This window comes from Panthera leo, chromosome B4 (assembly GCF_018350215.1).
Source record: "Panthera leo isolate Ple1 chromosome B4, P.leo_Ple1_pat1.1, whole genome shotgun sequence".
NCBI classification, from domain to species: domain Eukaryota; kingdom Metazoa; phylum Chordata; class Mammalia; order Carnivora; family Felidae; genus Panthera; species Panthera leo.
Genome location: NC_056685.1, coordinates 76,442,035 through 76,502,982, shown reverse-complemented (window position 1 = coordinate 76,502,982; position 60,948 = coordinate 76,442,035). Strand labels below are relative to the sequence as shown.

Sequence of the window (60,948 nt, the reverse complement as noted above, 5' to 3'; positions counted from 1 at the left end):
TTTATTGGGGCACCTGGGTGACTCAGTTGGTTAAGCATCTGACTTTCACTCAGGTCATGATTTCCTGGTTCATGAGTTGGAGCCCCGCAGCAGGCTTTCTGCTGTCATAAATAGTGGAGCCTGCTTCAGATCCTCCGTCCTCTTCTCTCTGCCCCTCCCCTGCTTGCACACTCTCTCAAAAAGAAACATTTTTTGGGGCGCCTGGTTGGCTCAGTCGGTTGAGCGTCCAACTTCAGCTCAGGTCACGATCTCATGGTTCGTGGGTTTGAGCCCCGCATCGGGCTCTGTGCTGACAGCTTGGAGCCTGGACCCTGCTTCTGGTTCTGTCTCTTCCCTCTCTCTCTCTGCCCCTCCCCTGCTCATGCTGTCTCTCTCTGTCTCTCACAAATAAATAAATGTAAAAAAAATTAAAAAAAAAAAAAGAAACATTTTTTAAAAAGAGAGAGTGTGAGTGCACACACTTGTGTGAGAGCACAGGAGGGGCAGAGGGAGAGAGAGAGAGAGAGAGAGAGAGAGAGAGAGAGAGAATCCCAAGCAGTCTCTGTGCCAATAGCACAGAGGCCAAGGTGGCCTCTGAACCTGTGAGATCATGACCTGAGCCGAAATCAAGAGTCAGTGGCTTAACCCATTGAGCCACCAGGCGCCCAGGGGTTATGCTATTATTTTTGTTTTATAGTTGGAGAACATGAAGTACCGAAGGGTTAAAAAGTGGTAATGCAACCGGTTCTGTGGTATGCCTACTGCACAAAAGGGTTCCAAAGGTATTTGTTCAAATGGAATCAAGTTTTCTGGTTATAAAACCTGTGACCTTTCCATTAAACCACACTGCTTTTTGTATGTGTTAGCCAGTAGTTTTTCAAATTGTGGGTAGCCATTCAATACTGAATAATAAATTCAATGACATAGAGACAACCAACATGGAGGCAGGGATAAAGGGAGAATAGAAAAGTTCAGAGTACATTACATTGTAGTAAGGATAAGCAGATCTCTGTGATACTTGGTTATAATGTAAAATTATTTCACACTGTGAGTCTGCATGAAAAAATATGAAAGCTCTGTGCTTAGCACAATTCCAAGTTCTAAATGACCATTTATTAAATGGAATTATAGTACTTTTATTTTGCATTTATTTCCCGCCCCCCCGAGCTGTTTCTTCCATTCTTGGCTACTGGAAAGCAGAGATCATATCATCTTTATTTTTCCAAGTCCTATCAGAGCGCTTGTTATGAATTAGGCGCACTCAATAAATATGTGCCAAGTGAAAACCTGGATGAACGCATCAATGAATGAAGGCATTATATAGCTCAATAAATATGGTTACAAATGACTGTTCTACCTTCTTCCGGAATTCTTCCAATTCAACTGCGAGACGTGACACTGCTCAATTGATAATTTCCAAAAGCTCTATTTCCCTGCTTGGGGAAAACAGAGAGGCTAACCATACTCTGTGTCACTTGCCTTTAGTCAACACGGTCTCCAGAATGGCTTCAAGAATCGGCTCCGAAGGAAAAAGAAAATCCCTAAAACCAATCAACGCCCCCGCCCCCTGTTGACCTTAGTAAAAATGGCTGCCTTTGGCGTCGTCCTGGCAGCACGCGCATGCTCAGTCCTGGCCCCTCCCCCACCCCGTGTCGCTGAGGCGTGCGTCGCAGCGTAGAGGAATAAATTTCTCTGTGATTGGTTGGTGCAGGATTTCAAACCCGAGCCGGAGGCGCGTTGCTGCTCTGCCGTTGGATAAGGTGCGGAGGGAAGTGGAAGGCGGCCCAGGTGGGGGCCAGGCGGAACCGGCCAGGTGGGCGCTAGGGGCTGCGAGAGCAAGTGCGTCTGACTCTCTGGGTTTGTGGTAGGAGAGCGTCCGGGGTGGTGAGCCGCCACCGCGGGGGTGGGGGAGAAGGCCGGCACCTACGGCCCCTTCTCTGGGGGTCTCCACCGGCCGGGGGAGGCAGTGGCCCGAAGGGGCGGTGGCTGGGAGTGGAGGGTTTCTTTCTCGTTGCTGTGTTTTGAGGAAAGCCGGGGACGTCTTTTTGAGGTGATGGCTTGAACTGGGCAGGAACCACCCCCCAAAGAAGTGACTTTCACTTAAATACAGAGTTTGGGAGTGGGTGAGGTAATACTCCCATTCTCTTCGGAGGAGCATGGGGTTTTGGAAGGGAGAAGCCCTGGTATTTGAGAGGCTGGGGTGGCTTGAAGCAGAGCCCCTCTTCCTTGTGGGCTGCTTGTAATCTAGGTAGGTTGGCGGAGGCAATGACATCTTGCCCGTCCCATCCTAACTAGGAACAACGAGGCCTTACTTTTGCAATTTCACGTACATTTCTCTTCGCTGGAACTCGTTCGTAGGCAGAAGGAGTGTTTAAGCGACGCGGGGTGGGTGAGAAGATAAGCCTTTTTTTTTTTTTTTTTTTTTCCTTTTTTAAAAGAAGCGTCCTTATCATTCTCTTGAGTGTGTGGGGTGAGCTTCGACTTCGTGAAAGTGTTGAGAAGGCGCTTTTCCTATAGCTTAATCATTCACGTATTTATTCAGTGCATAATATAAGTACAAGACAATCTTATTTAGTCTTAAAGGAGCTTGCACTTTATTTGGGGCGATAGAACTTAAAAAGATAAACTGGTGAATCTAGTAGGCCTCTACACTATACTTTACATTAGTATAGCCCTTTTAGAAGATATTTTGGCAATATTTATCAAGAGCTATAAGAGGTTTTTTACCCTGCGATATAGTCATCCCAGCCTTGGAAACTATTCTAAGGAATATAGCCACCTGAAGAAAAAAAATGTTCACAGCAATGTTCATTCATTCAGTGAATATATATTAGTTATTTGCCAACTGTCAGGCACTATTCTGGGCACCAGGGACTCAGCAATGAACAAAACAGACAAAAATCTGTGCCTTCCTTGAACTTAAACTACTGGGGAGACAAACAATTAAATAAGTTAATATATACATATGTTAGATGGAGATAAGTGCTTTGGAGGAAAACAAAGCAGAGAAGTGTTGGAGGGATAGGTTACAGTTGAAAATTGGGTAGTTAGTAAAGACCTCACTGAGAAAATGGCATTTGAATAAATCCCTGCAGGAGGTGAGGGTGTAACCATGCAAGGGATTACAGGTAGATGTAACAGAAAAACTGGAAATTACATGAATACCCAAAGAAGAGAATGGTTAAATAATTGCTAATCAACTTTTTGTAACTTAATGGAAACATGAAAGAGGAGAGCAAAACACAAAATTCTATCAATCTATGATTGCAATATTATGAAATATGAGTATATAATGGACAAAGATTAGATAAGGAGATGCTTGTAATTGTTTAGGGTGATGAGGTTTTAGTTTCATTATTAAAAAAATATTGTTTTGAACTTAGAAAATTTACAGTATGATGCAGTGTTTTATATCTGCCAAATGAGTGTTAGAGATAATAAAGAGACAATTTTGGACTGAAATTGTTAGGGAATGCTTTAGTGAAATTGGTAAGACTTACACTAGACCTTGAAGAATGAAACTGCAGAATGGGAAGAATCTACAGAATCAGAAAAAAAAAAAAAAAGAAAACTTAGTATCTTAAACTGGTAATAATTTTCTAAGAAATAATTCAACTCATCTCTTTATTTTAGTCTTCATTCATGTTGGACTGAGAACATTCTGTTTACTCTTTCTGCAATTGATTTGCTCTTAAGAACATTTGGTTTCAAGATATTCCTTCTGCCTGGCAGTTGTGTAGAGGCTTCTGATATAGTGAAGCAGAAGCTGGACATTTGGGAAGAGGAATTGCTCTGAAATGCTTTCATATGAAAGAATCTTACAGTATTGAGACTGTTTTAGGGAATGGTTTTCTTTGGCAGGGGAGAACCTGTATTGCTGAATTCTTGAGAATTTCCAGGTTTAGTAATGTTCCTGAGATGTTTTTCATTAAAACTCTTTCCTGGAAAACTCAGACAACCTTCTATTGCTTTGTCTTACAATATTTAACACCCTTGATGCATCTAAAATGTGATGTATAGGTCTCTTAATAATGTTGTTTCTAGGAGGAAGGAGAGGATAGAGACTTTTCCCGGGATACTCTGCAGTTAAGATCTATAATAGTCTGTTATTCTGAAGGACGATGTCTGTCTCTTGGCTGGGTGATTGAAATTAAATTGGGGACTCAAAGCAATCACATCAAGCTGAGACTCTTTTCTGGTGATGTGAAATTGCTCCCTTAGGGATACTCACAGATTGGGAATCTGTAACATAGTGACTTCTCCACCTCTGGGGCTTCTCATCAATAACAGCTGAGATTCTCTAGCACCTTTTTGTTTAAAGTGCTCCACAAACTGATTTCCTTGCTACACACAGGGATCATTTCAGCTTTCCCAAAAGGCAGCTGCCTCTGTAGTGAAAAGTGACAGCTGTTTTACAGCTGCAAAGCAATGTAGTACAATATGACTTTGTTTTTGTTTCCTTTCACATTAGTGTATCTCCTAGCTATGGAGCTAAATAATAAAGGGAGAGAAATAAAGGAGTATTCATATGGGTGAAAATGTGACCCGGCAGGAAAATTAAGACCATTTTTAATTGACATTGAATAGGATGAGTGAATTTTAGCTTTTTGAGTTACAATTTGGCTGAGATATCAGAGTTAGTACTGATGCAGAAAGATATTTTTGTCATCTATAAATAACTCCTGAGTGTCACTTCTATAGAACGTTAATAAAAATGCATAGTCCCCTAGCATATAAAGAGAAGAGGATTATATTTTGCTAGTGCTGTTTTTGGATTACCCTAAGTAAACCTGTGTTAGAGGAAAAACTATTCTCATATGCTACAAGCCTCATGTAAAACAGCTTGCTAAAGAGCCTAGACCTGGTCAGATTTTTGCTATCTTCTCCATTCTTCTTGGTCTGGGTTCCAGCTATGATTTGGTAATCACTGTGGTAGGATGTAAATGACAACTATCAGACCAAAACAAAAAACCAAAAAATGTCATACTCACTATAATACCGTATATCTTATTTTATTTTAAGTTTATTTATTTATTTTAAAAGAGAGTGAGAGTGAGCAGGGGAGGGGCAGAGGGAGGGAGTGAGGGAGAGAGAGAGCATCCCAAGCAGGTTCTGTGCTGTCAGGGCAGAGCCATACATGGGGCTTGAACTCACAAACCTTGAGATCATGACTTGAGCTGAAATCCAGAGTGGGATGCTTAACTGACTGAGTCACCCAGGCACCCTTCTAATATCCTATATTTTAATAGTAAGGTTCAGTTTATACACTATAAAACTTCTACCTGCATGAATTGGTGATATTTTGTGAGGTAAATGGGGCACTATTGTTCCCAATTATAGATGAATCTCAGAATTTGACTTACCCAAGGTAATACTAGTAAATAGAAGAACTAAAACTTGATCCCAGGGCTTCTGTACAAACAACCCCTTTTTTAAACCGTTCTTTCAGTTTTCATCTATATTACACATTGATGTTGAGGTAGAATGGAAATTCTTTTGACAGTAGAATCAAGGGTGTGTGTGTGTTCTCTGATTTTCATTTAGCAAATATTAATTGATTGATTGAACTCTATTTCCAATGTGGGGCTCACACTCATAATCTCGAGATCCAAGAGTCACAACTCTACTGACTAATACATCCAGGCGCCCTTATCAAATATTTATTTTATTTTTTTTTTTTTAAATTTTTTTTTTCAACGTTTTTTATTTATTTTTGGGACAGAGAGAGACAGAGCATGAACGGGGGAGGGGCAGAGAGAGAGGGAGACACAGAACTGGAAACAGGCTCCAGGCTCCGAGCCATCAGCCCAGAGCCTGACGCGGGGCTCGAACTCACAGACCGCGAGATCGTGACCTGGCTGAAGTCGGACGCTTAACCGACTGCGCCACCCAGGCGCCCCTCAAATATTTATTTTTAAATATTGAGTGTGTGTAGTACAGTAGTGCCAAAGGTAAGGTTTCTTCTCTCACATGTATAGTCTACCCAGGACATAGGGTAGAAACATGGTAAAGTTTTTTGTTTTTCTTAGAGAGAGAGAGACCAAGCGTGAGTGGGGGAGGGGCAGAGAGAGAGAGAGGACAACACAGAATCTGAAGCAGGTTCCAGGCTCTGAGCTGTCAGCTCAGAGCCCAACATGGGGCTCAAATGATGCTTAACCAACTGAGTCACCCAGGTGCCCCAAAACATGGTAAAGTTAAATTAGAGCGCAAGGTGTGTGTGTGTGTGTGTGTGTGTGTGTGTGTGTGTGTGTGTGTGTGTCTGAATGCCAACACACAGCAGTGGGGGATAGGTCAGTTGAAATGAGTGATGATGGCCTGCCAGTGATGAGGGGATGGGTATAAAACACATGAGAGAAGAGTCCACAGATGTTAGAGGGGAGTAACAAGGGTGATTCTGGGGTTTGGAACTGAGTGAATGATAAAAATAAGGAAATCAAAATTGGGAGTCGGTAGGGTAGTTGAGTGGATAGAGTAGTTGCTAATAATATGTATGGGGGGAGAGATAGAACAAAGTCTCAGAATCAGGCTACACCTCCAGGGCATCCCAAACAAATTGAGAGTTACAGAACTGGAGTTAGGAGAGAGGCTGTGTTCAGGAGCAGGTGATCGTCTGGAGAGCTATAGTGACTAACATGGGATAGCTTGAGAAGTTCTAGAGACTGGAGGATTGAATTTTAGGGAATGTCTGGTGTTGAGAGGGAAGAACAGAAAACAATTCATAAGTTCTTCATAAAACTCTAAATCTGGAGACTCTGACAGTCTGGCAGTTAAGGGTTACCTCTTTGTTTTATAGCAGAGCACTGGGAGTTCAGTTAAACAGTAATCTCCTGGGTACCAGGCAGCATGTGTGGAGAATAATGTAGGTCCAGGTAGTTGCAGGAGGTAACACTTACTGTGATCAGGAGATGTCCCCGGTAGGTTGTTTGTGTCTTTAGTCTTTTTAGGAATCGGGTTGTGTTTTCAAGAGAGTACCTCCACAACCCTCACTCATTCTAGTGAGTGGTATTCATAAAGAACATAGGCAAGAATAGTGGGCTAGAGGAACCTGAGAAAATGTGAGGATTTCTTTTAAAGGGAAGAAAGGATCAGGTTATTGTATTGTCATTTAAAACATCAAACCTTCTGATTTTTTTTTTAAACCAGTTTTTAATACTCTAGTTGCATTGTGAAATTTTCCTTTTCTGCATTCTTGGGCAGATAATTTTCCTATGTACCGAATTCACGGTCTTAAGGTCTCAGAATACATAGATAAGTGCTGAGATGACGGAAATCAATGCCCTACGTTAAAACTGATCAGTGTCTTCCCATTTTTACAGGGGCCAAAGGAAATCATCATTTGAATAAGCTACCGAATGCCCTGCTCCTGCCCTGTAGCATTTGGGTATATGTGCCTGTTTTGTCATATTGTTAAGTCATGGGCATCTTCAGGACTTCCAGACTCTTCCTGTCAGTTTTAATGCTATTCTTTTAGTTTTGTTCTTAGTTTAGAGAGATTTTTGTAATAAATTTGTTAGTCTGGTTGCTTAGCAGCTTGCTGTGATTATGTAGCTTGGAACAGACACGTTGCCATTTGAAAATCTTGGTTTCCAGCCCTGATTCAGGTATATGTTGCCTCTAAGCTTAGAACTGAACTGAAAGCTTTTTGGCTACTAGAACAATCATCCTATGAGTACAAATGAATAATTAACATTTAATAGAAAATATCTTTATGTTTATCTATTCCTTTATCCTTTGTGGATTTTTTTTTTACACCCTGTTCGACCCTCCTAGCTTACAGTACAATCTTATATACATTGTAAAATCACTAAACCTTCATAAAAGAGTTCTTAAAATTTTATTTAGATGCATCAAATAAAGACCTGTACTAGAATGTAGAAGGGGTGATTTGGAGAAACATAAGAATCCTTTAATGGTATTTCTGAGGAATTCAATTTTCAAATGAAATTTATTTTTTATTTCATTTCCTTGATAATTTTTGTGACATCCAGTTGATGTCTTTTTTTTTTTCTTGACTGTTAAATGAAGATCTTATTTCCTCAAAGTGTTTCCAGTTAAAGTCTATTCAGAACAGAACTGCCTGTAAGGACACTCCTTTTTAATGTAATATCAGCAGGTCTTTGGGGGGGAAATACGAAGCCTGAAATTCGCTATACAGAATACAGTAGCAAATGATTTTTTTCCTTTGCCCTTCTAACTGTGAAGGTGGTGTATTGTCTCCTTGATGCCAGAACGTGGTACAACATAATCCTTTGCCTATACTTAGTATAAATTTATTAGACATAGTCCCTGCACACAGTCCAGAGAGCCCTGCATTACAGAAATAATTCTTGTGCTGCTGAGCTGGCAATTTCCTCACTTAATCACTCGTGTGACGTCATCTGTGCCGTTGGTAGGAAATGTGCTGACCATGTCCTGCATTTTAAAAGGCAGTTGCAACAGGGGTACTAGCTAAAAGTGAAATTAAAAATAAACCTTTTAAGTTACATTGAAGGTCTTCACAGTCCAGAAGGATTAAAGTGGCAAAAACATTATATTAATCAGTAGACTGAGAACCACATTTTATAGTTGGTCACCTAGTAATCAGCTGACATGCTTGTCCCTAACTGCTTTCCTCAGAGCTCCAGAATGATTGCAGAGTGGGGGGAAAGAAGTAGGCAGGAAGGGAGGTGTTATATTCGGAGGTCTGAAATGCTTTTCTGATTTTCAAATGAGTGTTAAAAACATTCCAGCTTTGTTTTTATAATAAAGATTGTACAAAATACCAATTGTTGGCTTGAGATCCTTATAATGATAGCTACAAATGGAAGAGTCCAGATGTTAGTCCCTGATGACTGTTGCATTGCTACTGAATCTTTTGTCTGGGGGAGAAGGCAGGACCCCTAATGTATATTTGATTTCTTGGCAGAAAGATGGATACGACGATGCTGAATTTGCGGAATCTGTTTGAGCAGCTTGTACGCCGGGTGGAGATTCTCAGTGAAGGAAATGAACTCCGTAAGTCATTCTGAGTTGGCCTGTGTGGAGAGGAAAAGCAGATTTCAAATCTGAGTTTTCTGCAAAACTGAAGTGTGTTCCAGTCTTAAAATTGTTTTTCATTTGGGTTTCCTAAAAAGAAAGTGATGGTCACTTATCCATGGTCAAAGCTTAATGGACACTCATTCTAACTGGTCACTTTTTTCTGATAGTTGTTCTTAAATGTGTTCACGCAGACTTCTTTCATTATCAAGATTCTCTTTCCATTGAATAGTTGGCATTAGTTGCCAATTTCATTTTCATACCAAGAACTGGGCAGAATCTGAAGGTCCAAGGATGTTTTTTTTTTTTTTTAGTAGTTGTCTTTATTTTTTATCCTGGGCTTTTTTCCCCTGTGTGATGTAAAACATTTTCAATTGAAGAGGAGAAAAATGTCATAATTTCTTTTTGAAGATGGGACTGTTCATTTGCTTTCACCTATTTCATGTATTTGATTCTTAGTAATAAAGGATTGAAATTGGGTAGAGAGCTGGGGAGAAAAAGGAGGTGGTGATAGAATAGTGGGCTGGGAAGTAGATTAGTGAGAAAGCAGGTAGGGCTGATGGCCCTGACTAAAGTGATCTAAGGGAATTATTTTTATCAGCTTTTCTTTGGGTTGCCATCCTCTCCTGTTTCAGATTTTCATTAATACCTAATTTAGTAAGTGTTGCTCTTAAGTCAGCCTCACTGGTATAAAAGTAATGTAAGAACTGTGTCTTCAACTTTTTTTTTTTTTTTTAATCTTCACAGTGCTTAGTATGGTGTCTTGCTTATGCCATTCAGCATTTTCTTTAATTTGATGTTTTTAATAGCTCTTATCCACTTACAGGCCTTTTAAGACAATATTCTATTTTCTCTCTCTTAATAGCTGTTCCATAGCTCTATCATCTGATACCAGCTCAGTAACCATGATGGCATACTAATTAGGCTTCTCTTTGAGGTTATATCATCTCAGAAGATGGATTACTTTGGAGTCTAGTGGGGAAGAGTATTGAATAAGAGATCTTCAAATTCAGGCTCATTCAAATATTTAGTGAAAACCTAAAACAGCTTTTAGTACATGTTAAGTTGAGGAAAAGGGATGACTGGCTGAGTGGCTTCATGGACAAAAGTAGGGTTTGAGTGGAACCTTAGATGTAGGGTGAGATCCCAGCAGACAGATGAAAGAGGATATTTATGTGGAGGCAAGTGGGTGCAGGGTTTGAGGGGAGTAGGAGTAGGGGAATGGGATGATCCCAGCAGAACTTTTGGAAGATTACCCAAGCAGAGGTGGAGGCTGGGAGACCGATGAGGGCACAGTTGCCATAGCTCAGGAAAGAGGCAGGAGAAGCCCTAACTGGAATGGTGTTTATTTGTTTGTTTTTTAAATGTTTATTTATTTTTGGGAGAGAGAGAGAGAGCACTAGTGGGGGAGGAGCAGAGAGAGAGGGAGACACAGAATCAGAAGCAGGCTCCAGGCTCTGAGCTGTCAGCACAGAGCCCGACGCAGGGCTCGAACTCACAAACCGTGAGATCATGACCTGAGCCGAAGCCGGACGCTCAACTGACTAAGCCACCCAGTCGCCCCTGGAATGGTGTTTGTGACCCCCTGGAATGGTGTTTGTGACGTAAAGATGGAAATAAAGGGAAAGGGGTAGAAGAGACTGTGGTAATAAGATCTCTAGGAGGAGGTAGCTGATAGGATGTGGGGGCAGAGGGAGGAATCTGAGGTTTAGAATCTCAATAACTAGTGCTGGCTTTTAACTTATTTTTGTGTCTGTTTCTCCATCTGTAAAATAGGAATTCAAATGTCTTTATCTTCTTTGTGGGAGTGCTATGAGCATTTGGGGGATAAAACGAGATACCAGTTGTGAAAATACTTTGGAAGTAATTATGCCAAAAAAAAAAAAGATATTTATTTTTACAGGTATCTTTGTTTTATAAACACATTTTTATCTTCCCATTGATTACTGTTATAGAATAGAGGTATGTTTTTCCTCCCTCTCCAGATCCTTAACTCAGAACGTTGGCTTTTGAGGAAATAGAGTGGTTTCGTGTTTTCTAGACTCTAGAATCTCCTTTCTTTCTTTCTTTCTTTTTTTTTTTTAATGTTTATTTATTTTGAGAGAGGGCACACGCACATTTGCAAGCAGGGAGAGGGGAGAGAGAGAGTTCCAAGCAGGCTCCGCGCTGTCAGCACAGAGCCCAATACGGAGTCAGATGAAATCAAGAGTTGGATGCTTAACCATCTGAGCTACCCATGTTTCCCTTAGAATCTCCTTTCTGCAACCACCTAAGTCTGTCCTCTTCTTTGATCCTAGGAATTCCTCCTATGACTAAGTATCCAGACTCCTTATTCTTGTCTTTCATCATAGTAACTTCATTCTTCTCTCTCCTTTTTGTATGGTTTGTTTTTTTTTTTTAAAGCTAAGTCCTAGATTCCTGAAATATCAGAGTGAAGGTTAATATTCAAATAAAATGACTTTAATAGCCTAGGTATTTTGTTATCTTTGTTTTCCCTAGTCTACATGATTTTTATTTTATCATGAGCTGCCTGAAATTTTTTGAGGTCATTGGTGTGTAAATTAGGAATAAATATAATTAATATTTATCAGGTGCCTGTTGTGTGCTAACACAATGCTGGGTTTGTGCTATGCTATATATTAGGTGATATTACAGTGTGTATGACATGACCTGTCTTCAAGAAGATTATGGTATTTAAGTTTCAGAGACAGGTTTCTTATGAAACAGAAGATAAAACAAGTATTAAAATATATGCTTCTGGGAAGTATAGAAAAAAGTAATGTGGAGCAAACAGATTAGGAAAGGATTCATAGAACAGATGGGACTAGAAGAATGGACACATAAAGAAGAGTGTAGCTAGGGCATTCTGTTTGGAGTACATAGCTTGATCATGAGAGAAGGCAGAAATGAGCATGGGTCTGTTCTGGGAGCAGGGACAAGAAAGAGTAATGTGTAACGGTGGGAGGTAAGTTTGAATAGATGGTGAGGTGGGCTTGGATGCCTGGAGTTTAAATTTGGTCTGGGGTCACCTCCTCGGTGGCTCAGTCAGTTAAGCAGTGGCTCAGTCAGTTAAGCGTTTGACTCTTGAGGTTGAGCCCACATTGGGCTCTGTGCTGACAGTGCAGAGCCTGCTTGTGATTCTCTCTCTCCCTCCCTCTCTCTCTCCCTCCCTCTCTCTCTCCCTCCCTCTCTCTCTCCCTCCCTCTCTCTTTCCCTCCCTCTCTCTCTCCCTCCCTCTCTCTCTGTCCCCTTCCCTGCTTGCACTCTCTTTCTCTCTCAAAATAAATAAACATTTCACAAATAAATAAATAAATTTGATCTGAGCAGCAATTCTTCATTTATCTGTTCAATGAATAAAGTGCCTACTGTGCACTATAAGGCATTGGAAATAAAAGAGACACAGGGCCCTTGCCCTTCAGAAGCTCAGAGTAGGGGGAAAAACAAAGGGAAGAGGCTGTGCAAGGCCCCAGGAGGAGTGAGCTGAGAAAACGAGATCTGTGGGACTGTTTTAATCTGTTTGTTAAACTATGAACCAAATTCTGTTTGTGTGTGTGTGTGTGTGTGTGTGTTTAATGAATCAAAGATTATCCTCAATTTTTTTTTTAAGTTTGTTTATCTTGAAAGAGGGGAGCAGAGAGGGAGAGAGAGAGAATCCCAAGCAGGCTCTGCATCACAGGCATGGAGCCCAATGTGGGGCTTGAACTCGTGAGATCATGACCTGAGCCAAAATCAGATGCTTAACCTACTGAGCCACCCAATCACCCCAATCCTCAATTTGTTTTAAGGAATTCTCCTTTCTCTTACCGCCTTTCTGATAGATGCATTTCATAGTTTAATATATACATAACTTAGAGGAGCTAATTTGAGTTTAATCTTTTGTACATGTAGTTCATGACGGGGGCTAATATTAATTTGCATTGTGATTCACAAACTGACCAAAAAATGCCATTTTTAAAAAATGTTTGTTACTTTTTTAGAGAGAGAGAGAGCACGTGTGTGAGCCAGGGAGGGGCAGAGAGAGAGGGCGGACAGGATCCAAGGCAGGCTCTGTGCTGACTACAGATATCCTGATGCGGTGTTTGAACTCACAAACCGTGAGATCATGGCCTGAGCTATGTCAGACACTTAACCGACTGAGCCATCCAGGCGTCCCCAAAATTCCATGTTTGTTGATCTCCAACATCAAAATTTTTCCTGATCTGTGATGTAAAGTGCCTTTTTTTTTTTTTTTTAAGTTTACTTACTTTTGAGAGAGAGAGAGAGACAGAGTGTGAGCAGGGGAGGGACAGAGAGAGAGGGAGACACAGAATCCGAAGCAGGCTCCAGGCTCTGAGCTGTTAGCACAGAGCCTGATGCAGGGCTCGAACTCACAAACTCTGCGATCTTGACCCGAGCCACAGTTGGATGCTTAACTGACTGAGCTACCCAGGTGCTCCCCCCCTCTTTTTTTTTAATTTTAGAAAGATGGTGTGAGCAGGGGAGAGAGGCAGAGGGAGAGAGAGAGAGAGAAAGAGCAAGAATCTTAAATAGGTTCCACACTGAGTGGAGCCTGGTGTAGGGCTCGATCCCACGACCCTGAGCCGAAATCAAGAGTCAGATGCTCACCTGACTGAGCCACCCAGTGGCTCAGTGCCACCCATGTCCCTAACATGCCATTTTGACCCATTCTAGCAAACTTAGTTCATTCGTAACAGAATTGTATGTAAGTAGTATCGTAGGTACACAGATGTTCTGATTTTGGTCTAACATAAATCAAGTTGCACTAATGATTTAGTCATTTGTACGATTAATATAGGAAGTCTTCCCTTGAAATGTACTTATACTTTATTTGGTTTGAGTTCCTTTGTCCAATTTGGTTGGACCTATAATATATGCCAATTAACAATGAATAGGGATTAAAACTCAAATTTAACAAGACTTACCAAGGAGGAGTATCCTAAAGAACAAACAAACCGGGGCGCCTGGGTGGCTCGGTTGGTTAAGCGTCCGACTTCGGCTCAGGTCATGATCTGGCGGTCCGTGAATTTGAGCCCCGCGTTGGGCTCCGTGCTGACAGCTCAGAGCCTGGAGCCTGTTTCAGATTCTGTGTCTCCCTCTCTCTGTGACCCTCCCCCATTCATGCTCTGTCTCTCTCTGTCTCAAAAATAAATAAACGTTAAAAATTTAAAAAAAAAAGAACAAACCAGCACAATTAGGTCCAATGGAAATCTTTCCTCAAAATTGTTTTTCAATTCACTAAATATTTGAGTGTGTGTGCAGCACTGTATTTAGAAATATTTAATTGACCTCAATGTGGAGCTAGAAAGATTTTGGATGTATAGTTGAAAAGTGTGTTTCTTGTTCTTTATTTCTTGATATTGAAGTGCTATTACATCAGAAAAGTACACAAATCATAAAGTGTACCACTTGATGAATTGCCAGAGTGAATGTGGCTAAGAACGAGCTCTTTAAAAAAGTTTTGTGAGTCTACATTGTTGAAATAAATATGCAAAAGGAAATATTGTTTTTCTTTTTCTTTCTTTTTCTTTATTTTTTTAATGTTCATTTTTGTGAGAGAGAGCACAAGCGGGGGAGGGGCAGAGAGGGAGACAGGATCTGAAGCGGGGGATGCTCCAAGCTGATAGTAGAGAGCCCGATGTGGGGCTCCAACCCACAAACCGTGAGATTATGACCCAGGCTGAAGTAAGACGCTCAATTGACTCAGCCACCCAGGTGCCCCTTCTTTTATTATTTTTTTAAATGTTTATTTATTTTGAGAGAGAGAGGGAGAGTGTACAGAGCCCAACGTGAAGCTCAATCTCACAGGACCATGAGATCATGACCGGAGCTGAAATTAAGAGTTGGGTGCTTAACTGATGGAGCCACCTAGGTGCCCCTCTTTTTCTTTAAATTCAGGAGGAAAAAACATAGTAATGTGTTCTAAACTGTTAACAAAACCAGCATACCATTTAAAGCTATATGTAGATACATATTTGTGTGTGTATCTTTGATATTTGCATTGTCTAAGATAACTAGGTCATAATACCCTGTTCTGCTAAAACCTGTTGTTATAAACTGAAGTGTCCTTATGTGTAAGACTTGCTTTTTCTAGATTGAATTGGCATCCTAGTTTGTAGGTATGAAATTTAGTCAAATTATTAAAACTGCTTTAAAAGGGCACTATATTCATGTTTCTGTGCTCTTAGGTTAAATTCAAATAGGAAAAGTGCCCTTACTACTCAAGAATCTGCTAGCTTTGTGTGCCTGTGGCCTAGTTTCGACTGTAAACTGGGTTAGTTTGACCAGCAGCAGATGTACACCTTGGGAACTTCCTCCATGACTGTGGTGGGGAGTGATGCCTAGAGATAGATTGAAGGTAACTAACTGGAAAATAGGAAGGCAGTGTTGAATAGTCTTTGCCAAATAGCAGGTGGCAAGTGTGAATGCACCAGGGTTATCCTGCTTTGAGGCACTGCCTTGGAAGTGATGCTCTTTCTGCAGACATTTGAGGAGAGTCCACATTCTGCCATCAGTGACTCACCCTAAGTTACTATGATCTGTTCTTACTGTGTCTTTCCCACATAAATGTTTGCATACCCTTCAGGGCAGTGTTAAACAGCACAAGCAAATTGGCTCTTTACTTTCAAATCAATATTTGTATAATTATATAGTTGAATGGAATTGCAGGCCTAGACATCTATAATATTAATCTACATCTACCGGAGCATATTACAGCAGTTATATTTGAATTTGCTATTTAACGTCTCTCTGGCGCAACAATGCGTGACTCTAAAGGAGGCTGTTTTTGTTTTATAGCTGTAACTGTCCTGGTGCGTGACAGCTGCCCCAAAGGTATCCCCCTTTGATTGCCTTCTGTTCAGGAGCTTTCAGTGTTGTTATTACATCTGGAGCCAGGTGACTAATGATTTCCTTATTCCATAGCAGATGCCACTAGCTAAGCCAAAGTAAGTAGCCTATCGAAACAGGAATTGCTTTCCACAAAGCTGACATGTCGGGTGATGAACATATATCCAGACCTGCTCCTGGTTATTTTCAGGTAGATTTGCCCAGAGTCTAGCTGATCCCTTAGTTAAAAATTTGGAGGAAAACTAACTAGAGGACTCATTCGTTAGAGCATTGTACCCTGGTTGGTGCTTGAATGACTGAAGTTTCCCCCTTTCCTTAGAATTCATCCAGTTGGCAAAGGACTTTGAAGATTTCCGTAAAAAGTGGCAGAGAACAGACCATGAGCTGGGGAAGTACAAGGATCTTTTGATGAAAGCAGAGACTGAGCGTAGTGCGCTGGATGTTAAGCTGAAGCACGCACGCAATCAGGTGGATGTCGAGATCAAACGGAGACAGCGAGCTGAGGCTGACTGTGAGAAGCTGGTGTGTATTGTTCTCTATGCCAGAACCGTGCGGTGGGGGGAGGGGGCAGCGTCATCTGGTAACGTTTCCACCCGCCGGTTATGCTCCCTTTCTTCCACATTATAGAACTAAAAGCAACCTGTCCAATGACAACTTGGCCTTGATGGGAGCTGAAATTGCAGTGTAGGAAATCCTGTTCTTCATAGGTTGAAATTGAAATTTTTTTTCTCTTTTACACTTGAAACTCTGACTTAATACATTTCAAATGAGAATTTAGAGAAAACTAGGGAATTCCTAGTATGCTTGATCTGTCACAAGATGTTGGCTCTCTCTTCTGCTACCCAGAATGTCCTCGTCCTTTTGCCGGTAGCTGGTCCTTTGTTATTGATACAGGCAAGACAACTCTTAGGTTTTTCCTTCATTACCGCTCCTGATTCAGGGTCAGGGGCTGGGCGTATTCAGCCAGTTGAGCAATGTGACTAACGGGGAACACTATCATTTTGATGTACCAGGGTGGGTCATGATACAAAGGAAAGCCTTTACGAGGAGGCACTAATCCATCTTGGTACAGTGTTAAATGCCTCAGTAAGCTCAAATTGACTGGTTCCAGTGCGTCACAGCTTTGTATCCATTTTAATGCATTTTGTTCCACTGTTTAGAAAGGTGGGTGGCTGCTTTGATCCGTAAAAGAGGCCAATAATTGTCCTGATAAAATGACACTAAATTGTTTTTGCTATGTGAAATCTATTTTAGGACTCTGATTTTGCAATACTGTCTTAGATTAGCAGGTTGACCCAAAAGTCTAGTAGCAGAAACCCCACTATTCTATATGGAGTTCATTTTACCAGTCAGAAATCAGAAACACAATCTGGGCTTGATGTGAATTAATATGCTGTTGGTGTAGCAGACTTCCTGGAGGCTCATTTGCATAATGCTGTATTTTAATGTCTTCTGGTCTGTCTGTCCCATAAATTTGAGGTGAAGCTTTCTCCCCTGGTTAGCTAGGATGTTCTACTCTGCTTTGGTCTGCAGGAAAGACAGATTCAGCTGATTCGAGAGATGCTCACGTGTGACACATCTGGCAGCATTCAACTAAGTGAGGAGCAAAAATCAGCTCTGGCTTTTCTCAACAGGGGCCAACCATCCAGCGGCAATGCTGGGAACAAAAGGTGGGGAAACTGCATCTGTTGTTATCTGATCACAAGCAATGCAGCTGTCAGAAGTTCTTGTTATCTGAACTCTTAAATATATAGCTTCTGGAATGTGTGCTGAATAAAGCAGAAAAAGACTTTGGAGGAAGGGTGGGTGGGAAATAAAGGCACAAGGGCCTCCCTATTTCTTTTATCTTGTTTTGTTTTTGATCTTTCCTTAGGATGTGGTTTCACCCTGGGTAAAATTTTGATGTTGGCACTAAATTGCACATCAATAACTAATCCTACTCATTGCTAAGAAACCTAAAGGTGAAAGTGGCAGTTCAGCAATACTTTCAGTGTTTACTCTCCAGAGATCTCTTGTAGCTCTTCGGGTTTAGAAGGCCTTCTGTGAGACAAGACGAGACCATAATTTTGGTTCCACTGCACCACTATTTAAATAGTCTCAACCAGGCTTTGAATTTAACACCCCTAATACAATACGTAGGGAAAGGTCAGCACTCTTAAAGCTATTTATTTTGTTGCTTGGTTGTTTTATGGGGAATCTTTATAACTGAGAAGATATATGGGCTTAATTTCTTCAAAAGCTAATGCTGGGTAATACTCTTTCTTGTAGAAAGCAACCACAATTAGGATCAGATTAAACTTCATTCTTCTGCCTGTGAATTTTTAGTAGCCTATTCCGCAGGGAGTAGCACCCATGCTCCCAACTGTAACTTTCAACTGCTGCTGTGAAGTCTTTGCTGAAAAAGCAGCCTGCTGCGTGTGTACTCATGCACGTGCAGCTGCGCTCTCCCATGGAAACCATAGCAAGCAACCACCACAAACTAGGCTTTGAGCTTGTAGTTGTCTCCATAGGAAAGTACTGCTGTGAAATTGCTGGTGTTACATGACCACTGTGACTCGTTCTGGGTGTTCATGGATTTTGTATTCACAGTCTTCTCTAATACTGTATTGTTTGCCTCATCTAGATTGTCAACTATTGACGAATCTGGTTCCATTTTATCAGATATCAGCTTTGACAAGACTGACGAATCGCTGGTAATGAATATATTTGATCTCTGAGAATTGTCTTTTTTTTTTTTTCAACCCCTGCTCCCTTAGGAATATCTCCTGTCCTCTGAAGTTCCTTTATTACTGTTTTAATAGTTGATGTGTTATAGATACTGAGCTAGCGTTTTAAGATAAAAGTCTACACGAGCTGTAAGAGACTGGCTTATACATTTAGTTTCTGGAAGCGAGAATATAGAATTCAGGGTTTGGCATGAGGTTAAATTTCTTTAACGGATCTGTGAACTACTCGTACTAATTGACTATATCTTGGCTTATTAAAAAGCCCAGCTAGCAATAAAAAAAAAAAAAAAAAAAAAAGTTACCAAGACTCTACCCAGTCAGGGTTTATTTTCTGCTCTTGGAAACAATAGGCTTGTGCCTTATTTCAGAATTAGTTTGATTCTTGAGGAAAACTAACTTCACAATTAGAAAGAAACCAATGCTCTGGCACTTTTGCCGGAAGACTGACAGAGTTTCCAGACACTCTATAATGCTTTGCTCAACAATGGTTAATGTATCTAAACTCTTTGTTACCTTGCTTTTGTGGGGCAGCACCTTTTTCTTAACGTAAGGTGGTATTTCTGCATAAAAGGTCATCTCCTGAGATTTCAGTCTTTGTTTGATGTTCAGAAGCTGGTGGTTTATTGGTTTGTGTATCTTTCCTGTTTTGCTGGCTGAAAGCTAGCAAATCAATAAATCAGGAGGTTATCCGTGGTTGGTTTTCTGATAGCGAAATAAGTGACAGCTACTTGTTACATGGGCTAGGAGCGTTGTGTCCCAAATCAGTGTTTGAGGAAATCATTGCCATTTTATAGATAGAAGTACTAATACTAAGTACCCCTTTTTGAAATAAGGAATGATATGAATAGGTCTGGAATATATAATAAAACTAGAATGGGGAGCCTGGGTGGCTCAGTTGGTTAAGTGTCCAACTTTTAGTTTCAGCTCAGGTCATGCATGATCTTATGGTTCCTTGAGTTCGAGCCCCACATCAGTCTCCGCACTAGTGGTGTGGGCCTACTTTTGATTGTCCCTCTCCCTCTCTCTGGCTCGCTCTTTCTCACAAAATAAATAAGTAAAAACTTAAAAAAAAAAAAGTAGAACATATTCATAGCTGATTTTGGAGCTAGACCTATTTATGGTATATCTGTTGTAACCGAAACTGAATCAAACCATCAGTAGCTAAATTACTTGACTGTGAATTGGAGAGATTAAATTTATTTAGCTAAGCTACTATTTGCTATGTACTACTGTTTCTGGGGTTTGTGTTTTCAGGGATTATGAGGAGTAAGGAAGTCACAGGTAGCTACTAAAACTGAATGTAAATGGTTAAAATAAGTGAAGTGAAACTAGACTACAGTAAAAAATAATTCTTTAGTGGTGAATGTCTTTGTTGGGGCCCAAGGAAGAGGGATGTTTGAGAAACAAAACCTAAACTGGAACTAAAGTGGGTATATATTGTGCAGAACATCTGATTAAGTAATAATAATCCCTTAAGAGCAAGAATCACATCTAACACGATCAGTATAGTGCCTAAGATTCTGTAAGTTCTAAAACTAATTACAAAAATAATCAGAAATAAAGGACCAGGCACTGGAGATAATCACGACAGAAGTTGATTCTTTAACCTTTTCTGCCTCTGAGGTATTGATTCCTGATTCTATTATAATAGCTTCAATTTTGGAAAGAAAGCATGTTAACATACTATCGCTCTGTAGCTACACTTGAGACCCTCCCTTCCCCCTCTCCTCAAATTGTAAGTTAGGTAGCCTGAGTCAGAAAGCCTTTAAAGTTCTCTGTAAGTTTATTTGCACAGGGTTTAGGGGAGGCCTAACCACAGGAAAGAATTAATACACTGTAATTGTCAACAGGATTGGGATTCTTCTTTGGTAAAGACTTTCAAACTGAAGAAGAGAGAAAAGAGGGTAGGTATGGTTTTGTTTAATTTTTGTTGCCGTTTTTACAAAATAGCAATAAAGGATTTTCTCTAGAATTTTTGCGTAGATACAGCATTCCTGACCTGTTGCTCTAGTCATTGTTAAACACTGACTACAAAATGAATTTTTGCTGGGGGGCAGCATTGATGTTCCTTAAGGTAGGAACTCAGGACAGAATCTTGTCCTATTTCACTGTTCTGGCTGCTTCAGTTCATTCATGGGGTGGAAAAGGATATGCTTAAGTTTGTTTTGAGTTGTCATATGTATTTTTACGCAGTACTTTTGTACTCTAATAAAATTTTCAGATGAAATGTGTGTATAATGGGATATGCGGAGATCTGTCTGTGTGCAGTTGTTCAGGGTACTTCATATGTTTCCAGAGTCTTCATGTACTTAGATAGGATTACAGCTGTACTCTTTCTGGTGCTGTCATCTAGATTTTTCCAAAGCTTGCTTGTTTCTTCTAGGGCACTGAGGGCATTTTTGTATTGGTACAATGTAAGCTTTAAGAAATGGAAATAGAATGGGAGAGAGCACATTGTCATTTACCATAGCCCTGGTAGCTAGGACTTGCACCAGGTTGTCTCATGGAATAATTTTGTCTTCTGTGCTTCAGATCTTCTATTTGGCACTGAACTTATTGGTCTTTGTTTCCTTTCTAGCGTTCTAGTAGCCGACAATTCATTGATGGTCCCCCTGGACCTGTAAAGAAGACTCGTTCCATTGGCTCCACAGTAGACCAGGTAAGAAGATTCAGGCCAAGAGAATTGTGGTTGTGAACACATCAGAGATTAGTGGCCCCAAGCATTAAAAATCCTGAGTCAACATTGCAGTGTTATTTTGAGAGAGAGATTTGGTGAGTTTTTCAATGTAATAGGATCCTTATCATCCTTATGAATGGAATTACTCTGAATAAACAACTCTCAGCTTTATATTTGATTCTTCATTGCTTGTATGTGTGCCTCTGTGACACACACATATATATATATATATATTTTCAGTTTTTTTACTTTTGAGAGAGAAAGAGAGCATGAGCGGGGGAGGGGCAGAGAGAGGAGACCCAGAATCCAAGCAGCAGGCTCCAGGCTCTGAGCTGTCAGCACAGAGCCCGACGCGTGGCTCAAACCCCACGAACCGTGAGATCATGACCTGAGCCAAAGTCGGAGGCTCAACCATCTGAGCTACCCAGGCGCCCCTGTATATATTTTTTTCAATATTCTTTTTATTTGTGTATTTAGTTTTTAGTTTTTGAGAGAGAGAGTGTGTGTGTGTGTGAGCAGGAGAGGGACAGAGGGAGAGAGAATCTTAAGTCGGCTCCAGCCCAGCACAGAGCCCGAGGGGGAGCTCCATCTCACAACCATGAGATTATGACCTGAACCGAAATCAAGAGTCGGGCACTTAACTGATGAAGCCACCCAGGTGCCCCTGTTTTTTTGTTCTGAAGTATGAGGTTTCAACTTAAGAGTGTTTTGAGCTGGGTCCTTAAGTTCTGACCAAGATTCAGGAACTTTTCAACCACTCCAAAACACCCTATGGAGGGGTGTTTAGCGGAGGGGAAATTAGATTCACATGTTTATTCTTCGCTCATTTCTGGTTTTGTTTCAGGGGAATGAATCCATAGTTGCAAAAACTACAGTGACTGTTCCCAATGATGGCGGGCCCATTGAAGCTGTGTCTACAATTGAGACTGTGCCATATTGGACGAGAAGCCGAAGGAAAACAGGTCCACTGGGTTTTTGGTTAAATTGCCTGTGTAAAGCAACTGGTAAAATTTGGGGAGACTTGGTTTTTTAGAATCCTTCCTTCGTTTCTTGCACGTTTCTGCACGGTATCATACTCTGCCTTTGGGTTGCTAGCCTGGCCTAGGCCGCTTGTGTATAACTTGTTATTCTTGAACTGATTTTTCTGCATAGCTGTTGTAGTCACTTCTGATTATGGTTACAAATTACTGGTTGTCTACCAGTTATTTTAGAATCAGGGTTAAAATTCATAAGGGACAAAATATTAAGACACAAAGGCTTAAAGTTGGTTGTTTTCTAGGTACCTTACAACCTTGGAACAGCGACTCTACCTTGAGCAGCAGGCAGCTGGAGCCAAGAACGGAGACAGACAGTTCCGGCACTCCACAGAATAACGGAGGGATGCGCCTGCATGACTTTGTCTCTAAGACGGTAGATCCGTGATTCTCCTTCTTTTGGGCACACTTAATTTTTTTTCTCTTTTAATGTTTGTTTATTTATCTTTTTAATGGAAAATTTTAATTTAGTTTTTGGGTTTTTTTCGAAAGAGAGGGAGCATGAGAGCATGCGTGAGTGGGGGGGTGCAGAGAGAGAGGGGGACAGAGTTTCCAAAGCGGGCTCTGCACTGAGCAGAGAGCCCAATGTGGGGCTCAAACTTACAATTCATGAGATCACGACCTGACCTGAAGTTGGATGCTTAACTGAGCCACCCAGGCACCTTAGGGCACACTTAGTTTTTTGATTGTGAAATTAATATATACCAGGAGCAGATTTAAATAACTTAGTGTTAGAAAGTTAAATGTCACGTCTCCTTCTTTCGTTTCCACTTATCAGGGCTAACTGCTGGTTACAGAAGGTGTGTATCTTTCCATTCTGTGAGTAATGTTAAATTAAAACAAAGCCAATTTTTCAGAAACAATTGTTTATGCTTTTCGGTGATACATATTTACATTGTATTCTTAAAAATAGCATGTATTACATTTGTCCCATTGGATTTCCTCATAAAAACCCAAGCAAACTGACTGAGGCTCAGAAGAATCAATTGCGTTGTTGAGCCACAGGACAGTAAGTGGCAGAGTTAACACGGAGGTTCTGTGACTCCTTGTCAGCAGATTCTTTCCACTACTCTACACTGCCCACTTCCAGGTGGATGACCTTATGCAAGTTACACAGGCTGTTTTTGCTTCTATTCCCTTATCTTAAAACAAAGAAAACAAAACCTATATTGTAGGATTATTGCAAGAATTACACAAATAACTGTAAAGGAATTAGGTTGTTGGTTGTTGATGATGATAATTTTCTAATTCAGACCGTTCTGTTCTTTCTGCCCTCTTTTGTTCTCAGGTTATTAAACCTGAATCTTGTGTTCCATGTGGAAAGCGGATAAAGTTTGGCAAGCTGTCTCTGAAGTGTCGAGATTGTCGTGTGGTCTCTCATCCAGAATGTCGGGACCGCTGTCCCCTTCCCTGCATTCCTACCCTGATAGGAACACCTGTCAAGATTGGAGAGGTATGACCACATGTATGACAGCTGTGGGAGCTGTCCTTGTGTTATGGCTTCTTTAGCTTTTCCAAAGCTTACTGTCCGTTTTTATCCTAAAATAAGTGATACGAAGCATATTTTTTTCCATTAATGTTGAAGAGAAATGATAAAATGTTAATTTGCAGGAGAGTCCTGCTTGGGTTTGTCTATTTAGTAACTTTTCTACACCAAACTCCTCTTCCCTTCCCTTCTCTCCCTCCCTCCCTTTCTCCCACCCTGTCCCCTCTTCCCTACTCATACTCTTTCCTTTCCTTCCCTTTCCTCCTTTCCTTCCTTATTCCTTTCCCTTCCTTTCCTTTCCTCTTCTCTTCCTTCCCCTCCACACTCTATTCCTATTTTGTAAAATTTCAAACATATACAGAAGTAGAGAGATTAGAATAACTAATCCCTGGTTCCTGTCACTCAACTTCTGTGATTACTACTTCATGTCCAATTTTGATTTATTAATACCCCCATGTCCTCCTGGCCCTGTGTAGTGAATTGTGTTGAAACAAATCCCAGCCATCCTGTAATTTCATCTGTGAATGTACTTTCTCTTATGTTAGAGATATTCTATACTAGGCTATTAAGATTAGATTGCTTATTTCTAAACATTGATTCAATCTGTTAATAAATTATTTATTGTATGACCAGTGTTAAGATTCAAAACAAAATGATTATGCTGCTATCCAGCCCCCAGCAAATCAACTGTTACTTTTTTTAATCTTAGGAGTTCTTATTTGTGCATGTAATTGGTTACAAATTTTCTGTACTCTGATATAGAACCATGGATTTCTCCCCTACAGATATGTTTGTGTCCCGAGCAACTGTGATTTGTGTTAAATAATTTTTCTTACTAAGAGTAATAAAAGTGTAAAAAGGTTTTCTTTTTTAGAATAATAAATTCGTTTATATTAAAGGCTATACCTCTAATCTTGTCATTGCTTGTTTTCTGAGGCCCTTGAGTAGAAGAGAAGCAGGAGTAGAGTTGTAGATAGTGGTCATATTACTTGTTCATGCAAGAATGTGGTACGTGACCAGAAACCAGTCCTGGTGTGGAGGTAGGAAAAAAAAAAACAACAACAAACGGAGAGTCTCTGTTCTAATGTATGCTTTGGGAACAGGAATTTAAAAGTAAACATGACGTCCCAACCTGAGCATGAGTTTGGAGACGTTTTTCCTATTCATCTTCATTTGCTGGTCTAAGTGGTAATAAATAATAACTTAAAACTCTCCCTTTTCAGGGAATCCTGGCAGATTATGTGTCCCAGACTTCTCCAATGATTCCCTCCATTGTTGTCCATTGCGTAAATGAGATTGAGCAGAGAGGGCTGACAGAGGTAAGAGTCAACCTTCAGAGAGCGTGAATCTGTTATTTGTGTTAATGATTAGGAGGTTCTTTCTGAAAGTGTCACCTTGATAATAGACAGGCCTGTATCGGATCTCTGGCTGTGACCGGACAGTAAAAGAGCTGAAAGAGAAATTCCTCAGAGTGAAAACTGTACCCCTCCTCAGCAAAGTGGATGATATCCATGCTATCTGTAGCCTCCTGAAGGACTTCCTTCGAAATCTCAAAGAACCCCTTCTGACCTTTCGGCTAAACAAGACTTTCATGGAAGCAGCAGGTAAGAGTAGATCTTTAACTCTAGAATGTGAATGCCCCAGGGGCAGGAATTTTTGACTCTTCTGTTTACTGCCCAGTACAGTGCCTGCCATATAGTAGATGCTCAAATACTTTGATGAAGAATGCCTGTATCCATGTTCCTGGTGCCTGTCCTCTTCCTGTCTAAACTATACAGGGCGCTAACAGGGTTTGTTGTTGTTGTTATTTTTGGTAGAGTTTGAGATTGTCATTTTGAACTTGGAGCCATCTTTGGTTTCTTTTCCCCCACACCACATTTAATCCATTGGCAAATCTTGTCAGCAGAGGTCTTGTAAAATTTATCTTAAAATTGAAATTTGCCACTCCTACTACTACCCCTCTTGACATCTCTCATCCTGGAGTGACAGCAGAACCTAGTGTTTTCCCTTTTCTACTCTGGCCCTCGACAGTGTGATCCTCATATAGTATCCAGAGGGGTCCTTTTAAAATTTATATTAGATGATAGCCCTTCTGTCTTTAGTATCTCCAGTGGCTTCCCATCACTCTCGGAATAAGATCCACAGCCCTTAACATGGCCCCAGAGACCCCACCTGTATGAGCCGGCTCCTTACGTCTCTAGCATCATTTCTCTCCATGCCCTTCCCTTCTTTCTTCTTCTCCACTTGTTGGGGTTCTTGCGACTCTTAGCACTTGACAAGCTCACTCCCATCTGGAGGCCCTCGCATTTGTTATTATTTCAGCCTGGAATGTATTTGCATGATTTGCCCTTCCTTCCTCGCTTTCTTTCTTTTGGGTTTCTTCTTGGGTGTCTTGTCCTCAAAAACACCTTTCCTGACCACCTTGTCCAAAATAACCGCTCCCATTACTTTCTAGCTTCCCCTGTGTATCACTACCTGATAGATACCTGCTTTTTGACTGACTCCTCTAATAGAATGTAAGTTCCATGAGGCAAAGTCTTTGCTTAATTCCGCTTTACCTGAGCACTTAGAATAGTACCTGGTACATAGTGGGCCCTTGAACATGTTTTATAGATGAAAACCTTCTTGGTAATTGTAGTCGCTGCAGCTGTAGGCCTGCCTTCCCAGCACAAGGCTTGCTAGCTGCTTTCCCTAACTGCAGGGGCCGATTTTTGTGAAGGTTCCGATTTCTAATATTGAGCTGTTGGCTAGTGTCCTGCTTGTTAATGAAACTGGAGTTCGTTTCAGTCATGAACCTAATCAGAAGTTTCAGAAGCTTACTGTATAGATGACACTTTGTGGTCGATCACTTGGAAGCCCGCTGTCAAGAGAAAGAAGTCTAGGCCTCTTGGTGCTTTCCTTTCATTTACAGAAATCCCAGATGAGGACAACAGCAAAGCTGCCATGTACCAGGCTATTGGTGACCTGCCCCAGGCCAACAGAGACACATTAGCTTTCCTTATGATTCACTTGCAGAGGTGAGTACAGCAGAAACTTGTTTCTGAGAGGTTGGGAATTTGCCACTGGGAGCATAATGTGGGTTGGGTGTTAGGGAGGGAACGTGAGGGGTGAATTGTTTTCTGGTAGATCTTGTATTCTGGTCTGCATTTAAGTGGATGGACAAAGTCTTCTAATTGAATGTTCTCTTGTTTAGAGTGGCTCAGAGCCCAAATACTAAAATGGATGTGGCTAATCTGGCTAAAGTCTTTGGGCCTACCATAGTTGCCCATGCAGTGCCTAATCCAGATCCAGTGGTAATGTTGCAGGACATCAAACGTCAGCCCAAGGTAGACAAGTGCGTTGTGTGTGTGTGTGTGTGTAACACGTATGTGTGTTAATGTTATGCGAGTTTTAATGTATTTCATAAATACACAAAAACTTGTGTAACATTTCATATATATATAAAAACTTGTATAACATGATAAAATGAGAGAGTGCTGAGAGGTAAGCCCTGAGGTTTGGGGGTGTGCTAACATGTTTGGTGGCTTTTTAGGTGGTAGAGTGCCTGCTTTCACTGCCCCTGGAATATTGGAGTCGGTTCATGATGGTAGAACAAGAGAACGTTGACCCCATGCATGTCATTGAAAATTCAAATGCCTTTTCAACACCACAGACCCCAGATATTAAAGGTAAGGCCTGAGTTGTGCTTTTTTTTTTTTTTTTTTTTTAATAGTAGGCCAAAGTAGGGCTTGAACTCACGACCCTGAGTTTGAGACCTGAGCTGAGATCATAGTCAGATGCTTAACCAACTGAGCCACCCAGGTGCCCCCCAAGTTATGCTTCTTAAGGGACCTGACTTCTTCTCTAGTTCTGGCTATTTACTCTCTTCCTGCCTTTGCTAGAGCTATTTGGAATTCATATTCTTCAATAAAAAATTTTAAATTCATTATGAGGATTCTAACATTAAAGAAAATTAGTACAGTTCTACTATCCTTATTTTTTTTTATATTCATGAAACATGGTTCTCCTTTTCTTTATATACATATGGATATTTTAAAAATATAACAATTCAAATATAGTTTGATCTTATTTCACGTAGCATATTGTGAGAACTTTTCCTGTTACTATGTATCACTTTTATGGTTGTAAACTATAATTTAGTTACATGTTCTATTAAGAATTGGTGTTATTTATAACATATATGCCACATCTTCTTTTATCCATTCATCCATCGATGGACATTTGGGCTCTTTCCATACGTTGGCTATTGTTGGTAACCAACTTGATTTCTTAAAGGCTTTTGCCAATTTGTATTGCCACCAAAAATGCACGAGGCTGGTTTCTTCCAACTTTTACTGGCATTGGAGACCTATTCTTTATTTTTGCAAGATCCCTTTTTTTTTTTTAAACGTTTATTTATTTATTTTGAGAGAGCACAAACAGGGGTGGGGCAGAAAGTGATGGGGACAGAGAGAGAATCTCAAGCAGGCTCCACACACACAGAGCGTGGAGCCCGATGCAGGACTCAATTCCATGACCATGAGGTCATGACCTGAGCCTAAATCAAGAGTCGGGCATTTCACTGACTGAGCCACCCAGGTGCCCCAAGATCCTCTTTAAGAAAGCATACTGTTTTTTCTAATACAGGTTAAGAACCAAATGATCAGACGTTAGATTTGTGAAAGCTGGAGTTTGAGAATGGCCTCAATCAGGAAGTGAAAGTCAGCTATTCATTGAGCAGTTGCCCACACAGTTCAAAAGATATACTGCTGTGTTACAAGACAATGACAGAAATGATCTCTGGGACTTTGGGCCTCTAACCTTAGCTCTTCAGTGCTTCATGGCATACTCAACTTAAAACTGGCCACTGACAAGGGTGCTTTCCTTTTTGTGCCTCCTTTAAAAATATGTCTTAACTTTGATTAAAGTGAGTTTACTGGGGCCCGTGACCACTCCTGAGCATCAGCTTCTCAAGACTCCTTCATCTAGTTCCCTGTCGCAGAGAGTCCGCTCCACCCTCACCAAGAACACGCCCAGGTACGTGGAACTGGCTGGCTTTGGAAGTAAAATAGGGCTGCTTCCTTAGGCCTCTTTTCCTATCACACCGAAGCTTATTGAAAGAAAAATTGAATGAGACCTGAGCTAGCAAGTAGGCATTAAAAGGTAATCTGGAGCCATAACAACCCCCTTTTTAAAAGGGTCTAAAGGTTTTGTTTCCCCTCTCTCATCTCAGGTGACAAAGAGTCATTTACAGAGTAGTTGTGGAGGGCTTCCTATTTTTAGATGATAATATTAAATAATGTTACAGTTTACCTTTTTTTATAGACTCCTTTTTCAGTTCATTTTCTTTTCCTTTAGATTTGGGAGCAAAAGCAAATCTGCCACCAACTTAGGACGACAAGGCAACTTTTTTGCTTCTCCAATGCTCAAGTGAAGTCATGTCTCCTGTTACTTGCCAGCATTTCCTGACTGCAGGAAGGCTGCACCTGTACTCTCTGCTCTGCAGCCTCCTGGACTCATTACTACTTTTAGCATTCTCCAGGCTTTTAATCAAGTTTAATTGTGCATGGGGGTTTTATTAAAACTATATATATCTCCCTCTCTTTCTCCTCAAGTAATGTAATATCAACACCTTGTGCAGTCATTGTTGGGAACTTGGGAGATCTCTACTGCGGTAGAAAGGATGATACAGAATTCGTTGTGATTTTGCGGGGAGGCTGGAAGAAGGTGTATCCCCTTGGCTTAAAGCCAAATGCTGCTCATGGAAGTGATCCTTCTCTGGTGTTATTTAGAACTAATTTCCCTGAGACAATGACAGAATCCCCACCTCTTTGTTAAGACTGACTTGTCTCAGGGTGGGAGGTGGGAGGGCAGGGTGAAAAAACGTTGGACAGAGGATTTGGGAGGGCTCCTTCTGAGAACTTGGAAGATCTTCCCCCGGCATGAACTAAGCTATCATGTGGAGCTTTCATAAAAATGGGATAGGACGAGGACAGAACTAGTAACGGGGGTGTGCTTAGCTTTGATTTGGATCGATTAGGTTTAATAGTGTTAAGTGGCACAACCTTGTAAAAGTGATATTCCTACTTGTATTTATCTCTAATGGGCCTCTGGCTGGACTTTGGGTTTGGCTGGGGTCAAAGCCAGTTTGCACTTCGGTTGAATTCATTCTGATGCTTGACCCTCCTGTCCCCTTGTCCATTGGAGCCCTACTTCTAAAGGTCATGTGTCATCTATTTGGCGTCCCAGTTTGCAATTAAGAGTAGGCTATAAGGGAGATTGTCAATATTTTGTGTGGCAAGAAATGCCACACTCATTTTGTCTTTGCACTTTGGTTGCTAAACTCTTCCTATGGCACACAGCCACAGCTAGATAAATATGAACTTGTTCTTTTATTAAAATTATTTCCAATATCTATAAAAATGCTTTTTTCTGTAGAATGTTTTTGACCCATAGCGACCCTTTTCTGTAAAACACATATTTGGAAAAAAGTAAATAGTTTTTTCAAAATGACTCTGAGGTTGATTTTCTTGTCTTGGAAGGTAACCTTCAACACCTTTTTTTAAGAAAATATTTTTCCTCAGCGTTTAGGTCTATTATTCATTTCCATTCCCTTCCCTCCCCCAATGCTGTCACTACCAGGAGTTTGTTTCTTCATTCCTCATTGTCTTTCATCGTCCAAATTGAAGTCCTAGATTTGTCCTTTGACTGTTACCTCTCATCTGAGGAAACCACTTTAAACAAAAACCAAACTTCTTAAACAAGTCTTTAGGGACCAGAATGGTGCAGTTAAAAAAAAAAAAAAAAAAAAAAAAAACCCGACTCTGGCTGGCTGGCTGCCTGGAACATCCTTCACTGCTGGAAGTGCCTCTGGAGTGAGCTGGGATGATTAACTGAGGGCACCTGCACTTGGAACTCTGAAGCTGGTGAACAGAATGTATCTGAGATTGAGCGTAAACAGTTGCAGGCTTAATATGTAACTGCTGAGAGAGGAGGCAACCTACTGGCTCTTTTCCCAGGAGGTGGCAGCTCTCACAGCAGGGAGATTTTGCCTCAGCAAATTGAAAGAGGATGGGTCCTCTCTCCTCTTCCCCCCACCCCCTTTACACACACACGCCTGTTAAGTTTTATTTTTAATTGTTTTAACTTTGTCCTAGATGCCATCTCTTTTCTTACGTCTGTGCAAGCCTGGTGTTGGCCCGGTTCCATATTTGCTGTTCTGTAGTATCTCCCCTCGGTGCATTTTAAGTCACTAATGTGGAAGAAGCAAATGGATTGTAGAATGTTAGTGAAGGCAAGACTACCCTATGCAGGAACTGATGGCCCATTAACGAAAAAGGAAATGGTCCTGTGTGTCAGATGTTGGCAGCCAGTTGCTCAGTTTTGGGCTAGGCCAAGAGACTTCAGCCGTGAAAATAATTCTGATATTAGCAAAGGGAAATATGTACCCACCTTCAACTTCTTTAATAGTACTTCATGTGGAACAGCTCGACTTTCGAGGGCTTTCTTAATTCAGTTGTGTCGCCTTGATGTAAGATTTAAGGAAAGGGTCCGGTGCTTTAGAGTAGCCGTCACACTGGCTCCTGCTCCTCACCCGTTCTGATGCTGCCTCTTACTCTGCCTGTAATGCAGTTAATGCAGCTTTCCTCTCTTACTTGCTAATAACCAGAATCTAAATCTTTAAATCCGTTCTCCATCAGTCTAGGTAAGACTCCTAAGTTTGATGTTTATTTAACTGGGCAAGCATTACATGGTTTGATTCAGCAGCAACAATTTGCATTTATTACTGGGTGTGTAATGATTTCTCCTTCCTTAAGAAGGCAAATTCATTGCTTGCAGAAATAGAAGGCACCTGAGTTTCCATCACAGGACAAGAGTGTTCAAATGATTTACCGTGACAAAAATGGTCAGTTTTGGCTACGAACTGCACCTGTGGCATTGAAAGGGGTCTTGAATTCTTAAATTCATGCCTAAATTACTGGGCAGCACAAAGTGACGAATGCTGAGTGAGCGTAGAGAGCAAAGCTATCAGCCTTGCTGGGTTTGTTTTGTTACAGCAGGGCCTCCCTGCCCACCTCAAGCTTCAGACAGACAGACACACACCTCATATACATATGGTATGTGATTTCCCGTTGGAAAAGCATCTGGGAGACCCATTGTGGCAAGCCTGGCATACTGAGCAGCGGTTTGCTTAATCACGTGTCACCTTTTCTTAGGCTCAGCTGTGAGCAGGGAAGGAGCTGTTATGGAGTCCCGATCTGGGAAGGAAGGGAGGCACAGAGCTCAGGGTTCAAGTCGGTACAGTGCATACAGTAGGGTGTCTTGATCCATGTGCTTTGATGATTTCCTTGATCACGACTCCGGTTTCAGCCACTGGTGTGAAAAGCTGTTAAGCATGCAGAGTCGGGGCATGTTAGTCATTGTGCTTTTAGTGTAAACAGGATTTGGAGACTGGTCACTTAACCTAGGAATTTAGTGATTAAAAAAAAAAAAAAGTCTCCCTGTAGGTGGTCTATTTTGTAAATAAGTGAAGGCCCCGAGCCAGGGGGTCCTTACCTTGTGTAATTTATTAGACTCTGGTTCTCAGAGTCTGTATTTGTTGATGGTTTCTATTCACGAAGTCAGGCAGAAGGCAGTTTGACGTCACCAGGAATAACCTTGTAGTGTGTGGGAGCCTTGTCCTCCGCAGTTGTGTGGGATGGGAAAGGAGGCCACTTTTCAGGGACTCAGAGTTGGAAGCAGGAATTTTCCTTTTGTCTACCTTCTCCCTTTGTAACTCTTGCCAGTTTCATGTAGTTGCATTGTTTTTATACAGATTGCTCTCACATCTCACACAGTTGGACACCATCTGCGTGCTAGGCTCAGACACGTGTAAGTGGATATTTAGATTTCTAATAAAGCACTTGCCAGTTAATATCCTCTCCGGCCATCAGTAAAGATGGAATTAACTGATTCCTCTAGGAAATGCGATACGGTGATCGACAATATATCAAGTGCTTTCATTCATCATCTTACTTGATGTCACAACACCCATGTGGGGTGGGCAGGTGATCTTATCCCAATTGGTAAATTCAGAGGGGTGATTTGGCATAAATTTCCACAAACTAATCTCTAGTTTAGCTAGGATAAGAACCTGGGGATTAGAGCTCCCACCGGAGTTCAGCTGTGGTGCTTGCTATTTAAATCAGCATTGTGGGGTCTGTTGGAATATTATTAGGTATGTAAATGATTCCACTCAGGGCTATATGTGGATGTGCTTATGTATAGATGACCCAGAAGGAGCAGCGTGGCCTAGACTGCCGGGAAAAGCATTTGGGACAGGAGAATGGAATGTCTTTCTTAATGGTTGGGCTTATTGTCTTATAGAGGTGGAAGTCCTGGGCATGGTGATCCAGGGCTATTTTCTTCTTCTTTTTTAATATTTATTTTTGAGAGAGAGAGAGAGATATGGTCAGGGAAAGGGGAGAGAGAGAGGGCGACACAGAATCTGAAGCAGGCTCCAGGCTCTGAGCTGTCAGCACAGAGCCTGATGTGGAGCTCAAAGCCACAAACCACAAGATCATGACCGGAGCCGAAGTTGGACGCTTAACCGACTGAGCCACCCAGGCACCCCTCCAGGGCTGTTTTCTGTGTGGAAGGAGGAGGATGTGTTGGTGTGAATGTTTGCCGTTCCTCCTTGTGGGAGTCAGTTCTCGGGTCACCCATGTGCATCTTGTGTGCTCTGAAGCTCAGAGCCAAGAATAGGCAAGTCTCTGAGCCAAAGTCATCAGCCTGCTTCTAGAAACGTGTCAGCGGATTAGCTTATTGGCTTTCCCCCTGAGTGGCATTAGCTCTCACCCCATCTCATGTTCACCATCTGGCTTTGAGTAAGAAGTCTTCAAGTGATCTCTCTTGAGCAGCCTGCTCTGTGCCAGGGCTTTCTGAGGGCTGTTCAGCTTTCTTCCTCATCAACCCCAGGACCCATTTCTCTCCAAGAAGTAGTCTGTTGTGTCCACACATATGCACACCTGGCATCAGAAGAATACTTCAGGCCTCAGAGGGAACAAAATCAGCTCAAAGGAGAATGAGTCTGTGTGGTCAGTGGCCTAAAGTCTTTTGTTGTCAAAACAAGTGGATTTGTCTTTAGGTAAGTTTTTAAAATGGAGTTGCTGGGGCGCTTGGGTGGCTCAGTCGGTTAAGCATCCGACTTCAGCTTAGGTCATGATCTCACAGCTCATGAGTTCAAGCCCCGAGTGTGGCTCTGTGCTGACAGCTCAGAGCCTGGAGCCTGCTTCTGATTCTGTGTCCCTCTCTCTCTCTGCCCCTCCCCTGTTCCCACTCTGTCTCTCTCTCAAAAAACTAAATAAGCATTAAAAAATAATAAAATAAAATGGAGTTGCTCCTGCCACAGAGAAAGCTCTTCCTGCCTGTGAGATAGTACAGTTTGTGCAGATTTTAGGAGAGCAAGACATACGAAGGGGCTGGGGTTTTTCTTCCTCACTGGAAAGCAAGGCCTCAGGTGGGCTGCGTAAATGAACCACCTCTCCTCCTCCCAGGGAGCTGGCTGCTTTCTCCTCTTAGGTTAATATACGTTGACTGGGGCTAAACGCCTGATGCTTCTGGACAGAGTCCAGCCCCTCAGCAGAGCAGCCGCACTGGGGAGATACAGCTGCTGGCATTAAAGGGCTAAGCCCTTTCCAGCTGCTTTGCTTTAACGGGAACTGCCTGCAGTCGGCAGCTTAACGGAGCTGTTTTAGCCCGATTAGGAGGAAATGACTAATCTCGGCATCTTCTCATGGCACTGGCCTGGAGGCTCTGGGGAAGATAACCCGGTAGGGTGGGAAGTGGTTGGATAAATGGTGTTGGAGTGCTAGGCGATTATCCCCTCAAAAATGGTGGTCCCTGCTTGACATGGTTTGTGTTTTATTTTGTCTCCATAAAAAAACATGGGGTTTTCTTCACTGGCCTCCCTGGCACTGAGGGAGAGGAGATGTTTACCATGTTGGGTGGCCTGGGTATTTAAAAGCTGGAATAGAGTTGAGAGCATATGAGGACAATGGTGCCCGTCCCCCTTAGAGGAAGAAGACTTGAGACCCTCTCATGTGGTTCCCACTTTGGCCTTCCATTCCCCTTCGCTTTAAAATCTGACGTAAAGAGGGGCGCCTGGGTGGCTCAGTCAGTTAAGCATCCGACTTCAGCCCGGGTCACGATCTCACGGTCCGTGAGTTCGAGCCCCGCGTCGGGCTCTGGGCTGATGGCTCAGAGCCTGGAGCCTGCTTCCGATTCTGTCTCCTCTCTCTCTGCCCGTCCCCCGTTCATGCTCTGTCTCTGTCTCAAAAATAAATAAACGTTAAAAAAATAAATAAAATCTGATGTAAAGAGCCAAGATCCAGAGGAGAAATGATCATTTTCTTGGTCATAAGATGCACTTAAAATATATTTTTTAAATATTTCTGAGGATTGGGATATCTTATAATCAATGACATCTTACAAATACAATGCAGTGTTTTTCTTTTTTAGTAGCTCATAAAATAGTGGTGCATCTTATTAACCATGTTATTTGGGCTAGAAGCGTTAGCTGTTCCTGGGAGGTAGGCTGTTGGCTAGACCAGATGTGGAGACCAGGGAACCTGCTACTTAGCTGTGGTTGAAGAGCTTTAAAACAGGGAGTTCTCTGCATCTGAAGGAGGCTGCAGGATAGGAAAAGCAGGGCTCAGCCTTGGGACATCTAGCGCAAAGAGGCAGGCAGGCAATGTGTAGGATAGGATCAAAATCTGTCCCAGTCATGACCCATCCTGGAGCCATTTCATGTGACCCCCGAGTTGGGGAAAGGTAGCGAAAAGCCATTGTGAATCAGTGAGGCTATGACCAAAATAATAGTACTTCCTGGTGGAGTTCTGAAATCAGTACATAGTACTGAAACATTGGGGTGCTTTAACACGTAAAAGAGACTAGAGGTCTGTTTGGGCAGGGAGCTGGGAGTATTTCTTGCAATCCTTTGTCTAATTTGCTCACCAAATCCAGAATATCAGAGGTCTTTCCTCCCTTGAAACTGGAAGGCCATGGTTCGGGGACCCATAAAAAAAAAAAAAGACAGTCAAGTTAAGGAAACTGTTGCCCTGAGACAAGGAGTAGAATAAAAACATAATTTTGTTTAAGAAGGTCTTCATGTTCCAATAGAGGTGTTCAAACAACTCCAGAGGGGTGTTCAGTGCCAGGATGGAGGTGTGTGCAGAGTGCTGTGGGAGCTCAGGAGTGGGCGGCTGGAGGCATAAGAGCCTCAGAGGTGATGACATTATAGCTGCGTCTCAGGATGAACAGGGCAGCTAGAGAGGGCCGGGAAGCACGTTCTGGGCGGAGAGGCACCTCCAGCCTGGTGCCTCATAACTGGACATCCCCAGCGACTGTCCTGGCCTCTCCTCTGATCTCGGCCCAGGCCCTGGCCTGGCTGGGCCTCGTTCCATATGTCCGTGGGGCTGGAGTGGAGTTGTTGGTCCCTGCCACCAGGGACCCAGCTCTAGCAATAACTGCCCCTTTAGCTGACTTAATCAGAGCTCTGACACAGTTTTCACTTCCTCCTTTTCTACGCATTAACTGCAGTCTATTAATTAGTGCTGTCGGACACCACACTCCCATAAACCACCTTCACTAACCGAGCTCCCCTCCAGCTTTTGCTAACTATGCACTGCTCCTCAGTGTAGCTGCCCCTCCCTGAGAGGTGATTGCACATCTTGGCTGTGCAGACCCCCCGCCCCAGCTACCCAAGTGGCCACTATTTGGCCAGATGCTTCTTGATTAGCTCTTAACTTCTCCCTTCCCTTCCTCACTCCCTGTCTTCCACCTGACATTGCTGGGGCCTGGCACTGGCTTGGGGTTAACATCCCTCTCGATCGGGAGCTCTCTTCTCGCGCTGCTTCAGGTCGTGAAGTGCAGTGCTGTGGGCCCGGAGGGACTGAGCCCATCGCTTCTCCTGACCCAGTGCACTCTCCCATCAAGACCCCAATCAGCTTGTTGCAGATCATTTGACCTTATTATAGATCAGAGATCACAGACTTTGATATGTGCTACCTTTTATTTTTATTTTTTTTTAATTGTTTTTTTAACGTTTATTTATTTTTGAGACAGAGAGAGACAGAGCATGAATGGGGGAGGGTCAGAGAGAGAGAGGGAGACACAGAATCTGAAACAGGCTCCAGGCTCTGAGCTGTCAGCACAGAGCCCGACTCGGGGCTTGAACTCACGAACCGCGAGATCATGACCTGAGCTGAAGTCGGACGCTTAACCGACTGAGCCACCCAGGCGCCCCTGTGCTACCTTTTAAACCCTCAGCAACGATGGCTGCTCCCCTTATGTTTTCTTAGCTTTCATATAAAATTCCAGATGTTCAAAGCCCTGCATCTTTTTACCCCCTTATATCTGCCCAGACTCCTTACTCTCATTCCCTCAGTCTTTCCACAAACCAGCTCTCAGCCATGATCACTCCAGTGCTCCAGTTCTCTGTTCTGGGGAGGTATTTCTTTCTTTCTTGGGTTTGATTCTTTTTTTTTTTTTTTTTTTTTTTTTTTAAGTTATTTTTAGTAACAAAAGCCAATGTGGGGCTTGAACTCACAACCCCAAGATCTGGTTGCATGTTCTTCTGAGTCAGCCAGGAGCCCTTTGGGTTTGATTCTTGACTCCTTTCCTCTGGGATCTTCCTCCCCCCAACAGACTCATACACACACACTCCTTTGCTTAAGCTAACTAAGGCTGGGGAATGGGGAGGAAGTGTTTCCTTCTTTAGTACTAGCCGGCTGGGCTGCAACTGGGCTGCATTTGAAACTGCCGGGGAGGCTGCTGAGCCATTGGCAGAGGGAACTGCAGTCTACCGCAGAGATGGGGACAGCCCTACCAGCCACTGAGATCTGTGTCAGGTGCCTTGCTAAACACATACATCCCATGTGGTTCCAGCCCTCTTATCACATAGACCCCATTCTCCAGATGAGGAAAGTGAGGCAGGATCCTTAAGAAACTTGCTCAAGTTCACACAGCTACATAACTGCCTGAGCCTATATTTAAATGTTTTCAACCCTTTCAACCCATATTATACCTTCATGTAGTCTTTTTTTTTTTTTTTTTTTTTTTTTTAATTTAAACCATGGTGCACAGAAACCTTTAAGTCAAAGTGATTTTGTTTGGAAGGTGGAAGTCTCTGGATAATTCTCCAGCCTTCTCCTCCTCTCCCCTCAGTCCAAAGTCCGAGGAGCCTAAATGTGTTCCAGAGCTTGGCCCCTTCCTGGGCTCTCCCTTCAGCCTTGCACAGTGTGGTCCCAGTGTGTCCTCTTTACAGCCCCGAGGTAGCAGTGGGGGTGGGAAGTGGAGAGGGGCTTCCTGCCAGCCAATGGGGAAGCGACAGCCCAGGCTCTGTGCTCACATCATCTGCTCCTGCTAAGACAATCATCAACATAAAAGGCTAATTGTATTAATCACCAAGGCACCCCCTCCCTTTTGGGAGAATTATGAATTGCAATTGCAGATGGCTCCACTGATTGAAGGCAGTGCTCAGCAGGGAGAAGGGCCAGATCAGATTACACACCATTAATTAAAAACTTCCCCTGACAAACAGGAGGAAGGGCGGGCGCACCAAGGGTCTGCCTGGTTGGGTCTCCGTCCTCCCCATGGTCCTGCCCCCCATCCAGACCTAGGGGCCGGGACTGTGAAGCTTCATTGCCCCTGGCTGGAACCTCTGAATTTGGCTCCCTGAGGGCCAGCCCTTCCCTCATCCAAACAGATGGCTGGCTGTCCTATTAAAGGGCTCCAGAGAAGGAGAAACTAACCTTTGGTTACTCATTCCTGTGTCTAACTTTGGATGCTTTTCAGATTCTAACCTATTTCCTCACTTTTCATGAAGCTTGTGTCTTCTTGCTCTAGTCTGTTCTGACAGAGCACAACTCTAAAGATCTAGTTGTGAAATTAGCCCCCAGCTCTCTCTCCAAGCAGATCCCCTTACGTTTTTGGCCTGGAAGTTCCTGAGACAGAGGTTACACAGTCTGCTCTGGAGTAGTTGGGTTGGGGGGTGGGGGGCTCAAGTGTGGGTGTGCACTCTCGTCCAGCTGCCCCTCCCTTGGAGCATAGGCATCCTCAGCTGCTCTCATCCCGGCTCGTCTGAACTTGTAACTCCTGAATTCTCCTCTTGATCAATTACTGCCTCCCCTCCTTCCCCAGTCGCCCGGCCTCAGTCATTCATTCATCAAACTTTTATTGAGCACCCAGTGTGTGCTCTGCTCTGGGGACGCGGAGACAATTTGTCTAGGAGCTTCAGAGCCCACTGCAGGAGCTCCACCCCTCCTGCCCTCTTCAACCTTCTAGTTCTTGTTTCCTTCCCTCCTCTGGCTGCAGCTCAGATAAGCCCCCCCGGAGCTCTATTTTGGAGAATTCTAAGCTGGAGCTGGGGAGACCTTAGGGGGCTGTGGTACTGAGCTGGGTGACCTTTAGCAAGTCAATTACATCCTCTATACGCGCGTGTGCGCGCGCACACACACACACACACACCCAGCTGTCCCTGCTTATGAAAGGGCACGAGAAGCCTCTGGGCTCTGAGAGATTGTGAAGATGGATGAGTGGGGCCCGGCTTGGAGAGATGTGAATAGTATTCTGCACTGACAATATTATAGAACGCTGAACACGGCCGCTGTGGCCACGAGCACTTGGGGACTCAGCTCTTGTTCTGTCACCCTGCCCTTGAAAGACTTTGGTAGCCCCTCCCATCCCCAGCGCCTTTGGAGACATCATGGAAAAGGACCTATCTTTTTTATGGATTTGGTTGCTGTATCTCAGGGTACCATGGTGATGAGCACCATAGAGATGAGAAGAAATGACTTTTATTGGCTTGTCTCTTTGTTCCGGTGTCCCCCCTCACCCCCCCTCCACACACACACACAAAGCTCCCAGGTCAGCAGACCCAGGAGAGAAGGAGGCAGGGCCCCGTGTAAGTGGAACAGATGAAAGGAGAAAAATGTACTCTCTTTTCCCTCCCTCTCAATCATCCCCCCATCTCTCTCTTTCTTCCTCCCTCCCATTACCAAAAGCAATTGTATTCAAACCCGATAATTACAGTAACAGCTACAATAATCATCATTTATTGTTTGTTTTTTAAGCATTTTAACTTCCAAAAACATTTTCCAATCTCTTGTTTTCACAGCAGGCCCTGGGGGAGGACTATGCCCATTTTATAGCTGGGGAAGCCGAGATCCAGGTAGGACCCCAAGTCATGGGGAGAGTATGTTTACAGCAGCTTGTAAATATTAGCAAACCAATTGAGACCTAGGAGTCCTTCAGAGGCACTGAAGGCAAATCTTGGTTTCTTGGGTCATTCCTGAGTTCTTACCATCCTTGGATTTAATAGCATTTTGAGGATCTTGGTAGAACTGAGAATGAGGCTGGAGACAGCTTGTGGCCCAGGTCATGGGCTGGGGGCTGGGATAGGGACTCCCCCCACCCTCTCTGGATTGCTCCCATGAATGGGGATAGGGGATGGAAGGTGGGAAAACACCTGGAAAAGGCCTGTTTGGCCCAAACCTCCCTTGCCTATATGCTGCCCCTCTGCCAGCCCTAGAAAAGGCTCCTCTTTGTGTCAGCGCTTCCCAAGGATGGGGTCCTCTCCTGAGCATTTGGAGGTGTGAGGAATGAAGATCTATTGGAAGGGCTGTCTCTGTCCTCAGGAAGCCCCCACACTGAGGGCAGGTCCCTAGCCCCCAAACCATACCCAAGAGCAGAGATAATACCTTTGAGGAGCTCAGAGACTGTCCTGGGGCCTGATTCTTCTGGGAAGTCTGGCTCTCCCCGCCAAGGGTGGGGTGAGAAGTTGGGGCTCCCCGAGGTCTCTACATCTCTTAGTGTCTAAGCTGAGTGGCTGTCTGGGCTCCAATACTCAAGACAAGGGGGTCTGGAGGCCCAGGATGCCCACCAGAGTCCAGATGGATGAGAGAAGGGGAGGACAGTCATGAATTCCCCTGCCTCCTTCTGCTCTGTCCCATTAAGAGATGTAGGAGGAGGAAACTGAACAGATTTGCTCCCCAGATTCTTTCTATCCAGAAATATAATGCCAGGGATAGGGAGTGGCATTCCCTGCCCACCCTGTTAGGACAAGAGGCCAAGCCTCCCCGTCTTTCCTGCCCTCATCCACCCCCAACCCCGCTTTCCTTGTAAAACCTGAAGTCTAGTTCTACGAGGCATGCTACCCACCTAAAGGGCGCCTCTCAGAAGCCGGAAGGTGGGGGCCAAGTTCTATACCACCTGACATGCATTGCCCATTTCAGTGTCCCCTGAACTGCACTGGGATTCTTTCTTCTCGGGCTCCACCCCTGTCATTTTCTCCACTTCTTCAGTGCCCATGAGGATGACCAGTCGCTGGGCCATGGTTCTGGTGTCAGGGAACAGGATAAAGTTGTAGATCAGCGAAGCCAGGACAGCTCCTGTCAGGGGTCCCACCCAGAAGATCTGCAAAAGCAGAGAGAAGTAGGTGCCCCAGTCAGGAGCTATGAGGATCATAGGGTAGCTTTGGGATCCCTGCCCGCCTCCCTAGTGTTGGCTCCGTCGTCCGGGACCCCTCGAGCTGCTGCAAGTTGACAAAATTGAGAAGCAGGTGTTCTGCCTTTCAGGTCCCTGCAGGTGAGGTGACCTTGCCTTCAATAGGGCGGGCCCAGTCTCCTCACCACTCTGTTTCCCTCCTCTCCCCTCCCGTGTTCCAACCAGAAGCCCTGGCTAGTGCTGTTCCTGTCTCTGCTGGTGTGTGTGTCTATTTCTGTTTGTCTTTTTCTTTATCCAAGTTTGGAAACTGGTCCAGCTGGAGAAAGTGAATAAGGAAACAGCCAGGACTTAAGGCCTGGGCCAAGGCTGCATCTCCTGTCCTGGCCCATTTATGGACATTCCACTGGGTACTCTGGGCTATTGAAGCTGGAAAGACAGGAAATACAAGCCAGGATACTCGCTTTTGTCTTCTGAGCTTAGGGAAACCTCCTCTGGGGGTCAAGATGGCCTGTGGTAGGGGGCCTTGTCTCCCCAAGTCCCTGTGAACCCACCGCTGGTGAAAGCCACAATCCCTATCTCCCCTGCTCAGGCTCTCCCCACCTAATGGCTGCCAGTACAGGCTCTCACCCAGTGGACCGTGAACTTCCCAACGACGATGGCGGGGCCGAAGGAGCGGGCTGGGTTCATGGAGCAGCCGGTGAAGTAGATCTGGAGGGGCAAGTGGAGGTTTGTGGTGTGAGGAGGCTTAAAGCAGGCCTGGGAGGGGACAGCCTCCTCTGCCCTGGCTTAGAGCCCCGGCACCCGCCTTGGGCACTGCCGTATCCTGGGCCCGGACTGTGGGAACACAGCCTCGGCCCAACGCATTAGGGGCTCAGGGAGGGACACTTCCTGGCCTTCAGGGCCTCTGCAGTCTCCCCAAGGAGGGATCAGTGTGTGCATACACACAGTGCCCTCTTTGCCTCTTACCCCAATGAGATGGCCCAATGCCACAGAGATCCCAATCACGATAGCTGGGGAGCCCGATGCTTGACGGTTGTTGGTGGAAGCAAAAACACAGAGCACCAACTGCAGGGTCAGAACCAGCTCCACTGCCACGGCCTGGCCAGTTGAGACATTGCTCTGGACCTGGGTGAGGAGGAGGCTATGCTGTAGGCGAAGGGGTCTCTGCCAGGGGTTGGCGACCCCATTGGACCTCATTGCCTCACTGTGAGGAGGTGATGCCTCACCACCGCCAAGTCCAGGACTTAAGGAGATGAAGGATCGGGGACAGCTGGCAGTAGAGTTCGGGTCAGCCCTGGACATTTGCTGCCTGCAGAAACGCGTGGCACCCCCTCCTAGCCCACCGGTTTGTTGAGGCCAGTAGCTGGCGACAGGCTCAGGACTGGTGGGGAAGGGAAGGCTCAGAGCAGCTGGGGTGCATGTTTTCAAGCAGCCTGGGAGGAGACCGTGGGTAGGAGTGGAAGGAGGAGACTTGGGGAAGTAGGTGGAAGGATAGATGATTAGGGGAATCTGGAGGAGTGAGGCCTCAGGGTGCTGAGGAAGGAGGAACATGGGAACACAGAGGAGCAGGGCACATGGGGCGGACCTGGAGAGAAGAAGGGCATGCCAGGTCTCCTGCATTACCCACAGCCCTCCCCCCCCTCCCCCCCGCCCCCCGCTACCCTGCCTCTTAAATGCCTGGTCCTTCCCTGACTCTTACTTCTTAGTTACAGCTTCTCTCTGTTCTACCTGTTCCTCATACCATAACCCCACTCCTGCTCTGCCTGCACTAAGGCCACAGTCTGGTTCCCCTGGGTCCCAGGGCCCAGCCCAGAGCAGGTAAGGAGCACGTGGTCAAGTTATCACCTCCCTGTCCCCTCTCCTCAGGCCTGGTCCTCCACCCTTACCACCTGTGTGGGCATCCCTTTTCTGGCCCTGCTGGGTGACCCTCCCTGCACCTACCATGTTAATCCCAAGGGTCTCTTGGATGTCTCCTGGTATGACCGCATAAAGCACTGAGGCCCCCACAATGGCCCCCGTCAGCTGAGCAGCCACATAGGCCACGGCACGGGGCAGGGAGATTTGGGAGCTCACGAGGAAGGCCAGCGTCACAGCAGGGTTGATGTGGGCCCCGCTGGCCTTCCAGGTGACCTGCACAGCCACGGCCGTGACCAGGTTGAAGGTGATGGCGGTCTGTAGCATGGTGGGACGCGCCGAGGGCCAGGGCAGACTGGAGCCCACACCAAAGAACACGTACAGCCCTGTGGCCAGGAACTCAGCAAACAGCTCCTTGCTGATAGCTCTCCAGAGCTGGCCCAGCAGCATCCTGGCCAAGCCTCACCCGCCAGGCCACACGGTGTCCTGGTCCTGCTGCTTTGGCTGCCGCCTCTACTCCTGGGGCCTCTTGCCTCTGATCTTCGCTGTCTCCTGGGGTCTCTTGCCTCTGGCCTGCTCTGGCTGTCTCACTGTGTTGAGGCTCCTCTGGCCCCCACCTGGTCAGACTGTGCAGGGAGCAGGCGCACAGGATTATGTGTGTCTGGGTGGGTGGGAGGTGCAGGGCTCATATAAGGAGTGGTGCTCACACGCTTGCCCCACCCTGAGCTCACCTGACAGCTGGGGGAGGGGGGCGGCCTCCAGGTGCTGAGCTGGAACCTCCAGGTTTCTAAGCTGGACGGGCCTCACTCTGCTGCAGGCACAGGCCTGGCCCAAGGGTGGCAGGTACAGGAGTCATGGTGGGCATGGGATTCCAGGGTGCTCACATCCCGATGTCAGCTCAGAGGCAGCAAGCTCGCCAGGTCCCCAAGTCCAAGGCCTGCTTCAGAGGCTCCTGTTGTCCCGGTCCCCTCTGCCTGCAGGCTCTGCCTCCAGATGGGCTCACACTATTCTATGCCCCATAAACCCAGATGTGAAATGAAGCTCTTTCTCCCTTTCCCACCCAAACCCCTACTCGTAGAAAGCAGATGTGAATAGAGTCAACTTTACTAAGGACATGGGCCTGTGTGGGTGCAGAGGGGACAGAGGGAGGAGGGGTTTATTCCACAGCTAATGAGACGACACGCATGGCAGTGGAGAATTTCCCCTGCCAGCTGGGAATTTCCACTGGTCCTTCACTGCATTGTCCGTGCCCCTTTCTGTCTCCCTTGCCCACCCCCTCCCTTTCAGCCCCTTTCCCCTCCACTATCTGCTCTCCTCCTTCTCGGGGGCCTGAACAATTCTGCTCAAGCCTCTCACAGGGCAGCCGAACCCTTTTTGTGGCAATGCTGGCCCTGAGGTCACCCATGCCCTAGGCTCTTCCCTTTTAACCCCAGCAGCATGTCGAGGTATTTTCTCAAACAAAGGTGCTCCTTCTCTCCCTAAGAAGAATCGGTGTGGCTGTTAAGATAACAGTTTTCATCTTTTAACCACACGGGTGTGCCCTGACCTTGCCCCTGGCCAAATCTCCCTGCTCAGTTGATATCCCCCGGTTGTCCTTAGGCTCCTCAAATGCAGCCTGTCTCAGAAGGAGACCCTCATCTCTCTCTGTGCCCCCCCCCCCCCAAATGCACTATTCCTGTTTTCTCCAGCTCTGTTGGGGGCACCTGGGAAGAATCCTTGACCCTCCTCTCCCTCCTGCCCCCAACCAATAGTGGCATCAAATCCTGCTGATTTTGAATCTTAAATATTTCTCGACTGTGCCCTCTTTTTGCCACCCCTGCTGCCCTGCGGCCTTTAACCATTCTCTCCGTCTGCTCCCTCACTCAGCTCCAATCAATTATCCACACTGCAGCCTGAGTGATCTTTCTAAAATGCAAATCTGATCCTGCTGTTCCTCTGCTAAAATCCCTTCAAAGCATCCCTCATGCCTGGCCTACAAGGTCCTCTGGGATCCTGCTCTTCCTACCTCATCTCTCCCCGCTCCCTGCTTTGTCCTTTACCCGGTGGCCTCACCAAAGGGCCAGTGGTTCTGGAACACTCCGTTGCTGGTCTTTCCTTGGCGGATGCCCTGTCTTCTTCTCAGAGAGCCCTTCCTACGTCCTTTGCTTGGGTAACTCCTAACTCATCCCTAAGGCTCAACTTCAGTGTCACCTCCTTTCCTGGGTGAGGGAGGACCCCTCTGCGTACTCCCACCACACCTGGGCATTTTCATACACTCCAGTCACCACAGAGTGCTGTCATGGTGTTAATGTGCCTCCTTAATGAGGCAGTGAGTCCCTCAGGGAGCAGGAGCCAAATTTCGCTCATCCCCACATACAGTGCTGTGCACAGGGATTAGCCATAGTTGGTGCTCAGTAAATATCTGTTGAGTGAACGAATGGACGAATAAAAGCTTCCTGACCTCCTGGAGGCAGGTGACTTTCGTATCTACTTCATCTCAGCCAGCTTATTCTTACGGCCTCATACCTGTCTCACCTGGGATCGAACCCTCTGAAATCTTGCAGGGGAACATCCAGCTCTAATTATAGGTTCTGTCCATCCACCCTCTCCCATCTCAGTCCCTGTAAAATGCCTCCCTCATTCCCTCTCTGTGCTTCCAGCCTTCCTGGCCTCACCCTTCCCCCGACCCCCCAGATCCCCAGGTGGTCAGCGCCCCACCGTCCTGGCTCCCTGTTCTCTTTGCCCCACCTCCTGCATCTCTCCCATTTCATTCTCCTCCACAGCTCTTTGCCTTGATCTGCACTGCTGAGCACTGCTGGAGAAACTTGTCCATCCGTGCAGACTTTTGCCATGACAAGTCCATGGTCTCTGGCCTCAGCAGGGGCCGCCAATCTGCTCAGCAATCCTTATGCCATCCTCAGTCTGCTCGCTCTCTCCCCATTCTTCTAAGGCCTACTTCCAACCTTGCCCAAGCTCTCCAAGTGCCCCCATTCCAGCTTTCTTCCAGAGGATCAGCTTGCCTCCTGTCCCACCTGGAAAGAGACACTCGCAGGCAAGACTTCTTCCTATCCTTCCTGCCAGCCACAAACTCACCTGCCACTGCCCCGTGCCCTCACCAGCTTCCCTCGGGCCCTGAAGAAGAGGCAGCCCTTCTTTTGCATCCAGTCGGGGGGCTCCTCCTTGTGCTCCTGGCTCCCTTTGAGTGACAGACACCCTTTCAGGGCTGGTTCCAGTCTCCTCTGGGGTTTTCACTTCTCCCTCTCCTGGATGCTTCTTGATAACAGGCCTAGAAAATCCTGTAGTAGAGAGACCATTGGCTTCTTATGCCTTTCCTCTTTGTCTCCCTTTCAAGACTTTGCTCAGGTCTAGTTCCACCCTGAAGCCTGCCCTGATATTCCCCTCCAGCCAGTGGCTACTTCTGGCTTCGACCTCCTTAGTGCCTCCCCTGTTCCAGTGCAAACTCCCATGCTTGCCTGGTATAAAAGAGGCTTTCAATAAATGCTCGAGAAATGAAGGAATGTGGCCACAGGTGTAGTGTAGGTGACATTCCTCCCTAGTTCGGTAGGTTCTCTGCTTAGGGGTTGTCCTAGGGAACCTCAAGGGCATCTCTCTCTCTCCCTTCCTGCAGACAGGGCCTCAAAGGGCTTCCCGACACCTTACCTAGCTTCGCTTTCTGCACCTGTCCACCAAGCAGCACTAATGCCTGTCTGTTAAGAGCCTTCGATAAGATAATACAAGCAAAAGCAATTGCACACTGCCGTGTATACTTCACCCCTGACCAATATGTAACTTCTGGGAGCTCAGTTTCCCCGTTTTTAAATGGAGACAATTCCCACTTCCCCATGTGTCATCAGGGGCAAATGTGCTGACACCAGAAGAGTGTCTCTGAGCCAGAAAATTTTGGCTGTTAGGATTGCCGCTCCCCTCACCTCTCCAGTGAGAGGGGTGTGAGGACTGAGCAGGGCTGGGAGGGGTCCTGGCTGCTGTGGCAGTTCCAAGGCTAGTGGCTCCTGCTCTGGGCTCTGGAGGCTGAGAGAATCAAGTACAAGAGCAGCTCTTGTCTCCAGCTGGCCTAGAGCTGAGCCTCCTGTGGCCCTGTCTGGCCCAGAACAAGGTCCTTCAGCCCCTGAGGCCAAGTGAGCCTTGTCCAGGGCTTGCTCCCACGCCAGCTCCTCCCCGGACCCCGCCAGTCCTGGGCTCTACTGCTAAGCTCTGAGGTCCCTTATGCTCAGAGGCTTTTTGCCAAGGCCCCACACCTGGCTGTCTACAGATGCCTGTCAGGTGGCCGTGTGCTTTCAGCCTCCTAGAGCCCTGTCTCTGGGCACTCCAGCCCGCTGGGGTGGCTGTGTCTGTCAGGGAGCGGGGTGTGTATAGGTGCATGTGCACAAGGGGCAGTGTGAGCTCTGACCGAGGTCCTCTCAGCTTGGGGAATGGAGAGGGAGCAAAAGGGAGGGGACATACTGGGAGAGCAGGGAGAACGAAAGCCCTCCAGAAAGGGAAGGGTTCAAGGCAGCTTCCCTCGCGTCGTCTCACCAATCCTCCCGAATTGTGGAGGCTTCATCCACACCTGACCGAGGAAGCTGAGGCTCCGAGAGCCAACCCTCTCCTCAACCTCTCGTCCTGTCCACCCCCCTAGACAGCCAGCCTTACGTCCTTTCTCTGCCTTTAAGCCCAGCCCTCCTCCATCTCCCCATTGTGTCCCCAAGTCCACCTTCCTACCTGGTGAAAACCAGCAGCCCCTGGGCAGAGAGGGGGAGGAATCAAGGCTCTTCCCAGGTTCCATTTCTAGGTGGAGCAGAGGGTCAGGGGTGACTGAGCATGTGTGTGCTTGGGTGTGATGCACACATATGCCCCTCTGAGAACACAGGGAGCCAGGCTCCTAGATCTGGTCCTCACCAGCCCTGTGACAGAATGGAAGTGGGTTGATGTGGCTCTTTCTCTTTCTCTCTCTCTCTCTCTCTCTCTCTCTCTCTCTCTCTCTCTCTCTCACACACACACACACACACACACACACACACACACACACACACGGAGCAGTCAATGCCGAGAAGACACAGCCCCTTGGGTACAAGTGAAGGTCAGCGTAGACGCGCGGGGTTACTGTGTGCGTGTTCATGTGTGCGCAGGCTTCTGTGGGCTCCGGACCCAGCCGCGCGGATCACACACCAAGGAACACAGCGCCCTCTGCTGGCCAAACAGCCCGCCGCTGCAACTTGTCCGCCCAAAGGCCTTGGACCCCTCTCGTCCTCTGGCCAGGCCAGGTGGGTGCCCCACCCACCCCTGAAGATCTGTCTCCCATAGGCCCACCGTTCACCTCCTTATGCTCTCCCTGGGGCCCATCCAGAAAAGGAACGCAGGTCGCTGCGCTGGAGGGAGAGGCCAGCCTCCCAGTCGTGTCTGTGCCTGTACCTGAGTCATGTGGGGACTAGAGGGGAAGGGATCCTCTCCCTTCTGCACCTCCTATCCTCCACCTCTATAGTGGACTGGGGGCAGCTGCTTCCTGGTGGCTTAGGCGACCCAGGCCCGTACCCCCATGTGGCTAGAGCCGGGACCCAGGACTTGTGTTAGAGGAAGCCTAGCAGCAGCGGATTCGGTGGACGAGGTCCCCCCCTGCTGGTCGGAGCGGGCATTTGCGGCCTGGCTCCATGGTAGGGGCCAGGGGTCGGATGAGGCAGGTGAGGTCTGGGAAGTCTGCTCCTCCTCACCCACGGTCCCTGGGGCTGCCGCTGGCCAGCCAGGGTCCATCGCTTCTCCCACCCCTTCTCAGTCCATCTCCTGGCCCTACTATCCCCTCCTCTTCCGAGGCAAAACTGAAGACCACGGGGAGAGGTGTCCATTCCAGAGAGAACCAGGAACTCGGGTTCAAACACCTGCAGGAGAGCAGAGGCCCAGAACCAGAGTGTGGCTGGGGTCCCAGATGTGTATGCGCTGGTTTCTTTTCGCATTAGTTTATTGAGCACTGACTCCGAGGTGCTTGGTCCTGTTTGCACCAGCATTTTCCTTCCATCTACTGTCTCATTTAGTGCTCAGAACAATTTATGAGGTGGGTACAAGTATGCCCATGTTACAGATGAGGTAATTAAAACTCAGCCTGTGTTACCCAAAGTTGCAAAGCAGGATTTGAGCTCCAAGCCAGACTCCTTAACTATGACGCAGGACTGTGTCCCGAGCTGCTCATCTGCACGACTTCCACCATTTTTTCCCACAGAGAGCCGACTGGTCCCAGGAATCTCACTCCCTTCATCTTAGACCATTCCCACAGCAACCCTGTGAGGGAAGCATTTTTAAACCTTGTTTTATAGCTGAAGAGATGGAGACTCAGTGAATTTAAGGCGGCTGCCTAAAGAGTGTCAGTGACAAGGGGACAGGCCAGATAAGAGCAGAGCTACAGGCCTACCGGGGAAGATGGTGGGAACAGTGGCTGGCAGAGGCAGGAGAGAGGAGGCCCAGGAAAAGGCTGGACTGGCTGTGGCTTCTGGGTATGTGTGTGGGGCGGACAGGGGTTTTTTCCCTCTGACTGCAGGCTCCCAGCATGGCACCTTTTTGGAAGAGTGAGGTGTACAGAGGGGAGTCCAGGGCTGTGCCTCCTCCGTGATGACAGACCTGGCTGATCACCCCCTTGGCATCTCAAGGGGCTGCTGGCTAGTTCACTTCTCCTCTCCCCGGCCTGGCACTCCCTGGCCCCAGTGCCAGGCCCTCCTCAAGTGGCCCAGACTTGACATAGCTGAGATGGGAGGGGCAAGCAGGCGGGTGGCTTGGTGAAGACCCCTCCTCTGCTCTCATGGCTCGCTCCTGACCTCTTGCTCTATTTCCATATTTGGTCTCTCTCCCTCACCCTCTCTCTTCCTGACCTCGTCTCTATGACTCTCTAAGCCTCCCCTGGCCTCTGCTTCCCTGTCTATCCACAGAGAACTGTGGAGATCATGGGGAGTGTAGGGGATGATGAAGAGGAGACATTGTCCAGAGGGACAGAGGTGTCCCAAAGAGAGGCTCTGGGGAGAGATGAGGGAGAACATCAATATCAGTGGTTTATTGGGAAGCCCCTACCCCAAACACCAGCAGCCCTGCCCCGTGCATTCTTGAGCAGAAATAAATAAGGCAGCATTTAATGAACCGGTCTGTCTCCCTCCTAAGGCAATCTGGGGAGGGGTGGCCTTTGCTGTCCTAGGGACTAGGACCCCTCCGGTTCTTGAGGAGGGGTGGAGGAGGGTGGGGGCTTGCACACTGCAGGCCAGCCCCCCTCTTCCTGGCCTGGCCCCGGGGCAGCCTGTAAGCTTGGTGGTACTTTCACAGTCTCTGAGGTCTGACCTCAGGGCAGCAGTCTGCCCTGTCCCAGAGAGACCCTTCCCCATCAGTCCCCAGTCCCTGGCCCCTGCCCCTGCCCGAGTCCCATCATGGGTTCCTGCTCCCATCCCTAACTGTGAAGCTGGGGGAGCCAGCACCTCCAACCCAGCCCAGAGGACCCAGCGTGGGGGAAGGAAGCTTTGCTGTCATATATATATATATACACATATATTTTTTTTCCCCTGAGGTTCAGGGGCTGAGGGTCTGGCCCGTGCCTGACACTGGTCAGCGGGCGGTCAGCTCCATGGTCTTCTTTCGCTCCTCTCGCTGTTCCTCCCAGTCCTCCTCAGGCTCATACGTGCCCTTGACGATGGCCACGCGCTCGCTCAGGCTCAGGGAGTTGGGGAAGAGCAGGTAGAAGTAGAGGATGGCAGCCAGGATGGCCCCCACAATGGGCCCTACCCAGAAAACCTGGCGGGGGGGGGGGGAAGGGCAGCATCAGGGAGCTGAGTCTCAGGCCTCAGAGACCCACAGCTCCCCCTGCAGAGGACAGACCCATGGGCCCTCAGAGAAGATGGATGTACAGAGTTCCAGACCTCCAGAGCGAGAGACTGTCTCCTGACTCAGGAACAGATACGCTGATACCCTATTCTCCAGGGACAGGGACATGGACCACAGACACTCAGATCCTCAAAGGAGACAGATCCCCAGAAGGACAGCACCCCCCCCCCCAACCTCACCCTAAAGAGAGACAAATGACCCTTCAGAGGAAACAGACATATAGATCCTCAGAGAGACAACAGAACTCTCGCTTCCACATAGGAAGAGAGACCCTGAAGAGAGGGAACGTGAGTTCTCAGATAGATTGTCCAGAGGGACAGGCCCACAGGAGGGAAGACCCTCCCAACCCCTCAACAGGAGCAGATAAATAAAACATCAGAGAGGACAGACACACAGATATGCCACCTTCCATGCCCCACCCCAGAAGGACAAACACAAAATCCTCAGAGATCAACACAGAGGAACAGAACTTCCCCTCCCTAGAGGGACAGACACACATAGTCCCCAAGCTACCCCGGTCCTTGTGCTGGCTGCATCCCATCCCCTTCTGTATCCCGTCCTTTCTCCAGCCACACCTCCCAGGGCCACCCCCAAGCTCTGGGCCCACAGCATCCAGACAGTCCTGGGAGCTCCTGGCCAGGTTTTCAGGCTCTCATTGCCAGGGAGCCAGGGGAGGGCCCAGACTCACCCAGTGAGCGGGGCTGAAGCGCTTCATGACCACTGCAGGGCCGAAAGAGCGGGCTGGGTTCATGGAGCAGCCAGTGAAGTAGATCTGGACAGAGAGAGGCAGGTGGTGAGGAGGGCAACATGCTTGTCCACTCCTAAAGGCCTGGTCTCTCCCAGGGTCACCCAGAAGTTCAGGGGCTCAACCAGGTCTCTGACTCAAGTCTCCTGGTTCCTAGGCTGGTGACCTCTCCCTCCACAGGTCCCTCCCTATGCGCCACTCTTTCTTCTCAAGTCCTGTGCTTGGACTTGATTTCCTGCCTCCACCCCAACTCCCACTTACTCCCATCTTTCCTCAGGCTAGAGAAGATTTGGGGGCATCCAGCCTGGGACAGGGTACGGCCGCCCCACTCTAGGCCTTAACTGCTGGGATGTTGCGCGAGGGCCCTTTTATTTGCCTGAGGGGCTCCGCACAACTCCAGCCAAGTGGCAGCATTGCTCACCCCCACGAGGTGGCCCAGTGTGACAGACAGGCCGATGGACAGGGCTGGAGAGCCCACAGGACTGGTGCGGCGGGAGTCCGTGGAGGAGAAGACGCAGAGCGCCAGCTGGAAAGTCAGAATCAGCTCCACCACCATAGCTTGACCCTGTGTTGTGTTGTTGTTGAGCTGAAAGGGGAGGGTGGGTTAGAACATCTGCCTTCTAGCTCTATGGCCAGCGGCTTGGGGGATGGCACTTTTCGCCTCCACGGACACGGACAGCCAGGGCACCGGGAAGCCAAGCCTTGCGCACGGAGAGGTCATTTGCTGAAGAGATTATATACTTCGTGGGGTGTGCAAAGCTTAGGGCACAGGCCTGTGGCCGAGGAGCAGAGTGTGAGGGGAGCCTTTCTTGGACAAGGTCCTGCCAACGGTTCTGCCCAGTCCCAACCCCCACAAGCTGGCATTTACCCTCCCTCCTGTGGGCAGCTACCCAGTTTGCCGACTGCACCCCCTGCCTGCCTCCCGCCCGTGTCTGACCCGCTGCCAGTGCCAGCCTCAAACCCGTCTCTCCGGTGGGGCTGACTCACAGTTTGACAATGGTCGAGAAAATCCTCCTCTGTGTTTGATTAATGAACCCAGTTTGCATGGGACATGGGGACTGAATCTGGGACTATGGGAGGGGGTGGAGGCAGGGACCGGGAGCAGGAGCCCATATTCAACAGACCCTACGCAGTGACACCACATTAGGGGCTTCCCAAGCATGGATTCTAAATGTAATCCCCTTGGCACCTGCTGTGGTGGGTTATGACCACCCCCATGTAATGGCTGAGAAAAATGAGACCCAGAGGAGCCAGGGGCACCCAAAGCCAGGATTACAACCCATCTCTTTCTGATGGTTCCACGAAACCACTACAATAAGGAGCGGGACAGGAGCAGGGAAGGTCCCAAGGGGAAGGCAAAACTCCGGTTTGAGACACGAGAAAGCCGGAAGTTTCCGGCAAGAAAGGAGGGACAACAGGCAACAGGAGAGGCTTCCCGGGAAGAGCTGCAGGAGGGGAGTGGGCAGGGGAGGGGTGCATGAACCAGGGAGGCTGAACAGGGAAACACACCAGCCTGGAGACTCATCTTTCTGCCCTTCCTGGCAAGGGTGTAAGTGGCTCATTCTGTGGCACCCACCCTCAAGATGGGCTCTAAGGCCCTGGTCAGGAGCCCACCCCAGGGTCCCTGCCCCACCCTAGCCCCGTGGTCACTCACCGCGTTGATGGCCAGATTGCCACGGGCATTGATTGGTGCCAGCCCATAGAGGATGCCGGCCCCGGCAATGGCACCCACCAGCTGGGCCACCACATAGAAGACAGCCCGGAGCAGGGAGATCTGGTTGCCCACTAGGAGGGCCAGGGTGATGGCGGGGTTGATGTGGCCTCCGCTCACGGGTCCCAGGGCCTGGGCCAGGGTGCCTATGGCCAGGCCGAAGGCCAGCGAGATCTGCAGGATGCTGGGCAGCGCCGACGGCCACTTGAGGGCCGAGCCAAGGCCGAAGAAGACGAAGATGAGGGTGGCCAGGAACTCCGCGAACACGGCCTTGAGGAAGGCCACGGAGCACACCTCTTTCTTCATGGTGGCCGCGGGGGCCTGGCGGCGGCGGCCGCGGCGGGGGACGCCCGTCGGGGCTGCGGCGCAGGGGGCGGGGGGCTGGCTCCCGGACGCGGCGCGCTCTGCGGCGCCCACTGCGTGGCTAGCGGCCTGGCACGGACCCGGCAGGGGCGCGCTATATAGAGGGCGGGCGCCCTGCGGCGGGGGGGCGCGCGCGGGGGAGCAGTGGGCGGCTCCCACGCCCGGGGCGCAGCGCGGCGCGCAGGGAGGGAACCTGGCGGCCACCGCCGGCTCGCCGCTGCCCCGGGCCCGGCGAGCCCCCGGCCCGGCGCCCGCCCCCCCGCCGGGGCCGCAGCGGACCCGCCCGGGCCACGTGACCCAGGCGGCCGTGTAGACCGGCCGGGTGGCTGGGGACCCGCGCATGGTGCTCCCCGGGCGGCTCCTGCGCTCTCCTCCGCGCTGCTTGTGCCGGCTCCCTGTGAGACTTCTCCGGTTCCGGCCTCGCCGGGCCGACTGTTCTCGGGCCGTCTACCTCCGCTGGCCTTCTATCTCCGTCCTTGGTCTTCCCCTTTTCTTCTCCTCGGGTCCTGGGTCCAGCTCCTCCTTTTCCTCCTGCGACCCGGGCATCCTGACCCGGCCTCACTCCCGGCAGGGCTGGAATGATGCGATTCCCCAGAGGGCAGCTCCACTCAGCTCCCTGCCCGGCGATGGCGGGGGCGGGTGGCCGGGCTGGGCCGTGCGGGGCGGTCCGGCCGTCGTGGGCCTCTCCCTGGCCAGGCCAGGCCAGGCTGGCTTCCCGGGTTGGAGCGGGGGCGTTTTGGGAAAAGCGGGCACAGTGCCAGCCTGTCCTGCGCTCGGCAGTCCTCGACGCCCGGTAGCCCCAGGAGGCGCCCTCTCCTGGGCAGCCCTGCCAGCCCCTCCGGGGGTGCAGAACTCGGGATTCCAGTGAGTCCTGAAGAGGGTGGCGGCTGGGAGTTCACTTTGTCCATGGGACGGGAGGGAGCATGACCGGCTTCGGTTTTGTTTTGGGTCAGAGACGAGCCCCTGGAACTAGGGGTGGGGGGTGCTGGCGCACCACCGACCTCCTGCGCCTGGTCTTGGCCTCTCCTGCCTTCCTCCTGGAGTCCCCTACTCTGGATCCCAGGTTTTCCCTCTCCTCCTCTGCTGCTCACCTCCTCCTTTCTGTCTTCTTGGTCTTCTCTTCCTTCAAACCCTCACTCAGTCTTGATTCCTCTCCCTCTTGCAATCTCTGCTCTGCTCTTTTTCTCCTTCGGTCTCTCCCTCCAAAACCTGTCTCTCTCTTTCAGACTTCTTGTCTGTCTCTTCAGTCTCTCCACCTGCCCTTCTCCCTCTGGCAGTCTCTTCCTCTCTCCGTCTGTGTCTCAGTCTGCCTCATGATCTCTTTGTCCCTGTGTCTCGTTTGAGTCTCTGCCTCTTAGGCTCTCTCTCTGTCTTTCTCCTTCCAGTTTTCCTTCTTTCCCCCTTCTTCTTTCCTTTTACAGTCTTAGCCTTAGGCTCTGGCTCAGTCTCTCTTCACCTCTGTTTCTATCTCTTCTGTTTCATTTCCCTTTGCCTTTTAATTTGTGACTTTCTTTGTTTCTGTCTCTACCTCAGTTTCCATGTCCATCTCTATTACATGTGGTCTTTTCCAGCCCTCTCATCCCTGGACTGGGTGACACTTTCTTCCAGCTCCCACCCCCATCCTCCTGTCCTTCTCCCTTCTCCCTGAGCTCCCAGCTGCTCTCCACCGGCCCTCTCACCCCTCCCTCTTCCCAGTCTCAGGTTAGACACGTAGGGAATGAGGCTGGAGGGCCCTCCAGGGTTTGGAGGAGGGGCAAGGGCCCACCCCCAGGATCCCTGGAGAGGAGTTCCACTAAAGACTCCACCATCTGCTACTACCAGGCGTCCTTGGGAAGCACTCAGCCCAGTGCCCAGTACTGAGTAAGGCTCAGTAGAGTTTCCTCATGTTGTGTGTGTATGTGACTATAATTTTCCAAGTCCCCCGAGGGCTCCACGTGGAGCTATGCAGAGGGTGCAGCAGAAGGAGAAAACAGGTACCCTTCTGGTAGTCTGTCCAGCGGGGACGAGGGGGAGGGGCCCGGAGGAAAGCCAAAGACCTGGAGGAGCGGGCTCTGGGCTCCGTGGCAGCTAAGAGGCCAAAGAAAACAGGGACCAAAGAAACCCCGCTATTGTTCCTCCTCAGTTCCGTGTTTCCTCCCAGAGCAGCTCCTCCTCCACTTCTCTCCTCTGAAGGCAGAGGTCTGTCTGTCCTTTCTGCCATGGGTCCTGGAGCCCTGCCCCTGGAAGAGCATAGCAGCTGTGCCCTGGATTTTCACCTGGGTTTGGGGCTGAGGGCAGGCCTGTCCCAGACTGGAAAAATGACCCTGATGACCCCCCACCCCCCACCCCAGGCCTCAGAGGGCACAACTGGTCACGTTTCCAAGGCCTGTGCCTGAGGTCCGTCCGTCTCTCTCCAAACATCAGGGTTGCTCTGTTCCAAGGTTGTCACGAGAAACTACTCTAGCTACTAGGTCCTGGAATTGTCTTTGCCCTGAGAACTTGGGCCCTGCCTTGCCAGCCCCAGAGGAATGCTTTCCGCGACCTCTCTGGGCTGGGAAATAGATCTCCCCGTGTGCGGCAGGGAGAGTTAGAATCTCTCAGGGAGAGCTCCCTTCCCTCCTCTCCCGATATAGGGACCCCTGTATTCCCTGGAACAGGTAGAAATGGTAGGGTAACTGGCAGCAGATATGCCCCTGGGGCCCCACCCACTCCCCAGCGTTGAGAAGAATCATTCATTCATTCCACAAGGGCTTACTGAGCAGTCGCTGTTTAGCAGGCACTGTTCTAAGCACTGGGGATATAGCCAAGAGCTAGCAGACTACCTGACTGCCTGGGGGAGTGAACATTCTAGTGAAAGGAGACAGACGATAAACAGTGGACACATGTAAATTAGTGTGATAAAATCTGGTAAGTGCTATGGAAGCACAGAATATGGTAAGGGGGCTGGGCAGGCTGGGATGGGAGTGAAGGTTTCTTGAAATTTTCAATGGGGTGTCAGTGTAGGTCTTATTGAGAGGCTGACATCTGAGCAAGCACTTGAAAGAGGAGAGGGGGAGATCCAGGCATATATCTGGGAGAAGAACATTCCAGGCAGAGGGAACAGCCAGGGTTACTGGAGCAGAGAGAACACCAGAAGAGCATAAGGAGGTGAAGACAGAGGTGGCGGAGGGGGGCAGACCCGTGCACCACCAAAAGGCCTGCAGGCTTCACTGGAGAGAAGGAAGAAGTCACTGAGCTGAGGACTGGTATGGTCTGACAAAGTGGGTTTTTTTTTTTTTTTTTAATGTTTATTTCTAAGAGAGAGAGAGAGGGAGCAGGGGAGGGGCAGAGAGAGAGGGAGGGAGACAAAGGACCTGAAGCAGGCTTTGCATCGTCAGTGCAGAGTCCCGTGTGGGGCTCGAACTCACGAACTGTGAGATCATGACCTGAGCTGAAGTCGGACGTCTAGCTGACTGAGCCACCCAGGTGGTCTGACAAAGTTTTTTAACTTTTTTTTTTTTTTTTTTTTTTTTAACAACAACTCCTTTGCTGTTGTGTTGAGAAGAGACCAGAGGGACAGGAATAAAAGCAGGTAGGCTCCTATCCAGGGAGAGGTGACAGTGCCCTGGACCTGAGTGGAGGTACTGAAGGCAAGTGATGGGATTCTGGATCCCTCAAAAAGACAGCACTGACTGGAACCCCTGATGGAGCCCGTGTGGCATATGAGAACAAGGAGTCAAGGTGACTGGAGCTTTTTGGCCTGTGCAGCTCAAAGACAGAGATGTATCTGTTGAGGTGGGGAGGACGGTGAGAGGAGCAGGTCTGGGGAGCAGAGCAGGTCAGTTTCAGACATGTTGAGTATTAGGTGTTGTCCCAGACCATGGAGCTCCCTGTCCTGACTTTCCGACACGGTGCTACAGCCAGCACGAGGAGACCAAAGGGGACCGTTCTTTGCTCTCTCTGAAGGACACACAGTTTGCCCATATCTCGGTGCTCTCTCCATGGTGCCACCTGGGTCACAAAGCCCAGGGTGCCCATTTTGGCCAGGTTGGCTGTGGGAATTTGCCACCACAGGCTACCTTAGTTGAGTTGCTTATTCAGCATTGAAATTCCTTCTGGACCATACCTAACAGCAGCTCTGGGGAGCTCATGACACGTGAGAGACGCCAGTCTGTCTTCTGGCACTTTGGACGATATTGACCATTTCTAAGTTGTGGAAGAAATAGCACTTATTGGCAAATGAGCATTTATTGAGTGCTTACTATTTACAGTGCACTGTGCCAGACAAGACAGAGGAGGGAAGATAGATAGGAGAATACCATCCAAGAGCCGGAAGGAGCCCTGCCCCCAAAGGGCTTACAGTCTTGCCTGGGAGGCACTGCATATATACAGAATCACAGCTTAAAGATACAAGACAACGTCAAGGCAACATTTTGCAGGCACAAAGTGAGGATGTGGGAATGGGTGCTTCTGGGACCTGGTGGTCAGCCACCTTTTCCCTTTAGCTCAAAGCCCTCTCTGTCCCCAGCTCAAGGACCTGGAAGCCTAGCCACCTGCCTCCATGGTGCCCTGCCTCTGTCTGGTTCTGAGTGTGTCTGACCTCCATCCTCCTCCGGCCTGGGAGCTTTTCAAGGGCAGAAACCAGCCTGGTGTTCTTTGTCCTTTACTCCCTACCCTGCTGTGGCCGTCCCCAAGAGATCGTGTCCATCACAAGACAGAGGGCTGGGCTTGGACAGGCTCAGGGGCTCCCAAGAGGGAACCAGGACTTGCCTCAGACCAGACCTGGTCTCCTGTGAGTTCTGCAGGGACAGACCATGGGCTTTTGAATAAGAAGGCCTGAGTTCAAGCCTTGGCTCCACTACATTCAGCTGTGTGACTTTAGACCAGTCTCTGAAATGCAGTTCCTTAATCTATAGAATGGGAAGAACGATATTTGTTCCGCCTGTCTCACAGGGTTGGGAGATAATCACAGGAGATGATAGGGATTGTGCCGGAAATGTTAAAAGCCCGCGTAGCTGGAAGTCATTGTCCTTCTCTAACCCACCTGAAGTTTTAAGAGGAATAGATGAGCCAGTGCATATAACACACCCAACAAACTGGTTGGGACACAGGAGATGGTCAGTTGGCATCGGGTCCCCTCCATCCTCATCACTTTGAGTCCTGCTTCGACCTCTGACCTTAGTGACCCCGATCTGAGCAATCAGGACAGGAATTTGTGGGGATGTCACATCTGGCTCTAGGGGAGGTGCAATCCAGGAAGTGGAATAGACATAGAAATTCTTGGCAACTTCCGGGGGGATCTGCTGGGGTGAGGTAGAGTGGGGATGAGGTGCCCGAGACACGTTCAGGCTTGGCTCACAGCTCAGTGCCTTACTGCCTTTGAATGTCCAGAGCAAGGACACTCAGCTACCACGAGTACAGCCCTGGAGGTTAGCTCTTTAGTCTCTGATATAACCCCTCCCCTGGTAGTGAGTAGTGAGCCAGGTGGCTGTCACCAGCTGTCTGGGGTTTGGAACAATCATCTTCATAGCACCTGTGGCCCAGGGCAGCCTTTTTGTGACCCCAAAGGGAGCTTTGGTCGAGGAAAAGAGAAAGAAAAGCATAGATGAGGATGTGGTCACAGTCACACAGATGTTCCTCATACCCAGTCCATCTCAGAAGGGAGTGGAGGTCAGGAAGGGGCTGGAGACTCTGGTGCACAGTGGGTGCTTGGTGCCCTGTGGGACAGACACAGATAAAAGCCTTGAAAGCATGGAGGCAACAGTGCATGGAAAAGGGGGCTGAAGATTCGACTCTTAGGTTAGCTTTGCAGCAGGCTGGAAAGGGAGGGAGAGAATGGATGGACTGAGTGGTGGAAGGAAGAAAATGGGAGAACAGGCAGGGGGTGCTCAGGGTCAGGAGAGGTTAAGAGGCTGGACGGGGAGGGGGCCAGCCCCAAGCCCACCTCCTTCTGCCTGGGCTCCCAGGGCTTTCCTTGGCACTGACCGCCAACTAAAGAAGGTACAAGAGGCCGAGGATCGGGCCCCTTCCGTATTCTCCCCGCAGGAAGCGGAAATAATGAAATAATCTCAATAATGCGTGCTAATGGTATGAGGAATTACAGTTCACACAGCATCTTTACATGCATCATCTCACTTAATCCCAGTTAATCTCATTTGAGAACCATTGCACTGGCCTGGAAATTTAGAAGCCCAGGCTCTAGACACAGACCCACCTCTGCCTGGACAGGTCATTTCCCTTCCGTGGTCCTGTCAGTGCTAGGCTGCTCTCCCCCCAGTAACTGTCCTATGGTAGAAACTTAAGGGGGGGAAGAGAAGAGAGGTTCCTGGGGAGGAAGAGCAGTGCCTGGGGAGGGCGCCTGTGATCTGGGGCCTGAATGCCTTGCCCAGCCAGCCATCGAGGAGCTAGAGCGTGCTGGGAGAGAGGGCTCACTTGCGAAACAGTGTCTCCTTTCACCAAGTGTCTGGTTGCAAATCTCCTCTCCCCAAGACAAAGGCCAGGGGCCCACAGAGGGCTTTTGTTTTCTCTGCCACAGGCTAATCTCCGGGGCTGGAGACCCCTGGAGACGGGGGTCTCATGCACGCATGTGGGGGATGTACACACACATACAGGCATGCGCACACATACGCCCGCTTCCTTCTCCGAAGAGGTCTTCCCTCGGGCCATCCTTGGCCACCCAACCCTGCCTTTTTCCAGAGGCCACTTCTAGGGGAGCCATTCTCTGGTTGATATTTCTGTCTCTAGCAGTGGATGTTGGCAAATCTTGGGGCCCAGCGCTGCAGCCCAGGGGAATTTTCCACGAGAGGCAGGGTAGGGGTTGGCAACCAGGGCCCTCCCCTCCCTTCAGCCCTCTTACAGTGGCCTCTGGACCTTCCCCTTCCCCTCTCCTGGGGAGCACTCTCTTAGAGCTCCTGCGGGTGATCAGACTGCAGAAGAAGTGGATTTATTGCGGGTGGGGGAGGAAGGGGTCCAGAGGGGAGTGAGAGGTTGCCACCCAGTACACTTGCACCAACACAGGCACAGCCGCTCACACTCAGGAGCGTGCACAACCGTGCACTTGGGGACAGAGAGGCACTCACACTTGCCCACTAGCAAGACCTGACGCGCCATTCCCAGACCCGCCTCCCCAGCAGTACCCGTGTCGGCCCCTCCACAGCCTCCCTTTGCCTGCCGGCCTTCCGTCCCCAAGCGTCCAGCTCCCTGCAAGGGGCCAGAGGTCGACTACTCGCTGCCTGCAGCCTGGGGACAGGCGTGGGGGGGGGGGGGC

General features: G+C 47.6%; 3 protein-coding genes across 9 annotated transcripts; 1 reads left to right on the top strand and 2 right to left on the bottom strand.

Annotated features, from left to right (window-relative positions):
• Positions 1 to 1,693: 1,693 nt before the first annotated feature.
• Positions 1,694 to 29,345, top strand: RACGAP1 (Rac GTPase activating protein 1). 7 transcript variants are annotated; one of them, XM_042946468.1, is made up of 19 exons: positions 6,150 to 6,167; positions 7,296 to 7,360; positions 8,885 to 8,973; positions 15,790 to 15,825; positions 16,160 to 16,362; positions 17,374 to 17,510; positions 18,464 to 18,533; positions 20,417 to 20,470; positions 21,145 to 21,225; positions 22,088 to 22,205; positions 22,523 to 22,653; positions 23,566 to 23,730; positions 24,987 to 25,082; positions 25,169 to 25,367; positions 26,675 to 26,780; positions 26,957 to 27,089; positions 27,296 to 27,431; positions 28,671 to 28,779; positions 29,101 to 29,345. In XM_042946468.1, the coding sequence occupies exons 2-19, from the start codon at positions 7,332 to 7,334 to the stop codon at positions 29,174 to 29,176; spliced, it is 1,968 nt and encodes a 655-aa protein (XP_042802402.1). In that variant the 5' UTR covers positions 6,150 to 6,167; positions 7,296 to 7,331; the 3' UTR covers positions 29,177 to 29,345. The 7 variants fall into 7 exon arrangements, with proteins under 7 accessions (XP_042802404.1, XP_042802407.1, XP_042802402.1 ...); XM_042946470.1 differs by lacking the exons at positions 6,150 to 6,167; positions 7,296 to 7,360 and adding an exon at positions 1,694 to 1,792; XM_042946473.1 differs by lacking the exons at positions 6,150 to 6,167; positions 7,296 to 7,360 and adding an exon at positions 1,722 to 1,739 and having other exon boundaries at positions 8,889 to 8,973.
• A 10,563-nt stretch (positions 29,346 to 39,908) lies between these two features.
• Positions 39,909 to 43,548, bottom strand: AQP6 (aquaporin 6). The gene is made up of 4 exons (XM_042944541.1): positions 43,168 to 43,548; positions 42,193 to 42,351; positions 41,854 to 41,934; positions 39,909 to 41,196 (listed from the first exon to the last, which is right to left on the bottom strand). Exons 1-4 carry the CDS (start codon positions 43,528 to 43,530, stop codon positions 40,984 to 40,986), a joined length of 816 nt encoding a protein of 271 aa, XP_042800475.1. The 5' UTR covers positions 43,531 to 43,548; the 3' UTR covers positions 39,909 to 40,983.
• Positions 43,549 to 50,067: 6,519 nt separating this feature from the next.
• AQP5 (aquaporin 5) lies at positions 50,068 to 53,754 on the bottom strand. Its single transcript, XM_042946466.1, has 4 exons — positions 53,304 to 53,754; positions 52,071 to 52,235; positions 51,593 to 51,676; positions 50,068 to 50,814 (listed from the first exon to the last, which is right to left on the bottom strand). Exons 1-4 carry the CDS (start codon positions 53,664 to 53,666, stop codon positions 50,629 to 50,631), a joined length of 798 nt encoding a protein of 265 aa, XP_042802400.1. The 5' UTR covers positions 53,667 to 53,754; the 3' UTR covers positions 50,068 to 50,628.
• Between the last annotated feature and the right edge of the window lie 7,194 nt (positions 53,755 to 60,948).

Excerpts from the sequence above, each read along its gene's own strand:
- RACGAP1 (XM_042946467.1), top strand. The coding sequence starts at position 7,394 with ATGGGCATCTTCAGGACTTCCAGACTCTTCCT. Across the intron at positions 7,426-8,884 it reads AGGACTTCCAGACTCTTCCT|AAAGATGGATACGACGATGC; the intron begins GTCAGTTTTAAT and ends ATTTCTTGGCAG. Across the intron at positions 8,974-15,789 it reads CAGTGAAGGAAATGAACTCC|CTGTAACTGTCCTGGTGCGT; the intron begins GTAAGTCATTCT and ends TTTGTTTTATAG.
- AQP6 (XM_042944541.1), bottom strand. The coding sequence starts at position 43,530 with ATGCTGCTGGGCCAGCTCTGGAGAGCTATCAGCAAGGAGCTGTTTGCT. Across the intron at positions 42,352-43,167 it reads AGACCCTTGGGATTAACATG|GTCCAGAGCAATGTCTCAAC; the intron begins GTAGGTGCAGGG and ends CTCCTCACCCAG. Across the intron at positions 41,197-41,853 it reads GGAAGTTCACGGTCCACTGG|ATCTTCTGGGTGGGACCCCT; the intron begins GTGAGAGCCTGT and ends CTGCTTTTGCAG.
- AQP5 (XM_042946466.1), bottom strand. The coding sequence starts at position 53,666 with ATGAAGAAAGAGGTGTGCTCCGTGGCCTTCCTCAAGGCCGTGTTCGCG. Across the intron at positions 52,236-53,303 it reads GCAATCTGGCCATCAACGCG|CTCAACAACAACACAACACA; the intron begins GTGAGTGACCAC and ends CTCCCCTTTCAG. Across the intron at positions 51,677-52,070 it reads CACTGGGCCACCTCGTGGGG|ATCTACTTCACTGGCTGCTC; the intron begins GTGAGCAATGCT and ends CTCTCTGTCCAG.